The sequence below is a fragment of the Tinamus guttatus genome, unplaced genomic scaffold (assembly GCF_059628265.1).
Source record: "Tinamus guttatus ecotype Peru unplaced genomic scaffold, ASM5962826v1 Tinamus_guttatus_pri_ptg000470l, whole genome shotgun sequence".
In the NCBI taxonomy this organism is placed as follows: Eukaryota; Metazoa; Chordata; class Aves; order Tinamiformes; family Tinamidae; genus Tinamus; species Tinamus guttatus.
This window is the reverse complement of record NW_028289004.1, coordinates 3,170,912-3,241,597: the sequence shown is the minus strand read 5'-3', so window position 1 is coordinate 3,241,597 and position 70,686 is coordinate 3,170,912. Positions and strand designations below refer to the sequence as shown.

General features: G+C 42.0%; 3 protein-coding genes across 3 annotated transcripts; 1 reads left to right on the top strand and 2 right to left on the bottom strand.

Annotated features, from left to right (window-relative positions):
- Nucleotides 1-2,200: 2,200 nt before the first annotated feature.
- SAT1 (spermidine/spermine N1-acetyltransferase 1) lies at nt 2,201-4,979 on the bottom strand. The gene is made up of 6 exons (XM_088532755.1): nt 4,744-4,979; nt 4,492-4,543; nt 4,322-4,405; nt 3,086-3,187; nt 2,965-3,005; nt 2,201-2,720 (listed from the first exon to the last, which is right to left on the bottom strand). The coding sequence occupies exons 1-6, from the start codon at nt 4,807-4,809 to the stop codon at nt 2,550-2,552; spliced, it is 516 nt and encodes a 171-aa protein (XP_088388881.1). The 5' UTR covers nt 4,810-4,979; the 3' UTR covers nt 2,201-2,549.
- Nucleotides 4,980-11,221: 6,242 nt separating this feature from the next.
- ACOT9 (acyl-CoA thioesterase 9) lies at nt 11,222-29,159 on the top strand. The gene is made up of 16 exons (XM_088532765.1): nt 11,222-11,256; nt 13,001-13,092; nt 14,970-14,996; nt 17,141-17,186; nt 21,042-21,212; nt 21,306-21,343; nt 22,267-22,350; nt 22,906-23,009; nt 23,685-23,758; nt 25,203-25,270; nt 25,812-25,923; nt 27,026-27,116; nt 27,599-27,684; nt 28,408-28,495; nt 28,685-28,835; nt 29,099-29,159. Exons 1-16 carry the CDS (start codon nt 11,243-11,245, stop codon nt 29,155-29,157), a joined length of 1,305 nt encoding a protein of 434 aa, XP_088388891.1. The 5' UTR covers nt 11,222-11,242; the 3' UTR covers nt 29,158-29,159.
- A 6,062-nt stretch (nt 29,160-35,221) lies between these two features.
- PRDX4 (peroxiredoxin 4) lies at nt 35,222-43,463 on the bottom strand. Its single transcript, XM_088532768.1, has 8 exons — nt 43,235-43,463; nt 41,551-41,668; nt 40,311-40,427; nt 39,727-39,849; nt 38,668-38,798; nt 36,913-36,947; nt 35,680-35,726; nt 35,222-35,347 (listed from the first exon to the last, which is right to left on the bottom strand). The coding sequence occupies exons 1-8, from the start codon at nt 43,461-43,463 to the stop codon at nt 35,344-35,346; spliced, it is 804 nt and encodes a 267-aa protein (XP_088388894.1). The 3' UTR covers nt 35,222-35,343.
- Between the last annotated feature and the right edge of the window lie 27,223 nt (nt 43,464-70,686).

Sequence of the window (70,686 nt, the reverse complement as noted above, 5' to 3'; positions counted from 1 at the left end):
AAAGTGGAAGAGTGCAATGCATGCAGCCCTGGCCTCCTTTTGTGTTTTCCACACTACAAGCCTCGCACCTCGCACTGCCGCTTCCTGGCTTGCCACCCCTCACATCGGTCCCTGGCCATGACCATGCTGGAGGCTGCTGCCCCTGGCTGCATGGGCACGCAACGGGGCAGACAAGGAGTCGAAAGCTGGTGGAGGGGAGAGCTTGTCTGAAATGGGCCACTGCCTGATGCACACACCCCGTAGCTGGTTTTCTCAGGACTGATTTTATGATGGAAACCTGCATTGGTTGAAGTTTATCACCAGTGTCCCTGCATTGCTACCAAGCCCTGAGTATACTGGTGTTGCTGAACCCCGCTTAGGCTGCTCTTGCTTGTGCCCGGATGAGAAAGGGGGAGAAAGTCTGCCAGTAAATAGCATTTTCCTCACCGTGCTGATGCTGCTCAGGTTTGGCTTTCGCTACTAGTGCACGGCTCTAAAGAAAGTCGTCAGCCAGCCCACACCACGTGTGCCCTGTGTCTAAGCAAATAGAAAACACTCAGCTGAGAGTCTTCATCACGCATACAGCATCACTTTGGCACCCCAGTTATTTCAGCTAACTTTGAGCAAGTCTCTCCAGGAAAAAAAAAAAAAAAAGTTATTAAAGGAAGTGAAAATTGGTTTTGTCTTGATCTGTGTCATGATCACATCCCCCTGTTGGACGGTTTGTCATCACAGCCATGACAATATTTCTGTTGTTTTATAAACCCCTTCTGCTTAGCAGGATGCCAGTGCAAGTCACATGTCTGAAAGGTTAGCAGTTGTCTTTACTTTCAAGTGTTAAAGTGTTCAGATTGAGCACCGATGGCTGGAGGTCTGTCCATGCAATGGCTAAATTTGTTCCTTGGGAAACTTTGCGTTTCAGCAGAATTCATAAAAAAAATGCAACAGTAAACTGCATTGGTAGAAGCAGATGAACAAGATAGGCTAAGCACTTTTAACTGATTGAATATTTGACCAAGTTGTTTACTTTCCTAATTATAATGCCTAATTAGTTAGCTTGTTCCATTCAATCATGCAGCAGCGATAGCTTCATTGTGCTGCAGCCGTCTGAGGCTTGAGTGGTTGTGTCCTAGATATCTAATGAACTGTTAATTTGAAAATAAAAACATCCTTAATCTGCTCTGCTAGTAATCACCTTCTGGACCTTCTGGACTGATGCAACATGCCAGAAGCACTGGCTTAAATTAGCTCCAAAGCCAATCTCGCTGCCAGTTAGACGCGCATTAGTGTGAGTTGCGAGGTGCCGCCACTCGCCTCACAGTAGCTGCCTCGAGTGGCATCCCTGACCTGCCAGAAGCTCCCCAGGAGAGGTCATTGCCATGGGCATCAGGGAAAGGTGCTGGAAAGCACCTCTTCCTGCCCATACAGGCACTGGGGTTGGTAACACAACAGCTCATCAGTCAGGCTTAGCATCACTTTCGTGGAGTTGCAAGTCCATGCGGCTTCACCCAGGAATTGCCCTGTGGCCACAGCATGGTGGCCTCCTGGCTGCAACCCTGCTGCCAGGTGGGAAATGCAGCTGCAAGGCCCAGGCTGCTCCTGCACCCAGCTGCTCAGCAAACACAGGCACCTCCCTGGAGAGAAGTGACCTTTGTGCACAGCCTCATCTGTGAGACCAGCACCAATTGTAACAGAAAGCAGGCTCAAGTCAAAGTATGCTTGCCCAGAAAACAGTGTAGACAGGTACTGCACCTCCTGCTTTCTTCTGGCCTTTGTTTTACTCCCAGACCCTAGCAGACTGCCAGATCCTGACCAGTTCCCTGGAGTTTCTCCCTGGTTCAGGCTCATGCCTCCCCATCAAGGCTCCTTAGAGCTGAATCGCAAGGAAGCAGCAGCAGAGCTCTCGCCCCTGGGCCCCTCTTCTAGGCAGCAGAGCACAGCCCTCACATGAAGCCTGCAGAAGAACCCTCCTGCTGAAGGGCACCCACCCTCCCTCAACCCTCCCCTCTGCACACAGAGCTGGGAACCATCTCTGGAGCCCAGCAGAGGTGCAGACAGGACCTCAGCTCCAGCACCTGCAGAGACTTAGCCAGCACTTGGGAACAGTGATAAACAGCCCTTTGCTTCTGAAGGACATGGCTGGGGGACTAGTGGGCTTATGACCTTAAATACCAACTTTCTGAAAACAGCTACATGAAAACTGAAGTAAAAACTACTGCCATGAAGTGAAAACACTTTTATTTTTATAAAAGGAAAATACTTAAAAACAAACCCTACCAGTGTGTACATTGTACACATTTGAATGACACTTACAACAATGAAGTTTCCATATACATTTCAAAGCTAACAAGCCCACACTGGTTAAGGATGTATACAAGCATATTTTCAACTTCACAGACACCTCGGTTCCAGACCATAGTACCAATTACTCTAACCACAGTTGCAAAGCATTTTCATTATTAGCACCCATGCTACTTTATTCCGCTACAAACTGTACACAGAAAGCAAGAGGGAATTTATTTGTAGAGAGTGTATATTCATAGAAAGGATTGCTTTGCTGGAATCATCTCTCACTCTTCTGTCGCCATCTTCACAAGATACTCTTTATCGATTTTGAAGAGCCTCCAGCCCTCCTCTGTGGACAGATCGGAGGCGCCTCTTCTCTTGTAGAACCTGATGGAAGGCTCGTTCCACTCGGCCACGAGGAAGTGCATGCTGCTGCAGCGGCACTTGACAGCCACCTGCACCAATGATATACAAATCCTCACTCAGCCTGCTAAAAGCTGGTGGAGCTGCTCAGACACCAGCTGCAGGTAGTCAAGGGGTTTTAAACCACTGATCAGTTCAGTATTGTTACTGCTTAACACCACTTAGAGAAAGCCTAAAGCTGTATCTAGTGCCCTGCCACCTCCTTTAATTCAGAGTACTGGTTAAGGAGAGGCTTTTATGCTCAGGTCTGCTTCTAGTCTTATCACTTAGACATACCTGACTCAAGTTCTTCAGAATTTCTGACCCAATGCCAAGCCCTAAAAGGAAAGAAAAACAGAGTAAGCTTCAGTTTTAGAGAAGCCCTGTAATTACTTTCATCTACTGCCATAAAACCTACCTCTGTACTCTGCCATCACGTAGAAATCTTCAAGATACAGCAGTTTTCCAATCCATGGATCATAAGTGAAATAGTACATGGCAAAGCCCACAATGTTGTGTTCTGAAACAAAAGGCATCACTTTAGTTGGTCTGAATTTAAAAGGCAAAATATTAATTCAAGTCTTACATGCAGGCTTAAATATAGAGTCCCTCTTTCTGTAACATGCAGCTGTTCACTATTTGGTTAGAATTAAAAGTGAAGTTTGCAAAGAGGCACACAACTGAAAATGAGCTCTTACAAAGCTTTATCAACCTAACAGCATGAAGGTTCATACCCTGAAATCCTCAAGAGCAGTGTTAAAGTACAGAACATACACAGCTTTTTCTCTACAAATACTGATACACTGGCAGAGTATTTCCATTCTGGAATTCAAGTCACATTGTATACAGCAGTTCACAATCTAGATGCTAAGGAAGCAGAGTTGGGGTATGCAAGCAAAACAAGAGCACTGATCTTCATGTTCCTCAGCAATTACTGCCTGAGCAAGGTAAGCTTCCTGACCACATTTACATTTCAACACTTTGTATCCACTGATAGCATCATGTCCTTCTCTTATCACTAGCACCAGAAAACTTATCTACTTCGAGTAAGGAAAGCTGCTGCTTCAAGCACAGTTCTATGGCTCAAAACAGAAGGCAAAATCAACTCTTCCCACAGCAGCACACTTGCTTCTAAGTCCTGAGAAATAAAACTCTGGCTGCTGTACTAGTCTGCACAGACTTTAGAGGCGTGCATATTACTTTCTGATCTACTGTGTTTTTGGCAAAAGTTTGGGAATAACACTTGTCCCTGTAGACCTTACCTCATATTATGATCATCTACTTTATTGTGTAACGGATCTTTTAGTTACCTCCCCGCCCATCCATGTACACAGAGGGCCGTGTACATGGCGAAGCTAGAGACTGTAACCTGAAGATTGGGGACAAATTAAAGAAAAAATGTGATTCAACAGGATTACATAAGGTAAGTTAGGGTCAAACAAGAAAAGCCATTTAATTAACTGGAATTAAAGCACATTATATTATACCTGACCTTCCCACATCTGCGACATCATTGCACATTACTCCATTTTTAACAGTTAACCTCGTCCTTCTGCCCAAGTTCATTGGTGGGACCTTATGCACAATCGACAACATTAAGCACATGGCATCTCTTGTGTATCCAGCACCAAAACAAAGAAGCAGAAGGCCTCACCTTCAGAAGACCACTGCTCCTTGGGCACTTCTGCAACAAGACAGTGGTAGAAAGGATGCTCGCCAAAACCATCCTCGAGCAGCTCTAGAAAAGCAGAATAACTTGTCACCTGAGCCGCGGGCACTGTGACTATGGGCTGTGAACCGGGTGAGCAGCTGCGGTGCCTGTACCTTTCTCGGTTAACACCACCTGGTCCTCCATGTCCTCGTACTTGGCTAGTTCCTGGAAGAGAATGACGTGTGAGCAGGCTGGCCCCACAGCCTTGCGCAAGAGCTTGTTTGTGCTCATCACGCGCAAGGGCAGAGGAATCCCCGCTTCCTCTTACCCCCCTCCCCCCCCCGCACCGGCCGTTCTCGCGCGCCGTTTGAACGACGCCCCCAACCACCGCCCCCAACGGCCGCTCCCCGTCCCCCAACGCCCACCTTGATCAGTCGCAGCAGGTCGGGGCAGTCCTCAGGCCGCGCGGCGCGGATGCGGAACGAAGCCATTTTCGGCGACGCTTCCCCCTGCGACCCCCTCGGCTGACGAGTCCCCGGTGTGTGAATAGGAGGAGCAGCTGCTTCTTCATTCGTGTCCCGGGCGGTCAGTCAGGCTGCGAGCATGTCCCGGCGGCGCTGGGTAGGTCGGCAATCCCCTCTCCGGCTCCGCAGTGCCCTCGACGCCTACTGTGCGGCGCCGCCGCTGCGCTGCCTCCTTTATAGACGCCCGCGCCCCTCCTCTGCCCGGCCGCGAGCCAATGGGACTGCCCGCGGCGCTCGCCCTCAGCCAATCAGAGCGCCCCTCCGCGCAGCCTGACCCCAGCCTGCCAGCAACAACAACAGCTGGCGCGGGGGTGTCGCGTGACGCGCCGCACCCCCCCCCCCCCCCGCCCCGCGGCGCCCCCTGGCGGGGCCGGGCGGCGCTGCAGGGCGCCCCGGCGCCATCTTAGCTGCGCGGGAGCGGCTTCAGGCGTCGCTTCAAATCCGTGCTGAATGGGGGAAAGGGGAAAAGGAAAGGCCTGCAGGCCTGCTCGAAATGCCGCAGGGATCCATAAGACACCCCTGCGGACAGATCTGGCCCTCTGCCTTGCCCAATTGCACACCTTGGTCACCGGGGGAGACTCCACAGGTCTTAGTGTCCTACAGTCCCATACACTAGTGACAACCCAACACCCTCCCATGCAGCAGCACTAGTGATCAGTAACCCAACCTCACCTGTGCGATCGCGCGTGGACCACACTGTGCTTATATATAGCATATGCACACGCTTAACAGCCCTGTGCTCATAACACGGGAGCGCGAAGCTCCACAGCTGGTCTGTGCTCCGCCATACAAGAAGCTAAGTTAGGTGCCTTAAATAAAATGAAATAATAATAAAAAGTCTAGCTTAAAAGGTGCCCACCTGGGAGAAAAGCCTGACACTGAAAGTTGTAAGAAGATTGAATTAAGATGTTTCTGCCACACAGTTCATAAATAGGATTGGGAGCCACGATTCCTAACTCCATTGCAGCCCTGTTTTCATCAGCTGTCATGCCATCCGTCGAGCGAGGGACGCTAGTGCACATTGCACATTAATTGGGTTCATTCTGTTATCCCACTGTGGGAACGTGTCTGGTGCCCCGAGCACTGAGCTGGAGCCCACCGCTGTGTCCCACCTCATCTCTGACTGTGCACAATCCGGCGCTGCCAACCCTTCACAGAGCAAGGGTGCCCAAAGGCCTTGGCTTGGTCTTCATGTCTGGGGTTGTTTATATAGATTTCCACTTGCGAGTGCCCAATTGGTTAGTTTGCTTATGTATTTCCTTATCTGTGTGAGCATGCGTGTTACATCGGTTGCCCCATTCCAGGTGCTGGGGGTGGCTGGGACGGTCGTCATCTTATTGCCACGTTCATGGTGCTGTTTTTGCTCTGTTAATGCAGTTGGAAGGGGCTCAGGTTACTGTAAGTTGCTTCCTGCTCATTTCTGCTTTGTCTCTGGGTATGTGCGGCCCTTGCTTCCTGCATGCAGTTTCTAGGTTGCAGGTTTCACTTCTTATCTCCAGGCTACCGTTTCTTAGTCTATAGAAGGTTTGGCAAATAAATATTTATATGGCAAAGGAAGGTCAAAATGTGAGAACAAATTCTCGCTTTGGGCTCAGAGCGCTTCTCAGTTTATTGGGAAGCTCGTTTGCAAGCGCAATAACCGCCCTGGGTTACTGAACTTGCTGGGGAAGGAGTCGTCCTTGGGGATGTGCAGAGGACAGCAGCAAGAGATACAGCCAAGGGCAATCTGCCATGGAGGCAAGGAGGTAGGAATGTCCTTGTGCCTGAGAAATGCTTATGCCCAAGCCTGTTCTTGGATGTAGGCAACGGGATGGGAAATGGGTCCTGGGCTAGGTGACCGTGAATGCCTGTCTATAGGCCTATGAGCTAGGCCACACTGGTGAAAGCGTAGAAATACTAGTTTTATATATGGATGGTTTTCTTTTCTCTTCTGATGGCCCATAAGCTTTGCAACTATCACGTCCATTCTTGGATGCTAAAAGGAGCCCTTTATTTTACATTCAGCTTAATCTGAATCTCTTAAAAGTGATTTGGGGTGTAAGAAAACACTAAATCAGGTTACTGCTGTAAAAGCCTTTAAAACCTGGATTACCAAACAAAACTTCCATTACCAAACACTCTCACAACTCCTAGTAATAACTTGACTGAGATCCCAAACATGGAATACCATCTTGTTGTTTTACTATCTCATGGAAAGGCTTAGAAGTGTCTCTCTCTTGTCAACTTTTTTTTTTTTGGTATTCATTTAACAATGAGGAAGTCATATATCTGAAAATCAACTTTACTGTTGAGTAAGAGCAGAAAGTGCAGGGTTACTTTCGTTCTCAAGTCAGAAAAGTCATATGATTTTAGAAGTTGCAGTTTCAGCAAAAGACATTTTCCACCTCAAATATTTATTGAGAGTCCTGCTTCAACTTGCTCAAAAAATATGCTGATACCCCAGTGAATACGGTGCATTTGAGTTAGCTTTCGGATTCACAGGGGAGAAGAAAAAATACTTTAAAAAACCCGGAAGTAGCAAAAATATTTTCATGAACCCACGTGAAATACAGAGAAGAAAAAAGGAACAAATGTGAAATTAAAAATTAGGTATTTAAGGTACCTAGACCTCATAACCTGTACTACAATTATTTGGCTATATGTAAATACACATTATTTTCCTACTGCTCATAACCTATGGTACAATTATTTGGCTGTATGTAAATACACATTTTTTCCCTGTAATGGTAAGATTTTTTACAAAATGGTTCTAAAGATCTCAATTTGTAGATGAATTGTATTGATGAGCATTGCAGTTCTTTTTGTCTCAGCTTGCTGATTTTTGAGAATGTTTCATGCAATCTGACCAAGCTGAGGTTAGTAGTGAAATTTCTAATGACCTTCGTAAGGTTAGGGCTTTAACATTGGAGCCTATTTAACATTAGATCCATAGGATTTTAACACCAGCCTATTTATTTACTCTTTTCCTAGAGAAAATAAGAAGTAGCAACTGTTCTGACAAGGGTCAAGCTTTTTTTTTCAAATTATGCAATTATGCTGGAAATTCATTAGTATATGCATTTAAAGTAAACTAATGTTGAAACAGGCTATTATAATGACATATGCACTCAACTCATGGTTCTCATGCTACAGTCAGAGATAGGATGGTTACAGTTATCTGAAAAGATGGTACACATTTTCCTCTCATTCTCATTTATGTCCTTTCTAAATCTTCTCGGTAAGGAACCAGGAAATATTTTCTCAAACCACGCAAAAAAGGAAAGCAGCACTTAAAAAAAGGAAGTGTTGCAAGAGCCCCCGCTGTTAATTAACACATACAGAACACTATGTGTCTTAATGAGGCATGTTTTCCTCACGTCCCTCCAGTGGTAGAGGTCCTGTCTGGGCCGGAGCTGCAGGCTGGAGTCACTAGTTCCTCAAAATCCCTTCAGGGGGGATGTGGCTGAGCAATCTGTTCAGACAACTGTGGGCCTCAGTTGGATATATGTATGGATAACCATTTTCATTTGCATGTACTTTTCTGAATTTCCTCTTATTTTGAAGGATGGAGGAAAATACTTCAAGTGGGGACCAGCTTGCTTGCTTCAGAGTTCAACTGATCACACTGTCCTTGACTTGTATTATTTTATTCTTTGATTTCCTCCTTTGCAAGGAAGATTCCCTGAATTCCTGAATGAATGACTCTGTCATGCCTCAAAAGTTCTCTGTTTATATTGAATAAAAGAGGGAAGAACAAGAACTTCTTATTCCACATTAAAATTCAACAAGTTAATAATTTTTGAGTATAGTATTAAATGGCTTTTAAGACATTCAATTTAACTGGTATTTCAGTCCAAATTTTATCTCCAAATTATGTATCTTCTCAAATCTCTGGAGCAAAATATAGAAAATGCATACTCAATTAACATTAAATGTTGACCTTTTATTTTTTTTTCCCAAACACCACTATTCTTTGGAAAACATTCAGGATTTTCTTTGCATTTTCAAATGAATATTTTTTGTCACTAGTTGTGATTCATGAGATCTGAGTCGCTGACATATATTTTTTTTCAAATATCTTACAATAACATATTTTATTGACACTGAGCTGTACATAAGGTACTTCTATCAAAATGGTAAATAAATACTGCAGCAGCACTTCACAATCTGGGCCAAAATTAACAGTTTAATATAATAAAACCATGTATGTTCATATACTGAAAATAAAAGGTCCAACATTTTGCATTACCATCTTAGAAGACATATTGGAGGCCACTGAAATCCTATTCCTGCAAGCTGATATGCATGGACTGTCATTTGAAATTATGCAGTCCGACAACTTTAGGATAAATGCACCTAATTGTCTGATTGCACCCACAAATCATCAACTTGCCTGCAAATAATAAAGGCTAAAAAATCATAGAAACAAATTTGGAAAATAACAAAAACAGGCCTTGATTTTATATCCTTATGGACTGGCTTCAGCAGTTAGTGCCTTTGCTTCTCATCTTGTACCATACTGAAATTGGCATTCTTGGGCTGAGACTTCAAAGGAAAACCTGAGAAATATGAAACTTCCTTTTGAACGAGTGGGGATTTCCAGGCCACAGTCACAATGTGATCATTTGTCACAGGCGCCTGCTCTGTCCGAAGGTGATTCCTTTTATCGTATTTTGGTTTCTGATTTTTCAGCATCCACATATACCAGATTTCCATTTTTTTTCCCCACAGAGGAACTATAAACGTTGAAATAGCTCTTTCAACCTTTTCTTTATTTTTTTCTCTCGGCAGAGATGCGGAGTCAGTGCATTAAGTAATGAGTCACATGATTGCGCATCGGGTGACACGTACAGGGGCTATAGCTGGGGACAGGGCTTGGGATTCTTATTGTTTTAAGGAGCAATGAGGAACCTTCCCTAAAATATGGCACAATTCTTCCTTCTCCCTCCCCTCAACTCTCCCACAGCCCAGGACCATCCTCCAGGATCAGCTGCGGCACCTTATGCAGTCATGAAATTGCGGATAACTGCTCATGGCACATATATGACAGAAAAAAAAATGCTGGTAGCAAGATTCAGTTCTGGGTGGTTTATGCGCAATGTACGAGGCACAGAACTGTATTCTCTTTTAAGGCATCACAAATCTCATATTAAAAAGATAATACTGGATTTCAACTCACATGGCCCTACTTTAGTCTGATTGGAAACAATTTATCAAAAAAAGAAAGGCATTACTTTTTAAAATAATGAATATGGATAATTTATGCACTTCCACTGTTTGCTAGAATGGGTTTTCTCATATTCTTGTACAGTCTCAGTGTTGTCTTTTGCATGTCTTTACCAATGTGCTTAAAAGTCAATTTCATTTGCTAACATGTGCCTCCTACGGGCACTGTTTTGCTAGTAAATTTAAATTACCAGGGAGACCTGTAGAAATTATGACCACTTGAGAGCCACGGGCCCTGCTTGTCTGTCTACGTACAGGCTGCCCTGAGATGTTTGAATGGCTACTGATCAGTTCCCTCTAAACTATGACCTTATAACGTTCATGGTGTGTGGGGAGGGAGCTGCCTCTGTGTTTTGAGACGGCCCTATAGGCCCTGATGGGCCCCTCTGCTCCGAGGTAGCTTTTACCTCCCAGTTCACAATACAAGTGTTTCTGACTAAATGACATTTGTTGATACTTCCTGTGTGGCATGAATCTAACAAAAGTGCTTTCTTGGCTTTTCTTTTTTTTTTTTCCTGCCTGCCTAACAAATACAGATTTTCTCAATTACATTCTGTAACAATGCCACCAAGTGACACGCAAAAGGAGGAAGAAGCATTTTTGAAGGGCACATTTACATGCGCCACTTCTGGTTTGCGTCTGTCAGGATGGGAAGGGCAATTTGGAAAGCAATTCAAGTGGGACCTGCTGGAAATCACTCCCCTGCTTCCCTCCTTTTGCTCCTCCTGGAACGGGAGGGGCGGCTGACAAGCACCTGGGCATTCGTAAGCCTGTTTCCCGCTTGGAATGCAGTGGAAGTGAAAACAAATTAATATGAAAAAAAAAATGAAAAAAATCCACAGTATATATGTGTATGTGTGTATATATATATATATATATATATATATATGAAAGAGTAAAACACGCAGCGGGCTGGACCGGGGTTGGCTCGCCCAACGGCTAACGGTCGCCGCGGCGGCTCGTGCTGGGCGCCACGTCGAGGAAACCGGTTGGGGCAGGAGTCACGGGGCGGCCGGGCCGTCCCGCCCGGGGCCGGGGCGAGGCAGCCCCGGGGCTGGGGAACGGGCCGCCGCGGAGAGGGCGGCAGCGGCGGGGAGGCGGCGCCCGGCAGCGGGCGGGGAGCGGGTCATAGAGCGTGCCCGCGCGTCTATGGTGCTGGAGGACCGCGCCGCGGCGGAACGCGGCGGGGAGCGCCATGCTGGCCGCCCGGTAAGGCCGCCCGCGCAGGAGGCAGCGGGCTGAGAGTGGCCCGCGCTACCGGCCCGGGCGGGGAGGGGAGAGAGGCCGGGGAGCCGCCGCAGCGGGCCCGGCAGCGGCTGCGCGCTGCCCCGCTCCGCCTAACGGTCGCTCCCGCGCTGCCCCGCTCCGCCTAACGGTCGCTCGCGCACAGTCCGGCGCCACAGGTGCCCGTGCCGGCCTGCCGCTTACCGCGCCTGCCGCTTGGCTCTGCCTCGTTTTGTTGTATTTCCCTGAGGGACGTTGGCTTGATGCGGTTTGGAGGACCACAGAAAATATATATGTGTATATATTGAATGCAGTCGTTGGTTTCTCTCAGAGCACTAGCCTCATGTCAGCATTTTTTTCATTAGCTTTTTTTAAAAAATATGCTTCTCAAGGGGTTGTCATGACGTGTTCAACAGGCTTTTGTGAGTGGGAAGCCATTAGGAGCAGGGTGATAACCAGGCAGGTATGAGAAGGAAGGCTTGAGAGGCACCAGTGCCCTTAGCGGCCCTCCTTTAGCCCATGGAGTGCTTCTTCGGTGTCTCTTGCACTCTTGTGGGAAGGGTAAAAGTTTTTGTCTGTTTGTTTTTTTAAGGAATCAATTGGCAACACAGGTTTGAGAAAGCATTTTTAACTTTTGTGTGGGTTCCCTTGTAACACTGTGAGAGTGAAGGCCGGGGTAAACTAGAAGTCTTATGAGATGTGCTTGGTCCAGAACTTGTATCTGTAAAGGAAAGGTTTCACAATTGAAACTAAGGGGATCTAATGCATATGGAACTCCCTTAGCTTCTGAGGTGGTTAAAGTGTGTGAGTATTTATCACCATCTTAAGTCATCCTGCAGTAGCTGTAGGCAGAGGCAGCGTGTATGTACATGATATGTATGTATAAATATATTCATAAGGGAGATGTGGGTGGAGATATGCCTAAGGCCCTGGTTTTCCACTGGTGCCTGGAGATGTCTCTTTTTTTTTTTTTTTTTTTTTCCTGCCCAGGAGAAACTCCAACCTTCATCACAGAAAACTAAGGGGCAGGCAACACATATTGTCTCTTAGGATAATATTGTGAGCTTCTGTGTGGGGTGTTACTCTTGCAGACCACCTGTGCTTTGTTTATGTCACCACAGTTTTGTCTGGAGGGAGCCTCACTTGCTGCTAGCTGGTTAGCATTTACTGAATTGCTGGGCAGATTACTGTAGCTGAAGGTTTCATGGTTACTGCTTTTTGCTGAGCAACTAAGCAGATTGTGTCCTGCACTTTAGACTAGTTCTGAGTTAGGGCAGTGCATAACCATGGACAATAATATCACGGTTAGCTCAATCAAAAGCCTCGTGATATCCCACTTGGTCTCTCAGCTCCACATATAGCAGACAAGTGTGGGGGGTTGTTTGCGTTTACAGTCGTGGATATCTTGCTACGTGCACACAAATCCCGTCTGTGCTAGGATGGAGTAAAAGCTGCTGTTCAGTCTAAGCTGTTGTCCCAAGGTACATGAATAGTTGTCTAAGAGCACAATTAACTCCAGTGAAACATTCTTCCCTCCTTTTTTAGAATAGAGACAGGTACCAGTTTGAATTTCAGCTGACTTCAAACATTGGTTTGGTTCTGATTCTAAAAATCAGTCTGAAAATGAAGAATAGGATTTATGAAACAGTCTGTACTATTACAAATATATCCTAGTTTATTTGCATGGTAGTAATTTTCATGACACTAAATACCTTTCCTGTATCTGTAGATTGAGCACCATGAAGAAGCTTTCTTCTGTCCTAGCCAGGACACTCACTTCTGGGACTAGTGGCTCCCTCCCTCTTCCTGACATGTCTGAAGGTAAATGGCCGTATTTTGCTTGATTTAGAAATGTTTTTGAGAAGTTTGCTGTTTCAGAGGGTAGTGTTTGATGTGTTAATATGGATGCATTGCAAAATGGCCATACCCTTGACTGTTAAATCATAGTATAAATACTTTGGAAATATCAGAAAATCGTTGCATGAGTTCTGAGATCAATGGCAATGAGATTGCCATTTAGAAATTATGAATATATATTATATATTATATTCTATATAATTATATTCTATATAATATGTATTATATATATTATATTCTATAATGAATATATGTACATTATAGAAATTAACAGATTCAGGGGATAGTCTGGATCCTTACCCTTGGAAGAAGCCTTTTTTTTTTTTTTTTTCTGGAGGAAAAACTTATTCTTAAGGAGGCTCTGGATGGAAAGTCAATACAGGTCAAGCAGGTAGTAGGAAGACTGAAGACAGTGGTCTAGAGATGGAGAAACTGAGTTCAAATAAAGCTTTACACAAGTATAGTATTTTAATGTGTCAATGTTATTTCATAAACATTGAAGAATGTTTTGATTAGTTTGGCATTGCTGCCATGTCAAAATGTGCTTGTCAACAGTATTTTGTGCCAAAATATTATTTTAATGTTCTAATAATCATAAATCGTAATATTCCTGTTTCAAAAGCTTGTTGAAAGGTTTTCTGGCATTCTTCACCTATGTGCTGAGAAAAGGAGTGGAGGAAAAGGGCCAAAATTAGATACAGATAATTTCTTCATGAAGTTCTGCTTGTTTCTGACGTCAGCTTCTCCCTTTTGTTCTCTAAATAGAAGCCCCAAGTAATCCAATAAAAGAGAAAATGAGGCTTATTGGCAGCTAGAGATTTTTTTTCATCATTATTAATAAATAGTAATTTGGGAGTTAAAGGAGAGAAACAACTAAACAGAGTGTTACATAATTACAAATATTATCCAAATGTTACATACTTAAATATATTATCCAGCTATTTTATTTGGATGTTCTATAAGGATATTACCTGGAAAGAAAACAAAAATACTGCAGTCATGAAGCCATACTGGCCTTAACTCTGGTTTGTTACTGAAGAATACTGCTATTTCATGGGCTATAATAACTGTAAATATTTGACAGCTTCTTCCAAGACTGTAAAACGAATGCAATGCAAACTTTTGAGGATATGTAAACAAGCTTTTCTTCCTTTTGTTTGCTATGTGTGTTTTCACAAAACACCAAATGTTAATTGGCTTTTCACACCATCCCTTCTGGCTTTGGGTCCCAGCTGTGGACATAATATTTACTTCTCCCATGGTTCTCCCAAAGGCACACTATGCAGGACTTCCGTGATTTCCATTGAAATAACTCTTGTCCCACTTCTGAAAAATGCTCCCAATTATTCTTTATTCAAAGAGCAACCCTAATGTTCCCATTGGTGTCTGAAGTATTAGGATTACTCGCTGTTGAGTGTTTGCAGCTCTAGATTCAGAAATCTTGTCATTAATATGTGAATTGGGTAGTATTTGTTAGAGACAGTAAAAGGTAGCACAGTGTTTGAGAAATTAACTGGAATTACAGAGGAGGAAGATACTATACAGGGCAACTAGACAGATGAGCAGTAAAGATGAATTTGATCAGATGTGAAAGAAGGGTCTAATTCTCTTGAAATCACATTTGAAGTCACAAAGATACTGACTCCACCTTGGAAATGAACAACGACAGGGTGCTTACAGTTGCCTGCCTTACAGTTGCCTTACAGTTAAGGTACATGTTCTTCAACTGAATTTATGTAAGAAAAATGATCAGATTAATAGGTTACCCCTTAATAAAAATAATTTGCTTTTTTTCTTTTTCAGTTGTCTTGTTAATCTAACCTATACTTTCTATTCCACAGGACACTTACCCATTCATGTGAATAATGGTGTGTTGTGGTAATATGTATATATTTAAATATTTGCTATAGCACCAAACTTACCTTGCTACTCTCTTGCCTTATTTTAGCACTCGTGAAACATGAAAATCTGATGTTCTTCTCTGTCAACTTGCTTAAAGCCTCTTTATTAAAGTTGTTGGCCATGACAAGTGAATGGTCTGATCTTATTTGTAGAGGTTCCATGCTAAATCTCAGTCAGCACTCCGTATTCCTGATGGCATGCTGGATAACACATTCTTAAGAGGCTTGTGGGATGCAAAATCTCTTACATACCAACTCCTGCAATATTCAGCTTCTCTGTAGAAATCTGAATAAAAGGACTTGCTATTCAGAAGCAGTGGGTATCTGCAACTTTCACTGAAGTCTGTACCAAGCTCTGGACAAAAACAGTCGGTAAAATATATATTAGTGGTCTTCCTGAACCTGTCTGTGGAGGTGCCAGCTTGAGGTGGTATGGATCTTATGGGAGGATGCAGTTAGCTTGTCTAGCTGCATTCAGGTCCTCTGTTATTGCACAGGATAGAGCAGATAAGTGCAGGCCCTGTTATTGTGGCACTAGTGTTCTAGGAGGTTCTGTGAAATACTGCAACATGATATGGATAAAACACATTTTCTGTAATTGTTTTGTACATTTAAGACATTTACCAGTTGTAAGAAAAGAGAAAGAGTTTATGATGTATTGAGCTTAATTACTTAAATTTCTGCTCTAAAATAAGGAAAATGTAGAAAAGTAGAATCATTTTTCTGGAGAGGAGGGGAAGTTTGTATTTACGAGTCTATAAAATAGACTAGATTTAGTTTGACATCATCTTAGAAATACTTTTGCATTTAGACATTTTATTGTTAAAATGAAGTTTACACAAGTGTTTACTTGTATGCCTGGCGTTGAGATCAGGAGTAGTAAATAGGATTGACAATCCTTGGGCTGAAGTGACTGGGCTGGGGGGCAGAGAGGATCTGCATGGGGGACGGTGCCTGTTCTTAGTCTGTAGGAGGTCACAGTTGGCGAGCTGCAATGCTCATTAGGAGCTTGCTGGCTACAGGGAGTACTCTGAGCCGCTGTTTAGTTTGGAGTTGCCAAAGCCTGAGTGTATCTAAACATAGAAAGCTGATGAAAACATGAAAGGGTCCTTAGCAGCCTTTTTTTCTGTTTCACTGTGATTTTTTTTTTTTTGACAGTCCTTTCTTGATGTGTCCCAAACTTCTTTGCCCTAATATTGGAGCCCTGTCTATGAAAAAAATTTTCATAAGCAAGCAAGATATCCAATTCAAAACTTTCTTCTGTCTTTGCTACGTGTTTTCAGACGTTTACTGTTTACTGTGTTACTGTTTGCTACCTGCTTTCAGACATTTGTAAATGGCGTATGTTCACCTGCCTAATAGAGATGGAGTGGTCGGATAGGCCTGACTAGATCTTAGTACACTTGATAGCCCCATCCAAGGAAAGAGTGGAATAATAGCTTCTGCACATTCTTGAAAATTAAGAAAACTTGTGCAGGGCTCGTATTAATTGTGATAGTGCAAGGCAGTGCTGGAAGCAATTGTACAGGTCTGTCCTAACACTGCTAAGATCTTATTTCCTGAAACCATATGATGCCTTGCAGGCAAGAGCCAGATTCCTGCCATTACCTGCGCTTCATGGGTGGAAATAATTAAAAAGTGCTTTCAGCAGTCCCTATCTCCCAGCTGCGCTGTTCCCTCTTATCTTCCTTTTATGACTTTTAGATCTGTGTTATTCCCACAGTTTGTTTGTGTTTATCCTGAAATATTTTCACATCAAAATTCCTCAATCTGATCTTGATCTGCTGTTTTTTTTTTTTTTTTTTCAGTTGTTAATTGGCACCACAGGCATTTGATCGTATTAATGCACACTCTAAATGCATTCTTTGTTGGTCTTGGCTGCACACAGTACACTACAAAATTGTGTTACTCAACCCATTATTGTGATATGCCTACTAACAACATCAATTAATTTGGCCAAACTTTTGTTTTCAAGACGCTATTTGCATGACTGCTTAATTTTCTTGTTCTGGGATGAGGACTGTGTCTCTCTGCACCAGGTGTACTCACATTTACCACTTGCAGAACTAAGCTTGATTTGCTTTGATTTTTTTTTTGTTTGTTTGTTTCAGTGCGAAGCAGATTGAGGGATATAGTGGGAGCATCTACCAACTGGAGGTACAGTGTACATTAAATATATTTTACTGTATTTGTGATACACAGAGAAGCTCAGGGTTGTGGTAGTGATGACAGCATTTACTAGCTAACCGGAGGGGAAAGATAACGCATCTGGCCAGTACTAAAAAATGATGCAAACCAAAGGTTTTCGAATTCTTTCTGTACCAGAGACTTCTGTGATTTTGCAACCAGAAGGTTAATCTTTAATGCCAAGGGAAGGAAATGTATGTTCTTGATTCTTTTGCATTAGCTTTTAAAATGATGAAAGTTTAAGAGCTAAAAACGTTAGGCTGCTTTATCTGTTGAGGGTTGTCCATGTAGTGGAATTATTCTGCACTGGATTCCTAGGCAACAGAACTGAGTCTTCATGAAGCAGGCTGAGTTATGCATGGCCTGGCAGCACCCATGTGATGGTGTAAAATTGTCAGCCTTGACAATTTTAGCCTCCCTCTAATCAGGAGTATTTTGGACTTTTTTTTTTTTTTTTTCTTCATTGGAACCTATTTGTGGCTTAATTTACATATAGTTCCTATTGTCCACATTTTGGTTACTTTGGGTTACCCATAGGTAACCCATTTAGGTTATTTTGTTCCCCCTCCATTATGCTACATAAGCTGGAGCTGATTGTAGTCTTCTGGCTATTACCAGTTCTGAATAAGTCAGTATAACAGTGTGGTGAAATTACGTATTGCAAATTGATTGGTTCCATAGCTATTTTATCGACTGTTAATGTTCTTATGATGTCTTTGCTGACCTGTTATTTCCCATTTTGTGCATTGATAGGAAGTGGGGAGAGATACTCAATCCAAGTGTGCAGGTATTTAATGTGCCCTGGCATTCTGACTAGGTCTAGGTCTATAAGAGAGGTTAACATTTTCAATAGGTCGGTTGACAAGCGCTCTAAAATTGATTAAAAAAAAAAATGCCTTTCCTGCAGCCAGGAATGGCTGGGGAAGAGCAATGCTGTACGGAAATGCCATCTGAAGATAGGAAACTCATAGAAGGCTCAAGTCAAGTGCAATTTTCTATCCATTTCTTCTCCCTCACTGCCCTGACTGTAATAGCAGAGGAGACTGAAGCTGGGGTCACCAGAGCAGTGTTTTCCTTTTATAGATATATAAATAAATATATGTACACACATATATACATATATATATATAAAAATAGAGTGAATGTAGTAAGTAGTTGTATCTCCAACACATAAGGGATGTGTTTTCCTTATATTTATATATATATATATATATACGTATGTATATATAGTACTATATAAAATGCAGAATAATTGTGTTGGAGGTAGTTTGCAGAGCACTCTATGCTTTAACTACCCTGAAGAAGTGAAGCTGGGGAGCCCATGGCTGGACAGGTTCGAGGATGACACTCTTAATCTGTGGGGAAGTTTGGAAGACACTGGTCAGGTGGATCTTGAGATTCCACTTGTAGGTCACCGTGACAAAGAATTGCAATGTGTAGAGAGAGCAGGTAGTGCCTTAATGACCTTGGACCTCATGCTGACTAAGGGCTCAAGAGAACAGCTTGATAGGGGTCTGAAGTAGGAACTAGAAGTTGGCTGCGAGGTCCAATGCACAAACATGTGGACTATTGTGAGAGTAGGAAAGGTGCAGGTTAGAGGAACAGCATGGACCATTAAGTTAGCTAAAATGAAACTTTGGGTTGTCATTTCTCCAATAAGGGCTAGTGACATTTTTCACTAAAGAGAATGCAGAAGCAAAATCATTCTTTGTTTCTGTACTTGCATAGTTAAGAATGAATCCATTCCCCTTTACTGATACAGTGCAGTGAGTCTTGCTGTGGATATGAGGTATTTCTAAATAAAGCTGTTGGATCTAGGTTATGGAGTAGTTTGGCCTGTGTTGAAATCATTAGGAGTAACACCCACAGAAGTCTGTATAAGAAGACCTGTAAATTTTTATTGCAAGTCCAGTTTGATGACTGATTCATAGGGTGATTTATACTAGACCTCATCATAGACTAAGAAGGGTTTTGGCCATTTCAGAAACAAATAATCTAATTTCTCAAATACCTCGAGCAGTTATTAGGTGAATGCCTAGGGGAAGTGTTGAAAAGCATTTATTTATTGAAAAATATAATTGCCTTGAGCACAATGTGTCTGTGTGTTGAAGAGTGCATTATGATGCCGAAGTGAAGAAGAGCTCTGCGGTTGACCTCAGAGGAGCCAGGAATGGACTGGTGAAAACAGAATCTAGTTTGATTTTTATCTCTTTATTTTTTTTTAATGTCTTTAGACAAAATTTGGATTTGATCTCTGACTAATTTCTCCTGAACCTTTCACTGAAAGAGCTTAAAAATTGAGAAAGTGCGTAGAGGCGTTGATTCCATGCCTACACAGTGTCTTATCTTCAAAAAAAATGCCTCTGGTGTAGGGAGCTCTCATTTCGTCTTGTCTGAGCTTTCCAATATTTTGTATTCATGTTGCTCAGATGATTTGTTTTAAATAATAAAGTACTCGTGAACATTTCTGCTAAACCTCTGTGTTCTTTGGTTATGGATTATTCACATTCTGCCCAAATTTGTTCAACAGAAAAGAGGGAGTATAAATATGTGGAAGCATGACTCCTTTGTACCTCTCCTCTGCCAAAATAAAACTCAAACCAAAAAAGTCATTGTCTTAAAATACAGCTCACATCCAGAATGCATTCAAAATGAAAACTTTAAGATAAATTTTATTTTTGGTAAAAAGTTTCTTTCCTGTTATCTTCCTGTAGATCGCTTTTTAAGTGCCTCTGTTGAGCAGTGGCACGCAAATCACAGTAGCACAGCCCACTCTCCTGAGCGGATGGTACCACGTCCACTACAAGTTTAAGTTTCCTTACGTAGTGCTTAATTCACTTGCTCTGTGAATTTGGTTAATCCCCTTGTGTGCTCTCTTGCTTTATACCTCAACTCCTGCACATCTAACCCTTGGGTTATTAATGCTTTGTTGTTGATTCCAGGCGTGTTAGCAAATATTTGCTGTTTTCAGTCAGGTTGCACTTCTAAGGGAGGGGAGTTTAAAGGAAGAGTCGACAGGGTTGTTACATGGCATAGATACCTGTGCAGGAAGCCAAGCTGGCTGACTGGGAAGAAGTGAGGATAAGTTGGCCCTCTCTCCCTTGTTCAAGCTGCAACCCCTCTGGACTTGCTGGTGCTGGAAAAGCACCCTCTAAAAGGTAGAGTCCCCTTTGCTGTATGTTTACTTTCCATGACTCCTTAGTAGTAAGAGACTGGGCAGAAAAAGAGGGGAATAGGTAAGTTCATTTCCCCTTTATTTTAGCTTGCTGGTCAATTGTACACTGTATGAACTGATGCTGTAAAGACGAATGTCCTGTGCAGGTGACAGCAAGTCTTAGCACATGAGATATTGCTTTGGCCGGTACCAGCCAGCAGTGTGTGTCTGCTTTGTTTGCTTGGGAGGGATTGCAAGCTGGGAGTCAAGCCTGTAAAACTGGCAAGAGGATCTGGGGTATAGAAGCTACAGAAGACATGATTGTATACAGAAACCTGTAGGTTAAATTGTATGTGATTAAAGTTTTTAAAACTATTTTGTTTTCAAGGGAAAACATTTTGCTATCATTCAGGATTGGATAAATTTTGTCCGTCTCATTAGCGTGAAGTATGTGCTTAACACTCATACAATAAAACTATTTTATTAAAACTTCTCTACAGTAGTCTTGCATGACAAAGCTCATTCATTGTGTGCTTTCTTTTCAAGGCGCAATTGCTGTGTCTTGCTATTTTTGTCTTTGTTTCATTGTAGTCATCTTCACTGTGGCATCTTTTAGATAGGACAACAAAACTGAAAATCTATCATAAATGGTGTTTTTCTTCCCTTATTAGGGACCATGTGCAAGCAATGCAAGAAAGAAAAGCTCTTCATACTTTACTGGCAAAACGGCAGGAGGATCTGCCTCCTAGGAGAATGAAAGATAGCTACTTGGAAGTTATCCTACCTCTAGGAAGTCAACCTGAAATAAGGGAGAAGTACCTGAACGTATACAATAGTGTCAGGTAACAAAGCAAGTATGTTACGTGTACAGAAAAGTGTTAAATTTCATGTAGTATCAATGTAGGCATTTCATTGATGAAAAACATATCTTACAGATTTGGAAGAATTCTTGAAGACCTTGACAGTTTAGGAGGTAAGTATCTGTCTCTTGAAATGCATGCATGAATAATGCAGGCAATTTCAGTAGTGTTTGGGATGGTACCATGTATTTTCAGAGAGAGGATCCCATCAAAGTGCTACGTGTAAGCAGGGGGTGTGAGGGAGATACTGGTGCTGAAAGAAAAGAAAAGGTGATAAAAAATAAGCTGCTGCAAAATGGCTCTTCAGCTATAAAGTTAAAGCTATAAAGTCCAGTTTTGTAAAGGACCAGCTACAAGAATATTTTATAGAGGAGTGTGCCTAGACCGTGAGTTTGTATTGAGTTCTATGTCGGAGAAAATTGTATAGAGAGCTATTTCAAATTAAATGATTTTTCACTTTAAAAACAACCCAAAACTTTAAGGACTCTAAGGCATTTGTTTACTTGGATGTACTTTTGTGAGCAGACCTAATTAATTTAAATAATGGTTTGGCTAGTATAGCGTAATAAATACCTGACTATGCTTTCATGCTGATAAATCACATCTTATCTAATCCGCACTTTTTTAAAGGATTCAGTATTTGAAAATAAGTCATCAGGTAACATGTATCCTTGGCCAACCTTCATAGAGTAGGAGGCTGGAGGGGAATGAAGGATCCGAAACAAATGGAGATAAAGGGAAGAGACTATATGGGATAGGCAGGAGAGGAGCAGTTAGTTGAGGTTAGGTACTAAGTGCAGTTTCCCTTCGTAGTAAGTAAATAGGCATATAGCCTAGACAGCCGCTGAATCACATTTTTCTTTATGGCAATCGCATGAATTACATGGAAATGTCTAGTTCATCTGGACCCCTGTAGGCTGTTGTTTGAGTTTGTGTTGTGCACACGTTCCTGGGGATGGCTTTGATAACACTTTACTAACATTTTGATAAAATGCAGGAGAACTGAAAGCTGGCTCTGTTTTCCGTCTCTCCACAGTTCTCATTTGCTACACTCACACGAAGCAGGAAGCGCAGCCCAGGTCTCCTTTATCAATAGTTACAGCCCTGGTGGATAAAATCAGTAAGTGGCATTTTGATGAGCAGAAATGGTTTCATCTCTTGGCCTGAGTCCCCAGTCTTTCTGCAGCTATTGCTCCTCCATGGTTCTTACTAAGGATTTCTTCTTTCTTTTCCTCTTTACACAAGTGAACACTTTATATGGTTTATCATTTATCGCTACTCTGGCCCTTTTGGAAGGGGGCGAAGAGGGAAGAGGGCTTTGTAGATACTTCCTAGTATTTCAGGTTTCCTGACCTTTCGAGAGATGAGATGTTACCCTTTCAGTGTTGCATTAGCAAGTGAATCTCTTCGTTACTGAGCAGTGTTTCTTGTGATGGAATTAGGCCTTTCTTATGGCACATGTTCAGCTGAGCATCTCTGAGCATCTGCCATCCATCTGCCACCAATGGGCCTGCTTCCTCCCCTGGGACTAGACTATGGTCCCTTGCAATGACTGCCTTTTTTATCTGGGTTGCTTTGTGTTTGTTGTCACAGAAAACAAGCCTTAGATCACTCACATCTGATATAGAAAGACTGGATCATCTATGCACAATAACCTCTAATGTTTGTCTTACAGATTTGTGCAAAAAGATCATATATCCGGACTGTGACATCAAGTTCACTGGCAACGTTTCCTGGGTTGGGAGGACCTCAATGGAAGTGAAGATGCACATGCTGCAGGTTAGTTCCTGTGACTTCTCTCCATCTCCAAGCATCCAGTCACTCTGTATACTCTGAGGTGCTTCAGAAAGAATTCTGAATGATGGTGCTAGCAGCCTAAACTATATTTTTTAGGAGACCTGTCTTGAAAGGCTTGAAACAGCTGTAGTGTTTCAAGACCAAGGTGAGTGCTGATGGTCTAGGATCAACAAGATCCTGTGTTGCTAATTTTCATGTTTATTTAGGGTAATGCAAATAGAGTGTAAATGTTAAATTGCTTGTACTTTACAAGTCCATATTACTTTATATACGCTTACTTAAGTAAGTATACTTAATTACTTAAATATTAACTGGCTGCAATTCAGATAAGCGCTCAGATAAATATTTAATGATGCAGCGCGTCTCCTGGAGTGAAGTTTCTAATGCAGCAGATAAGGTTACACCTTTGTTGTCTAAACTCCCAGCACTGGCAATTGGTTATTAGCAACAAATAGTTGTTGCACTTCTCAGAATAAAGGACAAATCAGTCATTTTAGAATTAATATGATGATTTTTCTAACTGAAACTAGTAATCAATCAGCATTCTTTTGTTTTAGGCTTACAGTGTGATTGCATGGTTGATGTCCACTGAATAGTTTGCTAAGCACGAGTACAATTTTAGAGTGTAAAAATATAATTGTTTCTTGTCTCTTTTAGCTACATAATGGTGATTACAGCCCTGTGTTAGATGCAACCTTTGTCATGGTGGCCCGGGATCCAGAAAACAAACGGTAATTTGTAGGAGAGAGGGGTATTCTTCAGACTCCTGCCACAGGGAAAATAGATGAAGTGGTAGCTTACTATGTGTGTATAGAAATTTCATAGCATCAGTTACAGATGAATAAATAACACATTCAATGTTTTCCCTTGGCCAAATGTCCCTCTAATTTCTTTTTTATTTTTCTGGGGCAAGCTTCAGAGCACTGCATTCAGCAGTTAAATGACACAAAGAACTGCTGCTAATCTTGGGATTTGACCCTTTTCTTTACTAGATTTATCCCTGTGCTTGAGTGACTGGCCTAATGAACAAACTGCTTAGTTACAGTTTTGGTTTGCATGACTCTAGCACTATTAAAAATCAGCATACCTCCATGCAAATAGCTTGCAAAAAGCCATAAGCCACCTTCTGTTTCTAACTAGTTTAAATAATTGTTTGTATTTAATGAAGAAGCGTGTGTTTAATGAAGGGGTTTTTGCCTAACATAATTATTTTCTCCTGATAGTAATAGAAGTAGTTGTTAGTATGGTTTCTGTCAGGCTTATGCAGTATTTTTAGGTCCCGGTAACATATTCATTCACAATATACTTTAAAAGAAATCCATTTTTCTTATACCCATTTATTAGGAAGCACACTTGTTTTGAAAAAAAAAATCAAATTGATATGATTATGCTAGCAGTCTGACTAATACAGCAATCCAAGTGATGATAACTTTTTGTCAGTGTCCTGAATAAGGGTGAAGGGCCGGATGCAGACTGCTAAGATACAGAAATAGTGTGTGGAAAGTGTCGGGAAGAATGGTGCATGAAAATAAGCAGTTGCCTTGCCTTGTGAAGAGAAAAAACCCAAATCTTGTATAATTATACTAGAGTAGATTCATTTGTGGAGCAATATAAACATGTGAATTGGTACTCCAGCCAGCTTCATATCATTCTCTTTGATAAAGTGTTGTGACGTGGTAAACGGCTTTTGGCTGTTGATAAGGCTGTCATGGGAGCGTAAAGATTATAAGAATACTTGCTACCGAAAGCACTGTGCTCTTTCTGTTCCCGAAGGAATTTTATTTTGCCATTCAAGTTTTGTATATCTATTTTGGTCTGTTCTAGATCATTGCATCTTCATTTGCCATGTTTCTAAATAGCTTTCTGCTTGAGTGATGTTCAATATAACTCATAGGTACATTTTGGTCTCTTTAAGAAGCACATACACAGTGGTTACTGTTTCTTAATGATACTAGATAGTGGTTGCTCTCTTACCTCACTCTTCAGAATTAGAGCCGATATGATACTCATTTGGCAGCAGCCACAATATGAAATGAAATTTATTTCTAAGATACCTGAAATAAGATACCTGTATCTAAGATACCTGTAATGTGTATGTAACCGAAAATGTTATAATGCAGTATTTATAGGACAATTCTTGTAAAGATTTTAACTTAAAAGCATTTCTATCCATAGGCCAGCATTTGTTAATCCACTAATTCCTGAGACCCCTGAGGAAGAGGAAATCTTCAAGCAAGGGGAATGTATGTTATATTTCATGACAGTATTTCAATTTATTAGCTGGAAAGTAGACTTCAGAAGTTATGCTACTAATAGATGCTCGTAATTTATTTAAAAACAGACCTTTTGTTGTGTCTCATGTGTCAACGTGGGTAGAGATGAAAGAGAGTTTAAAAGCTTGATACCACATTCTTGGAAACTTTTTGGCTAACCTGACAGGCAAAGGCACTTTTGGTGTACTTTGAGGGGTATGCAAGTTACTCTGTTGGAGGGGTGGATGGATATCACAGTGTATGTATAAGGGGTCATCAGCATTACCTACATTGAGGAGAAATGGTGGGTTTCTGCCTTATTTTTTCATTGATATTCTAGAATCAAATTCCTGTTTGAGTCCAAGTCTCAAGATTAGCTGCGAGACTGTGAATCTTACCCCTTAACTTCAGGGAAAATAAGGAGAGAGGCAGACGGTTCTAGGTTAAAATCCTGAGAGTAAAATGATTTTCTTTGGCTTTGAACTGTAACTAGTTTGTTTGTTTGTTTGTTTGTTTTTTGAATAATGTTTAGTTAACAAGACGAAGAGGATTGATTTCAGCACTGCTTCCTTACTGAAAATGGCTCCCACTGCAGAAGAAAGAAATGTTGTTCATGACATATTCCTTAACACCCTGGACACGAGGCAAGAAAGAGAGGGGTGACGGAGGTCTGAAGTCTTGTGAGAGGGAAAAGTAGCTCGCCTTTTGAGCCGCAGAGCTAAGCAGAAGATATGGAGACACTTGGTTTTCCCACTTCAGCATTTAAATTCTTGGGTGCTCTGCTTGAAGTGCAGATACACAGCTTAGTGTGATGTTTATGTCTCTCAAAAGTATCTTCTGACATCTGAGAGTGTTAGATGTGCAAGGATGATAAAAGTGACCTGTGAGCACAACGAGCTTCTGCACAAGCTGTTTGGAATAGTCTTCAGAGAGAAGGTTAATTGTGTTTAACTGAGCAGGGAATGAAACTTTTGCAGAGTCATATTAAAATTTGAATATTAAATATTAAAATCATGTAAGGGTTTTCTGCCATGCTATCTAGAAAAAAAAAAATACTGTGAGGGTCATGTTTTGACCAGGTAACCTTGCCATGTGTTTTGAGTATAACACCTACAAACATTTGCTGAGGAAAACCAGTGTTGACATACTTCACCAGTTGAAATTTCTGTGAAATCTTCCAGTGTCAGTGGTGGCAGAGCAATGCCTAATAACATTAGTGTGGATAACTAAGAACTTCTTTAACTTACTAACATTATGTAGTTGATATTTCATAGCTGTTTACCAAAGTATTACACTTCTTCCATTAGAATTGGCAAATGTATTTTGTTTACTCTCTGCCTGGGTCTGAAAACTTCAAACCGTCTGGCTCTCTGATGCCGAGTTACTCTGTTAGCTTATTGTGTGCTTTTAACTCGTATTATGACTGATAAACAGTGCAAGGTCTCTTCTGGAGAAGTGAGCATGTGCTTTTTGGATGTAGTTCATCTCTTCTTTCATGCACCTTTCCTAAGCTGAGACTGCTCACATAAGCTTGAGTATTAGTAGAAATATTTGAGAGATCAGGAGTGCAGGGCTGTATGTTTAGACTAACAAATCTGAATACCTGTTTAGGTGAGGCTTCAAGATCTGTTGGAATAGCTTTCAGTGGTAGCATTTTTATTTGTTTTAGTGCCCACTTTTCCTGTACATTTTTGACTAGATGAATTCTGCTAATATAGGCTATTAAGTTTATTGCCTCTTCTCTAGGACAGTAAGTTTCCGGAGTCGTATATTACCACCCAATTCAGTGTGGATGGAAGATGCAAAGCTGAAGGGCCTACAGATTTGCCACCCTCAGGTATATTATATTGAAGTATATTAATGAATTAAAAAAAACAGTTATTAAGAATTGTCTTTTAAGATTAGTGAATCCTTTATTTTGCTTAGGTTCTTCTGTCCTCCTTACCTATTTAGACCTGAGTTTCTCTTGCCGTTTTCTTATTTGTATGGATTAACACTGAAAAATAGAAGATTTTTCACTGCTTTATTTTATTATTAGGATGCTCATTTTCTATAAAGAAATACCTGCCTTTACACCCAACCCATATGGTTGATGACATGTTTTTGAGTTTTGATCCTACCTTGTCAAATGAATCCGTGAATTTGCTTGATCCATTTGGATGTCTGTATATCTTTTTCAGTAGCACTCTGTATATTCAGATGCTGGGTGTTCCGCTAAGTCCTGTGAAAAAAATGCAGACTAATAGGCTGAATTCAACACAATATTTGGGGAAGAATGTAGGTTTTTTAACAGTGTGTTGGTGGTGTTTCTACATACAGGAAAGGAACATCTTCAACAGGATCTTTGGGGGTTTTCTCATGAGGAAGGCCTTTGAACTGGGATGGGCAACTGCCTGCAGCTGTGGGTGAGTTGCCGTGCAGACTTGCAGTATTTGTGTGATCCAGAAGATGGTGCATGCATTCATAGGTCGGAAAACCAAGCTAACCAATGTAAGTCTGAATAGAAGGGACCTAAATGTTTGACTGAATGTGGCAGGGCACAGCAATACTTTGCTTAGAGTGCGTACCTCTCACTTTTAACTGAGACACTTGTATCTGGCTCATTTGAGCTTTTTAAACATCACATATAAAGACATGAAATACATCCTTTTTGTTTTGTCTTTCCAAGCTACTGAGATAGAATGTTTATTTTTATGTCTCTAAAGGAAACACATCTCTAGAAGTCTAACAGATACTGCATTTTTTCATTATATACACAAGAGTAATGGACTCTGAGCTTATAAAAAGTGCTTGTTCTTAGAAAATGTGACTGAGGTCATTATCCAGCAGAGATCTGTGTGTGATTTAGCGGTGAGTATGTGAATAGCCTACTAGAAAGATGAGACAAGACAGTTAGCAATGCTGTAGTGTCTCCTAAAGGAGCATGTACTTGTATGCATAGAAGAGGAGTTTCCTCCAGGTATTTTTGTCTAGGGAAATGGTATAATTCTTCAGCAATTCCTGTGGCCTGTACTTAATGGAGACTTACTTTCTAAAATCCCTCATTAAAAGGAGGGCAGTGAAATAGCTTCAGTTTATCCAAGCACCCTAGTTTTTCTTGAGAGCAAATTTTTCTTTTTCTTGCTCAGGGGTTCCAGACCTTTCATTGTAGCTGTTGATGATATCATGTTTCGGAGACCAGTTGAAGTTGGATCCTTGCTACTGCTTTCTGCACAGGTAGGAGTTGATTTATTTTTGAAGAAAAAGAAAAACTTACTCGTCATATTATTCCTCTTAATCACCAATAATGAACAGTGCACTATGAGAGAATCTGGCTTTTCCTGTTCAGCAGTAAAACAAAGCCTGTTTCAGTTTTTCAGTGTCGATGGTGAATTACTAATTTTATGTCCTATCGCAATCCTATAGGTTTGTTATACGGAAAAAAACTATATCCAGGTTCGAGTACACAGTGAGGTTCTTGATGCAGATACCAGAGAACATCATACAACTAATATCTTCCATTTTACATTTATATCAGAAAAAGCGGTCCCACGGGTTGTCCCCAAAACATATGGAGGCAAGTATATCCAACTAATGAATTATAATTTTAACTCTATGGAAAAAAAAAAGACTTTAATTTTCATAATGAAAGTGTTCATTTTAATAGATGATCTGTTGATATTTGAATAATTTAACAGCATTTCATGGCAAAGTGCATGTTTTGTATGCTTTGATGACAAGTGTGCTTTGGATTGCTTTTTAATACTGCTGCTCTGTGTAGCTGCCCATTATTGCTACGAGGTTGATAGTACATCACCTCTCTTCTTTGCCTTCTTTCAGAGTCCATGTTGTATTTAGATGGGAAGCGACACTTCACCGCAACCTTAAGAGAAATGTGAGAGGCGCTGAACGCTGCCACTGCAGCGCAGCAGCTGCCAGGGAGGACTACCAGACAGCTGCCAAAACAAAGTTATTTTTTAGCACTGTTTATGTATTTGCCTATAAGTGGATTTCTTAGTCTCTGCTACTAGCTTTTATTATTATTTTTTAGAAATGTACATTGGCACAGATTATTTTTAGGAAAAGAAGGCTGAAAAAATCTGTCTTAATCTTTAAAGAGCTTCTGCCTGTCTGCCTTTGGAGATCTCATTGTCACCTTTGCTGTCTTGTCACCGTCTGCCTTATTTCCCATGATAGTTCCTCAGTGTTTCTCTGATGAAGGGTAGAAGTTCTGTCAGAAAAGTAGTAGATAAACACCGATGAAGCCATTTTGACCTACATTAGTGCGTAAATTGGGTTTGGGATCTTGTTTTTCTTACCAAAGACACAGGCACCTGGACAGCAGCAGAAGCTCTCACGTTGCTGGAGCGCATCCACAATATGAATGTCTGTGCCTAGGCAAGCAGGTGTTTTCCACCAGCTGGGCTTTTGCAGGGTTGTTGCAGCTTCTGTTTCAGGTGGTTTCCTGTTCTCTTGGGAGGGAACTAGGTTTTGTAAAGAAATAAAATGGCCAGACGGGCTGTTCTGCATTGGGAGAGTCCTGCTAGCTCCTTGTAAAAGACATGGGGGGCTTTGCTTGTTTGTTTGTTACTGTAACTGCAAGTGTGTTCCTGAGTGAGTTATTCCTGATAGTCTGTAGAGTAGAGATCAGATTGAGTCTAGGAAATGGGTTATTTGGGATCAGAGAAAGGACAGCGCTGCTAAAATGGTAATGGTTGTGTTTGATAAATGCAGGGGTCAGGGGTCTCGAGAATTGTGATGAGCAGCTCCCAGGTGAGCTGCTGAATGGTGAGAGAAGGTTGCTCCCACCTCTGTGTAGGGCTGTACTCTAATAGAGTGAGAATTGCACTGCTTTAGAGGCTGTTAAGGTTATCTCTGAAGGACAGTCACAAAATTGGTTGTCTGGTACCTACAGATCTAAACTTATGGTCTGTGCAATCAAGACACCCAAACAACAGTAGCAGGGCTCAGTGGTAGGTTGAGTGGAGGAACTATCGTGTTCTATAGTGCCAGCGAGTGAACTCGGCTGTCCCTTATATGCTTCAGGTCTCCAAAATGGGGAAGCAGTGAGTAGATGTGGGGTGGCTCAGCAAGGATGTATGAAACGAGCTGATAAAATAAAGCAATGTGACGAGATTTTGTTTCAAAGTAGGAAAGTTTGAGTAATTCATGGTGAGGAGCAGCTTCCCGTGGTGCCAGAATGGAAGCGTGAGGTTCATGGCTGCAGAATTGCTGCGCTGCAGTGAGGCCGGTTCCCTTGTACCGAGCGCCGCTTTCCAGGCATGCCCTGCTGTGGAGGCAGCTGTAGGATCTTACAGTCTTTAATGGATTTGAAACTGGCTATGTGTTTGGTGTGTGTTTTATGTTTTCTTCCTCTTCATGCTCTAAAACTCTTTGGAAGCTGAGTATATCTGACTGGTCGCGCAAATAAATAACTGAAATTCTAGCCCAGCTGCTTCTACCCTTGCTGTATGCATCACTGTGGGGTGCTCCAAGTCAGAAGTTGTGAGATCTGTTTCAGAATTGCCTATTATTTCTGGCTGTGTCCTTTTTTTAGCATTGGCCCAGTGGCCCTACATGGGTTGCTTCTGCATAACAGTTATAACTTAAGTGAGTACCAAATTCTTCCTCTGCTCCTTTTCAGTTATATTTAAAGATGAATTTATCATAATTGATAAAGTTACGTGGAGAGTGACTGGAGAGGAGGAAAAGAGATAACACAGTGGGGAGGAAAGGCGTGATGTAACTCCCTGGGTACAGGGAAGAAAGTGAATTCAGCAAATGAAGATGTTCAAAGGATGTGTATTTTCAAAGTTCATGCTATCTTAAGAATGTATAGCAATCACAGTTAACTATAGAAATGTATATATCGCCCTACAGGATATGTGTATGTGTGTATATACATATATATATATAAATATATAAAATTATGTAAACTATATATAGAAATAAAAAATATATAGAGTCTCTGCTCATGTACTTTTAGTCTCGGAAGGCAACTCCAAGATGTCTCCCTCTTTGAGTACAGGCTAAGGATATCTGTGTTTGAGGAGTGTTGTTAATGAATATCTCTGTGTGCCTTCATGGGTGATATAAAATTTGGTTTTCTTAAGTTTCACATTCAGGATTAAAATAATTTAACCTGGTAATTATTATTTTAGGCTTATATTGCAACTTAATGACCAACCCCTCACTGCTGTAGAGTGACTAACTATTACTGTGCAAGGCTAAGTGGAGTAATAGTAAATATTTTTGTTTATAGCTAACATACCTGCCTAACTGCCTGTGGCTCTGTAGTGGGAGGTAAATGTCTCTGTTTTTCTATGTCAGAAATAAAATGATTAAAAATGACTTAATAAAAATACTGTAATGGCTTTTAATAATCTGTCCTCAAAGTCTCTTGATTGCCTTGCAGCTGACGAGGGATGTTCAGTGCTGCAGGAAGGAAAAGTCGCCAAAGCTGGGGCAGCACTGGCCAGCACGGGAGGGTTTCGGTTCAGGAAGTGTAAAATCCCTGCATGTTCCATTGGTTTCCCTGGATGTCCTCTTCATTCTTTGTCAGTATCTGTTGGTGACAAGCTTTGAGTGCCGGTCCTCCTCTGAACAGATTTTGATGTAGGTGTGTGAGATACCATTTCAGCTTGGGTCAGGGACCAGCTAGCAAGAGAAGACGATAAATACTCAGAGTTTATGGAAGCACTGGTGGGGGTTTCCAACTGAAGAAAGGTGGTTTGTGATGGAAGCAGTATCAGACTTCGGTGAGGAGCAGCAGGGCTGTGGCTGCTGTTTCCTGCCCTGGCACTGCCTTTGTGCGTCACCTTGGGCCTGAAAGCAGGACAGGTTCCCCGTGCTGCGGCAGGAACAGGGGTGCCCTCAGCGAGCAGCTGTGGTGGGGCGGCTGCCTGGCTCCCTCAGTGCTCCCAGGGCGTCTGTGCCCAGGGCTGGCCTGGCCGCACGGGCACCTGCAGGGTCCCCACCGTGTCCGCTGCACCGGCCGGGGGGCTGCCCTCGCTGCTGCTCTTGCTCGCTGGGGTCCCTGCCCATAAAATACGCTGGTGCTGCCCTGCGTTCTACGCAGGAGGCTCTTGGGGGCTCAGATCCCCTGCTCTGGTGCTTCCTGGGCCCTTCCGGGTGGTGGGAGCCCTGGCAGGTCACCTCAGGAATTGGGTGCTGCTGGAGGGAGCTGCTGCTCACAGTAGCACAAGTAAAGGGGGCTGCGCACCTCAGCCAGTCTTGCTCTGCGCTTGCAGAAGGCCTCTCACCTCCATGCAGTTTTTGGCTACTGCTGGGACAGCTTGCCCAAAACAGCAGTGGGAGCTGTAAGCAGGCGGGCTCGCTGCTGGTGGTCATGTGCTTTGCGGTTGTTCACCTCCACAACACGTGTTCCGGAGCCTCTTTGCTGAAGATTTGGTCAGATCGAAATGGGCACTGTGCAGTGGAGGAGCCTTCAGTCTGGGCTCAGAGAAGAACTTATATTAACTTGGAAAGAAGTTGGATCTCTGAAAATTCTGTCTTTTGTCGTTTGAAAAGACAAGTTCAAAATGGCAGAGTCATGCATCTGACTTCCGTGCCCTTCTGAGAGAGACCTGTAAATACCCCCAGACCAGGTTCTTAGATGTAACTCTGTGCACCACTATTTGTGAGTGGGTGTATTTGAGGCCGTGCTATGGCTGCCTCGTGCAATGTGGCCTTCAGGGAGGCTTGTTGGTGGGTGCTCTTTTCTTTAGGTGATACTGTCACTTTTATTTGATACCAGAAGTTTTAAAGGATTTTCTGCCCTGCTGGAGCTTATTTGAACATGCTAATCCTACACCTGTGAATAAATGTATCCAGGTATTTTAACAAGACCATGGGAACCTCTAATTCCAGCAATAGGTAACTGCTAGTAACATGCATATAGAAGAGGCAAGTTTACTTCTATTGCTGCCTCAGTGTTTCATTGTCACTAAGAACTGGAATTAGTTTCAGCTGGCTAATTGAAACCTGTCGTTATCTTTGCCAACTGTGGACAATATTTTTCACCCCAGTCTTTTCCTCACGGCATATCCAAATCTGCCTTTCCACAGAAATATTCTTTCAAGTACATACAGTGACATGTATCTTTGCTTAGGGACTGTTTCCTTAGGACTTTTTATTCTTATTGAACTTTTTGAAAAACAATTCCTTAGGCCTTCGTTTTTCATGCCTGGCTCTGCAAGGAGCAGTAGGCTGGAGAATGTTCAAAATACGGGTGCTTGATAACTCCTTTCTCATTCTCTGTAATACCTCTTTTGCTGCTTGGCAGAACAAATGTCCTTGCTGCTGGGAGAGCATGAGGTGTGTGTGAGAGTTACCAGGCTGAAAAGGCAGAGTGAGCACTCGTACCATACTGCTGAACAGCAGTTATCTGTAAGAGAGACACCCGTGTTGGGCTTGTTTTGTGCCCTGGGCTCTTAACAATATCCAGGCTATTTAAGCCTTCTCTTTGTTGATGATGTTTTGGTGTTTGGGGGTGATAAAGGCTCTAGACAAAATCCTGCTGCTGTTGATTTACAGCCTGCTTGTGTGAGCAAGGGGCTCTGCTACGTGCTGGTGTCTGCGTTTGCAGCCTCTGGCATCCGTGTCCCCTGGGGCCTGTTCTGCCTCTGTTAGGCTCTGGCATCACCCTCCCAGGATCTCTGCAGGGAGCTGAGTTACCACCCGGGCTCTTCCATCTGGGGCTGGGGCACTGGGCTGCTCCGCTCGCTGGGGCAGCAGTTCTGCCTGCCCTGCCCTGAGCTGTCGTTTGTACCAAGTTGAAGCAAAAAGCAAGCAGCAGCCTCTACCCCCAGCCAGCCGCCACCACTCTAGAGAGATGCTCGTTGCTCGTTGATGTCTACACGGGCAAGAACCTTAGCAGTGAGGATACATCTGTTGGTCCAGTTCAGCTGGACAGCTGCAGGGGGAGGCTTCATAGGGCCTGCAGGGGCAGTGAGGAACTGAGCTCCCCAGCGTGTGGTGCCCACATGTGGTCACGGGTGACACTGCATGGGAGGACCCGTCATCTCCGGCCTTTTCAGGGACCAGGAGAAGCAGCCCTGGGGCAGGGCTGGCACCCACTGCTGCTATCGGGGACTGCTTCTCCAGCTGCATAAACTGTGCCCCATAGGTTAAAGAGGGGGAAGCGAGAAAGGGCACGAAAAATATTATTCTGCTCTCTGGTGAAGGGGAGCGTGAGGTGTGTCATACAAGGTGATGTTATTAGCCCTTGAAAGAAGAAATTCCTCTGCATGAGCCACAGAAGTTTCTGTTGAACAGCGGCCATGTAAATAGTAATCTTGGGAAAGACAACTACGACTTTAAAACCAGGAGCCCTGGTCACCCGTGGCACAGCACAAAGTAATAACCGGTAGGTGCAGTGGTTAACAGTTTAAGACCAGGGAAAATGCAGCCCCTGTGAAACAGAATGGATCTCATCAGCATGTTAACTACAAATGCACGAGGAAGAAGTTACTGGTTCAACTCTTTCAACTCTTGAATTACATGAACTGACGCAGTTGCCTTTTCTAGTGCAGTTGTACTGATTAATGTAGCATAGCTCTGTTAATAGCTTAAAGAAGTAACCGTTTTCCAACTCTGGACAAGCTAGAAATTCCATTCAGCGGCTGTAACTGCACTTTTGGCTTCAGGCTACTCCTAGTAGTTCTGGTGAACCATAACCAAGTTGCTGTTTGCCAGCTGTAGCTCCTAGGACGTGACCGAGCAGACAAGACCTTTTAGAAATCCAGCAGCCTATCAGCAGCAACACTTAGGCATCTAAGTCTCAGCTGCCAAGGACAGGATGTTTTGGGAAAAACAAGCATCTAAGCAATGCTGTCCGGGTAGACATGTTTACATGTATTTCATGACACTATCCTTTTCTAACTAATAAACTAGTCAAGCTCATCTTCAAACAACTAGAGCCAGAGAGTTCCACTGTGGTTATGCATTAGTCAAATTCAACAGAGTAACAAAATTAATGAAATTTTATTGTCAAAAATCAAGTTGAACGTGACCTATATAAGTCAACAGAAGCAAGCCTCAGTTTAGCTTATCGAAATACTTCAGTTTCCCAGCGGGATCAGGAATTATCTGTGAAAGAAAGAAAAAGAAAAGGTTAGTCTAAAAATACGATCACACAGATATTGTTGTACTATAAAATCAAAACAGTACTGTACTTCACAGTGTGATGTTAAGGCCAACCCACCAACACCACCTGAGAGTTGCATGTCAGCTGGCCTGACCCTAGGTTGCCGTTTATCACTGTAGATGCCCGAGAGCAGAAAGGTGCAGGCGGTGGAAGAGAGTGTGCAGGCTACCAAAGGAAGACTCCATACACCCCAAAGCATGTACATCAATGTTGCTTGCCCCAAAAGCAAGGTACAAGTTAACACCTGCACTCAGGTGCTTTAGAATTTACTTACAGTTCTTCCCTTGGCCACCACACTCTCATGGCTTCCTCAGGTTTGATCTAATCAAATCAAACATGTTTAGAAGGCAGGGCCACCAAGGTCAAAGCATCTTCAAGCAAGTGCCTTTGAACTACTCTATTTAAATAATCTGCATTTTTTTTTTCCTACACAGAAGTAGCTTATGCATTTACTTCAGTGCTTTAAACTGATAAGATTGGACCTATTAATCTTAGCATGGTAAGATTGGTTTTCAGAAGAAATGTAAGAAGCAATATGAAGTTACAGTTTTAATTTAATTATGAAGGTCAGAACTTCCAATGGTATCTGCTAGGCCAACCAGCCCTCTTTTGTCTTAAAATCTTAATATCCAACTTGTCCCACTGAGACAAACCTCTGCTAGCTCCCCGCCTCCCATCATCCTGGAGAAATTTCATAGCCAAAGCATAAAACGTCAGTGTAACATTCCACTGACTTAATGTCAATTAAAATGCACACTATTCTGCTTAGAAGCTGCTGGGACCTATTTTTTTCCTAAGACAGCTCTCAAGAAAAAGCAACACGTGGTCACGACCAGCTGGCTCAGCGAAAGCCCCATCTCTGTGAAAGCCACGCGAGTGCCAGAGAGCCCCTCTAACGGAGGCAGCTCAGGCCTTGAGCAGAAGACTCCTCCTCCTCCTCCTGAGGCTCCACCCGGGCCCACCAAACATAAGCGACACTAGCGCTGGTTCCTCCGGACCCGGGAGCCACAAGCAGGGCAGCAGCAAGAGCTGCTGCGAAGCTGAAGCAGGGCTCCCTCCTGCAGCTCTGGCCGTGCACACTGCCCCGGGATCCTGGAGCAGCTCCTGAGCATCCCTGACACCTGGGTAAAACCCAGGATCTCCAGCCAAGGCTCCAGGGCACCTCATTCCCATATACACCAATAACTGAGGCGACAGGACCCTTCCCTGTCCTTTCAACTTCCAAAACCCCCTCGAGCAGTGAGCAATGCGTGCTCAAGGGTTGTTCCCACATGATTAGTGGAACTTGAAAACTCCGAAGCTGACCCATCACCTCTGTTATTTCACATGAAATAGGTAGCTATCCAAGAGCTGAGTTTACTAATACTTGAAATACTCCTAACAAAAATTACCATCTCCCTTCCTATCATCTCACTGAATGCTGCAACAATTTTGTGTTTTGCTTTAATGAAAATGTTTGCTAGGTGTTTTCTAATAGTATGGGGATTTAAATAAAATAATGACTTACTGTTTCACTGCCAGGTTTCCAGCCAGCAGGGCAAACTGGAAAAAAAAAAAAAGACAAAAAAGCTAAAAAAGCTAGTAAAAGTAATTATTTTCACTTACTTTTTTTTTGGTCTTTAATATTACTCTTTCTGAACTTGAAGTAAAACAGCACAGAATCATCACATGTAAATACCTGCAACTGCTAAATATTCTTTTTTAAAAAATAAATCAATGGTGTCAATGACACATTTGTAAATTATATTATCTACCACTTCCATTAACTGAAAGCTGCCTATCCTTGGATGGATGTTTGTATCTTGGTTTAATTCTCATGCCCTTCCAGACAAAGCACTGCCAAAATAATATCTGAGAATAAACACCTATTCCTGCTGGACAGAGAAGTTTCACGATAAAATACAGATGAACAACATTGAGACCTAGCTTGTTTTTAAAACCAACACGAGGGAAAGCCTGCTAAGCAAGAGAATCAGCTCGAAGTTTCCACTGGAGACTGAGTGATTTTACTTGAAGCCTGTCCAGAAGACAAGGACTGTGGTTAATGGGGCTGCTGCAGAGATCCTGAAGTCCCGTGTGGCCATACGCTCCCCAGTGAAGCCCGGGCCTCTTCACAGCTCTCTGTGAGGGCTCAGCCCCTCATTCCCACCACTTCACACTGCTTGGAAGCACCTGCAGAGCACTGCAGACACAAAGCCGGAATTGTGAATGATTTTTTCTCCCTGCTCTGTGCAAAGAATCCAACAAAATGTCTCAGGAGGTCTGCTTCAGCATTCATAGAGACTCACAAGAGAGCATGCACAGCTGGAAAAGACTGTGCACTCTGGAAACACTCTGCATAGATCAAGATTAATCTGCAACTAAATTGAGAGGCTCCTTTTCCATACTGAGAAACTGTTAGGTTTGCAGCCTAAGTATCAGCATTCATCTAATTCTGCACAGCAAAGCATGATAATTTGTACCATTTCTGTTCATAGGTAAACTGCAGCTGTACGTCTCTCTTCAGCTGAAGATGCTTTTAAATGCCAAGTGAAATTGAGTTGAAAATTAAGCTGCTGAATATCTGAATATTTAAATAAATATATTTAAATAATTAATGTGTTAAAGTTCACTATTTAAAGTGCCTGTAAAAAGCTCACCCCATGGCTGAATGGTGGGGGGAATACAGCCCTATCTGAGGCAAAATAATGACCTGAAGTCAGTGAGAAACACTTTGTCAGGGGAAGATCACCCTGTATGCCTGTTACCCAGGGATCTAACCTTCACAGCCTCAGAGTGTTCCTTGACATGAAGCATTTTCAATTATTTACTACAGATGATGATCAATAAATAACATGGGACAAGGACTGCCATGTTGTGCATCTCAACCCTAGTCTACCAAAATATACTGAAAGATTGGGCCTGGTTTTTCAGTATATCATATACAGTGCAGACTTCTGCTTGTGGAATTATTTTATATATATATATATATGTAGGTACACACACACACACGTATACACATATGCCTCAATTCAGACTGAGAGATACTTTATGCTCCGCATTCTCACATAGGTGTAAAGTAAATTACTGTGTAAATTACTACACCAGAGACAACCTAGGGAGGATGGAGGCCCACAAAACCCTGAAGCAGGAAAATCAAACCACTTCACACATACTTCGCCATTCTATTCTCTGATGATACCAAGTATGTTGCTTCCAAAAAGCTACAAATAAACCTTACAGTCTAAGCAATTTCCAATTAAAAAAGTATTTTAAAGAGCACCTTCTCCATGTTTGTCTGTGTATTGAAATGCTTGCACTAAACGAAGTGTTTCATCCACTGATCTCCCAACAGGAAGGTCATTCATTGTGATCTGCCGCAGGATTCTCTTATTGTCAATAATGAAAAGGCCTCTGTGAAAACATACATGAATTTCTCTTTTTAGAAAGCAGAACTAGTTACGCTGTGGTGTTCATGCACTGTTTTGTGCCTGCTGGATGGCAGGAATTTGATCTCTGCAAACATCCTACAATACACATCACCTTACAATGCTACTTATGAGTAGTATCAATGAGCTGAGGGATTATTAAAAACAGAAGAGGAGATGCATCAACTACACTTTGGGGTGTGGCAGAAGGTAAGATATTACAAAGTTCCAAAAACCAACCAGTAAAATTCAGGAAAGAAACGGGTCATTTGTTACCCTCAGTCTTGTCTTCACTGGGACTTGGGAGGTTCCTGAATCAAGGCAGCTCTGGGGAATTCTCACCATGGTGCTGCTGAGTGCTGTCAACCCCAGCGCCACCTTTGCCTTTGTTCAGGCTCTTCGTGGCTGTTCTCATGTTCTTTGGCATTTATCTCATCCCCGAGGATGAATGCCCAGGCAAAAAGTGCTCTTGCTTTACAAAAATGCCACTTTCTGGTGTTGCTCAGCTCATTAGCCAAGGAGTATTTCTGCATCTGTGTGGGACCACTATAATCCCAATCACACTGACAAGTATTTTCAAGGATTAAAGGAAGGCTGCACATCAACATTATTTAATGCAAATTATTTTGTGCAGTGGTAACAAATAGTTCGCATGGTATGCTGCCAGAACAGTTTGAATTGTGCAAATGTGAAGGAAAAATATTTTGCAGGTACACACTGCAAGTTAGCTGCAGACTGCTTATACAGCATGAAACAAGATCATGAGATGTGTCCTCAATTTCACATAAAAAAATGCCAGCCACTCTGATAATAATAATAATACACACGGGTAGCATAATTTCAAATATTCCTTTAACTGTATAGTAAGACGCCCTATTCCAACAAGGCAAAATGAACTAAAAAAGGTGGAATACCTAAGCGTATGCCCTTGATCTTCCAGATACACGCCATAGTCCTTTGAAATCTGATGGGTCAAATCTGAAAGAAGTGGAATCTTCATTGGTCCAAGTCCTCCTTGTTTTCGAGGAGTATTGATCCTTTGAAAGGAGAGATGTAGCAGTATTTTTAATTGTTTTATATTCTCTACAGAAAACTAAGCCGCAAACCAGAACAGTACAGGCAGGAGAATTTACTGTTCCCCCCCCCCACCTCTTCCCTGCACACAGGGGAGATGAATGCCATTAGCATACTCTTCGTACAGACACTTGCAACTATGTACCTGCATTTTTTTTTCTTTTCTTTTTTCTGTATTTGAAATATTTTGGATAGGGACATGATGTATTTCAAGCAATATATATTAAGCAACCTTCAAAGATAAAGGTACTTTCATACACTAGAGTTTAGATTTTTTACCACTGAAAAAATGTTTTTAAAGTTTTATCAATGGCATCACACTTTTATACATTAAGATATATCTACATGCACTATAAACCGGGATTACCATTCTTCAGCTAAATTGGACCAATTAATGTATTTTTTTAAGACACAAAATACATACCATGCTAAGTGAGTGAACTTTGAGTCCACTGAACACGCTACTACTTCAGTGTTTATTGCTCTGAATTCTTCAATTCGGTCACTGAAGGCAATTATTTCGGTTGGACACACAAATGTACTAGATAAAAGACAAAATAAAGTAAAAATTCCTTCAAATATCCAGAAAGCTCCCTGTTTACCTTTTTAGTAACTAGCTTCATCAAAGCAGTTAGAATTTGTTTGAAATAAAAAGTGGAAGTTGTGGATTCCTCAGAAATTATTTCAGATTTTTTTTTATTGCCTCTTCAAATATACACCAAAATGCTGATTGACAATTTTTCCCATCTCAGATTCTATCTTAACTACAGAATCACAGAATGGTTGAGGTTGGAAGGGACTTCTGCAGATCATCTTATTACAGTTTATTTCTAAAGAAGATTAGAAGCCTACAATTAGCTTATGATCTGGATGCAAGTGTATTCATAATTATTTTCTCCTGAACTTTCCAAATATGAAGTGGCTGAATTTAAGCATGATATGCCAAGGCAGTGGAACATACTGTACTCCTTGGTGTAGCGCATGTCTGCTTGTTTTAAGTATTTTAACTTGAACTTCTTTTGCTACAGAAGAGAGAGAGAATAGTAAAGATGATCACAATTCCTTGGCCTTTAACCTGTAAGAAAGCAGGAAGCTAAGAGGCAAACCAATTAATTAAGTTATTAAGGGAATAAGGTAGTTATGCATCTCAGTCACTGTAATGCGTAATCTGCTCCTCATTTTGAGGAAAAGAATGGGACTGCTTGGTAGAAAGCAGGAGCATTTTCACTGAACCAGTGAAATTATTGCATTCCAAATAAGGGAGGGTAATGCTAAATACTTTTAGGATGGGGAAAAACATTATATCTTAGTGTCCTTTCATGCACTACCTTCATAGATGAGATGCTATTTTCTGTCTGCAGCAATGATTTACAGCATAATACACAGAATAAAAAGGTTGCCTCATTAGATGGTACAGAGGGAAGATCACCATTTTGTCGGGAGAATTTATCTGGACAAATACTTTATTACAATCTGACCACCCATTATTAAAGCACAAAACCAAAGAATGCCTTTTCTCCCATCTCCCCCTTTTCTTCGCCCAAACCTTCACCTGAGGGAGCCGGGGGGGAGTGGGAATAAAAAAAAGCACAGGAAAAAAAAAAGTGAATTATGAGTTAACTACAGAGGGCTCAGTTTAATATGTCTACAGTGGTCTTACTTACAAGTCGAGAGGATAGAAAAAGAAGACAAGGTATTTTCCTTCGTAATCTGTTAATTTTAGCTCTTTAAACTCTCCATTGATGACTGCTGTTCCTTCCCAGTAAGGTGCAGGCTTGGAGACTGAAATACAAAGGAAAGTCAAAGTAAGAGACTGCATGAAGCACATGTTTCAAGGTCTTCATCAGCTGGTTCGGTGTACATAACTTTCTTACTTATGTTTGAAAAATAATGTACTGCACACAACTGAAAACCCCAAAACTTTCCTCTTTAGAAAGTTAACAGCTGGCCCAGGTTACAGAATGGTGAAACAACACTTATTTCTTGATTTTCATGGGACAATATATAGCTGTAGAATATAGACAGGAAAAAGCACCGAATAAGGACTGCAAAAAATAACCTGTATCAGACACACACCTTTAAACATGAGACATATTGTGTCTGAGACAGCGCATGCACTCTTCTTCAGGTTTAATTTATATAAGTCACAAATGATGCATCAATATGAGTACAAAAAATCAGTAGATATGATTGACAAAATCAGTTTTATGAATGCTGAAAAATGTTCTTCCTCTTTTTTTTTTTTTTTGTAAAATTTTTGATCAGATTTCATGCTCAGGACTTCCCTCTAATGCTTTTTTTTAAAAAAAAAAAAAAAACAAAAAAAAACTAAGTCTTTAAACATAAAGGTCTATTTTCAAGTGAGGACAAGGACTAGTGCCTAAGTTATTTAGACCGGCCTACGATTTTCCCAAATATGTTGTTTCTTTTGAAAAAAAAACCCCAGCACCACCAAAAACCTGATAATCCTCAGTGAATCTGTAGCATAAAGTTAACTTCAACTGATCTCAAATTAGCAAGAGAAGGAAGAATTAAATAAAATATGCTGCATTTTGGTCATTCAAAGATATTTTTTTTTTCCAAATGCCTGAAATGTTGTAATAATATATATTACAAAGAGAGAGAGAGAAACAGCTGGCTTCATGGCTATCTTGGCTGGCTTCCAGTATTCTCCACACCATCTGTTTGCCCAGGTTTAAAATGGAAGTTCTGTCCTGGCTCAGTACAGGAAACGTTATTTAAAACTGTAAATTCTCTCAGTAAGGATTGCTGCTACTATACTGTTTTTTTTTCCTCCTTATTCTTGTTTTGCAGTTGTACAGAAGCGAGACTCCCGAGAGCAGCGGGGGGCGCATTTCCCCGCTCTGCACCGCACACGCACCCACCAGGGCGCAGCCAGCGGAGGCGGGCAGGGCCCCGGGGGCTGCAGCCACGCGCAGCACCGGCCCCCGCGCACGGACATGTTGACTCGCGCCCCGGTGGCCCCGGGTGCAGCTCGGCGGCAGCCGCCGCCATGATCGCCGGGCGCCGCTTCCGCACGGGGGTCGCTGCCCGCCCGGGCACTCACCGCCCAGGGCCGCTGCGGGCTCCGCGGGGCCGCATCCTCCTCCCGCTGCCGCCGTCGCCGCCGCCCGGGCCGCGCCGCCGCCCGCCGCCCTCCACCGCCTGACGTGGCTCTCGCGGCAGGGGCCGCAGCGCCGCCACCTCCCCGCGCCGCGCCGCCGCCCGCCGCCGTTAACGGCCGCCGCGCGCGCCCCGCCGCCCCTGACGCCCCCCGCGCGCGCCCCGCCGGCCGCCATGCGGCGTTCGCGCGCTCCCCGCCGCCGCCGCGCTCCGCCCGCCGCCTACTCTTGGCCTGGCTGAGGTGCAGCGAGTGGTCGGAGCCGGGCGGGCGCGTCGCCTCGCCCGGGTAGACGTGGCCGCCCGCGTAGAAGTGGCACTGCTGCTCGCCCCGCGCGCGCCGCGCCGCCTCCTCCTCCGCCCCGCGCAGCAGCGGCGGCGCCGCCAGCAGCAGCAGCAGCGCCGGGGCCCGCAGCGCCCAGCCCGCGGCCCGCAGCCGCCGCCGCGCCGCCTCCATGGCCCGCCGGGAGAGTGCGCGGCCCCGCGGCGCGGCCCCGGGCGGGGGAGGAGCCGGCACCTCCCCGCGCCCGCCGCTGCCCCCGGCCGTGCAGGCACACACGTACGCACGAGTGTGTGTGTGTCTGTGTGTGTGTAAACCGCGTTGTGCTACGGGTACGCACCTGCGGAAGAACGTATATATATATATATATATATATATATATATATATATAAAAGTTATATCTGCGCGCCTGCAGTGTGCGCGATTGCAGAAGGAAGCGTGCGGGCAGCCTGCCCGCTATCTCGGTCTGCGGCTCCCCTGGGCGCGCTGCCTTGGAGGCCGCCGCGCTCGTCACCAGGGAATAGCGGGGTTATTGCGGGAGCTGCGTTGTGTGCTGCGTCGTGGATGGATCTTGTCCTTCTTCTGGCCCTCCTGCAGCAGAGTCCGCTTTTTGAGAGGGTATTTTGTAAGAATGAAAGAATCAGGAGAAGCAAGACTTGGAGGACTTCCCTCCTGTGTGGTCTTAGTGTACCTTTTCCTCATCTAAGTGCCCTTACAGTGCTCCAGAGGGAGTTCATTTTGGCTCCCACCTCCTGCCACGTTTGCACTGAAGTCATGCTATAGGTTCTGTGAGTTAGGTTCGGTGATAAACTTACTCAGGCGTCTGTGCCAGCCTTAAGGGTCTGAAGGTTACTGCGGATCAGAAGAACAAGGCTCTGGAACAGTCTTCCAAGAGAAATGGGAGCAACACAGCCCCATAGCTATGAGGCTTAACCAGGGTGTGTGAACAAAATTAAGAACAAAATGTAACTCCCTGCCTACAAGGGAGGATGGCTCTTGAAATCCCCTTCTGGTCCTGTTCTTTCAAAGCGAGTTGACAGTGGCCAGCCTGTGATTACACCTCCTAAAATGTTGGAAGCTGGATAAAATCTCATCTCCTTTCCAGTGCTGCTATTGCAGTTTGACTTTCCTCTTCTGCCGAGGACACGGAAATAAAAGGAAGATGGACAGAACCCATTTGCTCGTGTGAATTGTTAAGCACTCTGGCCCTGGTGGAAAAAAAGCACTTAAAAAGCACTTGTACTTTTAGTTGCCCTTCTTCTCTGTTTTTACTGATTTTTGAAGCACACTAGAGTAGTGCTCTGAAGAGCAGTCATATAGTAAAGTGGAAAGAAATTAGGGGTTAAGAGGTGTGCACTTTGTATAATGTTAACATCCCTCAATTGGAAGATGAGTTCTGGTGCGTGAGATCTACTTTCCATTACCAATGAACAAGAGAGAAAAACAACGAGATCCATGAAGCAAAAACAGAGAAGAATCATCAGTCCTCTTGTGCGTGGGGAAAATGCTGAAGGGTGAAAGTTGCTTTTATCCACAGAACATAATGTTAGTTAAGTAGTGCTAATTTGAGGTTCATAGGTGATTGGATGTATAGACATTGAAGGCATAATCAAAACAGCTATGAGAAAGACTTTCTGGCTACTACTACTATCCAGGCTTCCTTTCTTTCTTCTGGAAGTGCTTGGAAATGAAAAAAAAAAATCAAAATGAAGTCCAAATATTTATCATTCTCCAGTGTACAACAGGGAACAGGGCACCTTTCTTTCTTTGGCCAGTGATGAAATACTTAAACTGAAGACTGATTTTCGTGTTTAAATTGATGGAATTAATTTATGCTCTTGATATGTAATAATAGAAAAACTATACTAAATTCATCACTATTCTATCTGTCCAGGTCTTCTGAAGCTAATCGGGTTTATCAAGTGGAAAGCAAAAGCTTATACATAATTCCCTTCATCAGTTGAGGTAAAGATTATTTTATTCTGTCCCATGCCATGCTGAGACCCTTAAATATGATCCAGTTTTTGTAAAGTGCTTGATTCTGGAAAAAATCTTTGTCTTTGACATGATGACACTTATATTACTGAAGCAGAGGGTGATTTAAGATACTGAAGTAGTTTAGAAGTGGTTATAGATGTTCTGTCTACTCTTGCTTATACTAATAAAACACCTTACTAATTTTTAAATGACGAAATATAAAAATATCCTGGAAAAATATAGTGGAGTATGTTGTAGCACGATGCCCATCACCGTTTCCTGGAGCAGATGGAACAGATGCTCAATATTATGAAAACTGGTGAAACTTGCAGTTTGTTTTATCCTCCCCATGTCTTACAAGGGCATTTTAACTAATATCTTTCATTGCTTCCCATGCATGAGAGAAAGCTTGTTGGAGAGGGGGCAGTAGAAAACATCTGTTCTGTGGCTTGAGTTAGGATCATGGTAGTGAAGATTACCCATTAGAGAAGTGTTTTTCTCCTTGGCTCTTGGTGAGGCTGGACTGTTGGTGTCGGTTTGGATGGACTGCAAGGTGTCCCTAAAGAAAAACGTGTCAGTCTGAGGATTACTTTGTAGCATCATTTGTTTTTATAGGAAGCCCACCTGAATTTCTAACTGCTTCCAATCCTGTGAGCCAGCTGAAGAAACACGGCTCATTTAATATAAACAGAAAGTTCTTAAAATCTGCCACTTGGTGGTACAGAGGCATAACAGATTCTTGTAACCAGTTCTTTGGGGAATACTCTCGTGTTTGGAGGAGAATTTATGTTTGTCCTCTGCAAATACACCTGCCGTAGAAAAGTTCCATTTATTTCCCAGCCTTTCTCCTACTTGCAAGTGGAGCCCAGGCAGTTTGGTTTCCTCATCGCGTCGGTGTCCAAAACGCTGAGGGACTTGTGTGATAGGAACAGCATGGGTCATGTTATTACAGTGTTTGACTGAGGATGGCGTAAGGGGCTGATGGACACCCCTAGCCCTCGTGAGCTGTAAAGATGCAGTTCGTGCAGCACCATCCATTTAAAGCTTTCTTTGGCTTCGGTAAGTGCCGAGAGCCCGGTTCTACCGGATCACAAATAAGAACGAGCCTTAAAAAACAGCTTCTTGACCTAATAAGTAGCATAGTCCTTGCAGGGCCCTATTAGTTACCCTTTAAACTGTTTTTTTTTTTTTTCATTGAAAAGTATGTATTAAAACTCTGTGCTCAGGCACAAAATTTCTCTTAGCATTAGCCTGATTTTTAGCCAATTCTTTATTTTTATTTGGATATGTGAAAAAGTTAAATGGCTTTTGACTGGAAATATCCAGGCACCTCGACGCTCTGGTCACTTTTACATTGCTCACTAGGTGGCAGTAAGATGTTGTTGTTGTTGGCGATTGAAAAAAAATTGCAGATGTATGTTCCACAAATGCCTGTAATGTCTTAAAAGGTGAAGGTCTAGTATCAGAAGCTTTTTTTTTTTTTTTTCCTTTTCTTCTAAAATATGAAATCCTCAGATATGGGAAATGCAAGATGAAAAACAGCTCTATTCAACACTCATTAACAATCCCAGTTCCCCTGAATTTGTTACAACGATAAAGGAGATCTATCTTGTATAAGCTCGCAGTAAGAAATTTTCTCTATTATGTCTCTGGGAGGACAAGTATTGGGGAAACTAGAGGTAGACAAGATGAGAAAAAGAAAGAACAGAAACATAACACTGGTGAAAGAGGCATAATTTGTAACACAAGTTTTAACCAGGCCATTATGGAGTACTGATGTGAATAGTGGATTTTTGTTTTTGCTTTCTTTTGTTTTCCAAGAGTTTCAATAGAAGTCCAGAAAGATCCTTTAACCAAGCTGAATATAGTGTGTGTGTGGGTCTTAATTCTTCCACTTTTTGTGCAGTTTCTGAAATCTATTTGCTTCATTTAGAATTAGTATGAATAAATAAAGAAGTTACCATTTTTCGTGATAATATCCTCATCCATTCCAATTTTATTTTTCACATATTTCAGAGATTCAACTACTTCAGCTTTCCTTTTGCAATAATATAATGGCCCAGTAATTTCCTTGCCTGGGAAATGCCCTGGTATAATGTAAGGGCCCAGTAATTTCCTTTCAAGGCAAAATTTCTTCGTCATTGGAAATGAAGTAGATCTAATATATTTGTTCCCTGGTATATCTCTCGAATCTCCTTCAATTAGTTCATGCATTCGGCACGGTTTAATTTAGCATATAATTTTATTGACAGTGAACTGTATGTGAACTTAGGCCAGTGCTAGCATAACCCCCGAGCGAGCCAAAGCTCCTCCTCTGCTTTGGCCTGCCAGCTTTCCGGGGGACCTTGGGAAGCTGTGCCTCTCCGCAAGAGCCAATATTTGATCTACCACATCCACATGTGCAAGGGCGCTATCAAGATTTGCCCTGACTGAAGAAAAACACCTGTTGTTTCCACCTGGGAGTTTTATTTAGTATTTTGTATTTCGTATTGCATGCTTGGTTTTTCTTCGACGGTCTTTTTCTGTGGAGTCTCCTTCTCTGGAGATCTTCCAACCCCACCTGGCTGCCACCCTGTGCCACATTGCTCTAGGTGACCCTGCTGGAGCAGGGGGGTTGGACTAGATGATCTCTACCATTCTGTGATTCTGTGTGATTTTTCTTGCAAGTTTAGAAAGGCAGAACTTTCAGTGGATGCGTAGGTATTTGATGATACCACAACTAATGTACCTTTGCTTCTACCCTACCATCTCGATTACCATTATGGAATGGAAAGATGAAGGAAAATAGGTTTATAAGATCCTAGTATTTGATACAATTGTGTTCTGCTGACTCTGTTATACCTGCTCTTCTTTAAAGCCTATAAAAAAGACAGCATACAACTTAAAAACTTAAATTAGAAGAATACAGTCTGACCATTTTCTTCAGCATGGACGCTCAAGGTTAGTGTAGTAAAAGAAGGCAATCGATCATTTCATAATGATTTCATAATTTGAAAATGAAATGACAAGTCTGCTTCCGACTGCTAAGTGTGGGCCCGGCTCCTGTAAATGCCGAGGGATTCCCTGTGCTTAGAGGTAAAAACACCCTCCTGACCTTGGGATGGGGAGTTCAGAATGACTCCAAAGCTGCAACTATCTTATCAAAGTACATAGATCTGAAATAGCCACTGAGTGCGAGATGATGCTAAATCCCCCCTATTTCTGAAAAGATTTAAAAACTTTAAAACTTCCAAGTTTTTTTAGGATGGTAAACATTGGAAAGACAAATACAGTGGCTTGTTGGATGACTACAGAGCTAGCTATTAAATGGAGTTTTTCCTCAGGCCTATGCTTTGATGTTGTTATTGAAAGAAAAGCCTTTCGAGGGACTTGTAGCTGTCAGTTAAGAAAGCTGATAGCACAAAATAGCGTTAGGGACAGAGTTCCTCCCATGGAACTGGCTGTTGGGTTCTGGGCTAATATTTCTGCCAGATGGCGTTTCTGAAGTAAATGACAGAAGTTGAACTTAAAACAAAAGGAGAAAAACGCGAACAGGATCCTTACCACTTGATCCTCCTATAGGAAGATGGTTTTTTCAGGGTCCTTCAGTCATTGGCAGCTACCAGGGTTTCACTTTTAGGCAGAAAATCCTAGGTTTGGACCCTACTGCCAGCGACATTGAACACGAACAAACAGGTTGGGATTTGCTCTGTAGCGCAGGTCTGCCTGCTGGATGCCCACTGGAGGAAATAGCCAGGCAGAAACTGTCCCCTTTCCCTCCTCACCTCAGAGGCACCAAAAAGCCCCAAGCCTACCGGATAAGCCATTTCCTGGAATTTCCCCTTGTTATTGCAAATAAATCTTTGGTCTGTTGCAAAGACAAACATGTAACACAGAAAATCCACCTCGACTATAACCCACAGCTTGTTGGACCAGTGCAACAGAGCCGGGGCTGTGGCTGAAACCGATGGGTCGGAGCCCAAACGTCCTTAGGGGGAATCTTGAATTATTCTAATTTCATTCTGCCTAATGTATGTCTCCCTCCTAGCTAAATAGCTGTGGGGTCCCTGCTCACGGCTGGCTTCGGATGAACCATCATCTACAAAAGGCCAACTCAGAAGCCCCAGGTAGTTAACGTGAAAGAAGCTGAGCCAAACCTGGATATTGGGGGTCAGAATATATCACGGGACACAAATATGTTAAAATAGCATGTAAAATGAAATTTAGCAGGGAAAAAAAGAGAAGCGTTAGTGAAGCGTGCTGAGCCGGGAGCATGACTGTGTCTGCTGGGGTTCAACCAGCTGGAAGTGCTCGCTCGAGCCGTGCTTCCTCGTGGTGAGTGACCTAATGTGCCTGGGCCTGGGAGCTGGTGGATGCTAAATACCGAAATACTCATTGTACATGCGTCTTCTTTGCTTCTGAAGTGCTGCTGTATGAAGGGTGATTTTTCTGTACACTAAATTTTGCAGTAAGTAGTGCCAGTTATTCACTAGCGATCCTCACTGTAGCCCCAGTGGTGGAAATGGTGCTGTCCAAAAAGCTTTCCATTTGGAATGAAACCTTGGAACGTATTTCACCAGGGAAAAGCAGTACCACCTGACCTGCTTCACATTTGGATTTCAGAAAGATGTGTGAACTTGTCCCAGCGAGGCTCAGAGCAGTGTTTTTGCAGATGCCCCGTGAGCTCGCGTGTCCATCGTTACGTGTCCATGTGCACACAGACACACGCATGTTTTTCAGTGAGAAAACTCGAACTCTGTCTTTTTTCTTTCACTGGCAGCTTTTGTCTCTTCAAGGGAGAATGCTCCATTAATGCTAACATGCTCCATGCTGTCTGCAGTTGGAGACAAGAACATTTAAAATCCCAAGTATTACCTCATGTGGACGGATAGGTGCACAGACCTACGTGCCTAGAGTTACCTACAGCATCAGTAACTTAAGTTACAGTGCTCTATTTTCTGCACATCATAATGTGGTCTGTGGTCTGTTTACCAACTGTCTTATGTCTCTGATGCCCTCTGGAAACAATTTTCTGTTTAACACCACTTAAAATTCTGCATACAGTCGGCTGAAGTTAGGGCTGGAGGTGATGATCTCAGGCTATTTCCTGCATTTCCTAATGATTTTTTTCTTATTTATTTATATTATGGATAGTGTTTTATTCAGGCAGAACAGTGCTTATGATCCTGGTGGATTTTGAATTTACTTATTGTATGTCTACAGTTGTAATAGCTTGTGTCGTATTCTGAGAATCTGAGTTGCCTAGTCACTCAAACTTGCACAGTTAGGGTTTTCAAGACATCGTTGGATGAAAAATCTGAAAAAATATAAGATAAGAACAATCCTGTTAAGATGGAAATTATTAAAATTAGAAGACCCCTACAAGCACATTTGCATAGTTAAATGTATCTGGCATAACTTTACTATCAGATCTGTTCCTGGATGTTATTAAAATAATTCTGCCATGGGCATTAATTTAATTAATACCTCGAGCTTCTCTGAGTTGCCGTAGTGTTAAGATGATGACCCGAGGACCATAAAGGGAAGGGTCAGCATGACTGTGCGAGTGCAGAACCCTCATCCCCGGACAAGCACATGAACTGAACTCTTTAAAACCATTTTTAAAAGCGAGCTCGCGCAGCAGCCGAGGCTGGGTTCCCATGGGGAGGCTTACCCTGAAAGCGGCTGCTGGGAACACTGAAAGAACAGAGATATGATAGGGACAGATCTGAGGCATCCACCCATCAAAAGCTGAACGAAGGAGAGCCAAAGCAAGCGCCTTGTGCCCCAGTGACCGTCTGTGTTGGTGAAGGAGGACGGGGCATCTCTCCTTGACGCGTTGGCTGTTGGCGGCTGTTGGCCAGGTCCATAGCACATTGCGTCACGCTTTGCGCGTAGCGGAGGCCGCGTCTAGGTTGCAGGGACAACGTGGGGGCTCTTTTTGCCAGAATGGGCAAACCGAGGGCGTTGAGGGACACAGGTGACGCGCTGACATTTCCAAGACTGCTCTCTAGCAAGAGAGGGTAGCTCCCAGCACCAGCACCTAGTTAATGAAGAAGAAGGCAAGACCTGAGGAGCACACAGGCCACAGTGGCAGGGAGTTCACTTATCATATACTGATAGTGGGTTGTGAGATCTTAGAGACTACAGCAGTTTGCCAGCCCTGGCCAAAAGGGGCTGGATACCTTGCGGTGTCCAGACCAAATGTTAGGGATAGGGAAGCTCCAGACCTTGATCCAGAGAACTGAGCAGCTGAGCAAAAAGAAGTAGCAAGATTAAAGAGTAACCTCCAGATAGGCTGGGAAAATGTCATGATGGAGACTGAGAGGGAGAGGCTACTGTTTTTAATCAGCATGAGTGGTTGCTTGTTGAAGCAGCTAAAGAGGGGATCCCCAGGACGGGAGGACCCTTTGGCATCGCAACCACCATACCCTCTGATGCAGCCAACACTCAGCAGCAAAACACAGAGAAAAACACCAAATCTCCAACCCATCCACTGTCCTAAAGGACCATAGAAACTGAAAATGACACTGATACCAATTTTTAAAAAGGACTTTGGGATGGAAGTGTGGCTTTCGTAGAGAGAAATCGTGTCTGAGAGAAAGCTGCTCCTGTGCCGGCAAGCATGGGGGCTAGGGTGATTTGGCTGATGCTGTGTGCTCAGGTTTTCCAAAAGTTCCTGGTAAACTCCTCAGTCAGAAGATCCTAAAAGCAAAACTGTAACAGAATGAAAGAAAAGATTCCCTCTGGAGCTAATCGCTGGTTAAGGGCAGGATATGAAGAGTAGGGATAGACGGTTGGATATTTCAGCAGAAGAAGATAACAAGTGAAATCCACAGGGATCTGTGCAAAGACCTGTTATGTCTGGTATATTCATAAGTGATCAGGAAAACGTTCTAAATACTGAAGTACTTGATGTTTTTTAAACTAAGTTATTCAGAGTAGGAAAAAACAAAAATCCCTGATAAGAAAAATGTAGAAAGTTCTCACAATACCAAGTGCAGGGCAATAAAATGGCAGCTCAAACTCAGTGCCATTTAGCACAAAATAATACACATGGGGAAAAATAAACCCAACCGTACACGATGGGCTTCACATTACCTATTACTACTTGGGAAAGAGAGCTCAGAGTGACTGTGAGTAATTCTAAGAAATTTTAGCTCAGGGCAGAGCTGTCAGGGAAGACAGAGAAAACAAAACAGAAAAAAAAAATGTTGGTGTGTCCTCCCCTCTTGATCACTGCCTGCAGTTCTGATCTCCCTGTCTAAAGAAAAAGGTGTAGTAGAACTTGAAAGGACGGAGAAACCTGACAAATGTTTTCAGAAATATAGAATAGATGCCAAATTGAGATTGATTAAATAGACTGTTTAGATGGGAAAAGAGAAAGCAGAAAGGCATGTGATAGGGATACTTAAAATCATGAGTGGCATAGAGAAAATAGGCAGCAAATGATTACTTGCTGTTTCTCACAAAACAAGCACAAGGACATCTAATGAAATGGTCAGGTAGTTGTTTAAACAAAAAACAGCAAATAACTTTTTCCTCACAGTGTGTGATTAAACTGGCATCAAGTCTTACAGTACCTTGCAGTTGTGAAGCTTAGATGGGCTGAAAAACAATTAAGGTAAGTTAATGGGAAAAAAAGTCTATGGAGGCCTATTAAGCACAAATATAATATCCCTGTCTCAAGAACTCCCCAAATGGTAGACAAGTGCTAGGAGGATATGCTGGAGGAGGTGTTTGTATGGTTACACTTTTTTTTTTTTTCTCAGAAATCCTTTACCTTTGTATCTGCTAATGGCTCCTGGCTCATACAGGAGGCTGGACTAAATGGACCCCTGGTCAGATGCCGTATATTTCTTCTACATGATGTTTTTATGAGGAATCAGTCTGGGAGACAGGCGTGTAAAATATCCCAGACCAACATGATTCTGAAGCCTTATCTGCACTTAAGGGATTTCGATGTAGCCTGGATGTCCACTGAAGAGACTCTCTGAAGAGAAAATATCCAAAAGGCCAAACTGATCAAGCTCCCTGAAAAAGGGAGAACTCTGAAGCTGATTATAATGAAGCAAAGAGCTACGTATTTTTGGGTGTTGAATTCAGTCCCTTGTGGGATGAGGGAAGAAAATGAGCGCTGTTGCTGTATGCTGCACGTCTGTCTGTGGTGCATCCGGGTGGGGAGAAAGCACTTGCCTGGGGAAGGTGAAGTGGTCTGGGCAGTGCTGGGTGCGTGCATTTCTCCATCCTCTCATCTCCTATTTGCTAGAAGTTCTTTAAAAAGTTAGTGCTCCGCATTTTGTGTTGCTCGTTTTATTGCTCTGTGCTGCTCGTTTTATTGTTCTGACTGTTTCCTAGGCTTGTGTAAAGCAACAGACATCTGGGAGCCAGCCAATACCATGGCACTGGATAGAGAAGGCCACTGTAAAATAGCGGCAAAATTGCTCTTTAACTAGAAGTGCAGCCATGAGAACTGTATTTCGGTGAGAGTCTAATACAGAGCTGGAGCTAAATTGAATGTCTGTTTCTTCAGGGAGGGGAAATTTAATCAGGTGCTCAAAATCAAATTAAGATGGAAATCAGTTGAGAAAAACACAGGAATTATAATCCGACTAATGACCTGAGATAATAGTGGCAAGAAATTTGCTTGCACATTGTAACACAAAGTATAGCTTCTCTAACAAGTTGCTGTGTTTAGCTTGTGATCGCTTTGCATAGTTCAAAGCCCCGTGTTTCCTTGAGAGGGCAATTAGGACATGCTGCACTTGCACCATTTAGTTCCCATTCATTACAGTGATACTAACAGTCATCATATTGTGACCAGTGTTTCTATCACCGGGATATTTTCTAACTTGGCCATTATACTGGAAGCTCGTTTTCTTTTTTCCAGCCTAGCATGAGATAGCCTCTGGGACTGTCCGCAAATGATCCAGAGGTGCCATATCTCCTTCAGGAAAACAGACTCTCCTATAACATAAGCTGCAGAAAGAAACTTCTTTACACCTGTCGGTAGAAAATGGGTCCAGCATGTGGCTTCATCCCTGCTGCAGAGAGGGATTTTGTTTTTAGTGTACATATTCTGATTACTGGATGCAGGTAGAGGGGTTCAATCAGTGCAAACAGAAAGGGTGAACACTTCTCCCACTGATTTTCTGTCTTTGCGAAGGGAAAGCTTTGGAGGAGCTGCGGTGCAAAATTATTGCTGCTGTTCTCATCCCTGAAGACGGTCTCTGAAATAAATTTGCCTCTCCGATGGAGGTTAGAAGCTGCAGCCCTGAGTGAGTATTAAAAGGGAAATGTGCTACTCTGATATTACATGGAAGGCATTCAACTTAAACCAGCGCGATGTCTCGATCCTCTATGACCCATACCCATCAGGGGTTATTAGCTAATTGAATTCAGAAGGTAACTCCCTAACTGTTTTCAACCTAAATTAACTTGCTTCAAGAGACCAACTTATGTTTGTATTTCCACAGAGATAATGAGTTTAGCCCTCAACTGAAACCTTGCCAGATAATGAGGAAAAAATAAATCAATGACCTCACTCTTATCTGGTCTTAACAGGCAGGCTTTTCTTTGCTAAAAGTGACCCTGAAATTGTCTGGATTGATTCACATAAATACAAAGCACCACATTCTGCAAAGCACAGCTGTTCTGTGAAATGCTTTGCTCCACGAGGAGCACTAATCTGAACATCACGGAAGGTGGAAGCATTTGAAACATGGCTTTTCTTAGAGCAAAAAGGAACACTTCTGAGAAATTCAAACCTGCAACAAAGTGAAGAGTTAAGAAATTACTTCCAATGCTAATTAGAGGAAAAAAAAAACTACTTTCACCCTTGCAATTGGGACCGAACCATCTCCACAGACATGTACATCTCTGGTTATTTAATTATCTGGCATTGTTAAGTAATTAAGAATTAGTTTTTCAGGTGTTAAAGGGGGATCACTGGGTGGTGTAAGCTGAAGTAGCTGTATTGGTGGAGGTCTTGCTCTCAGTGCCTTGATTCATGGAAGAGAGAGACAGCTCAGCAGTGTGCCCCCTTGTAGTCTGCACCTCTTTCCTTACTCTGGATAGGGATCTCTAAAATGAAGGCCTAAATCTTCAGGTAATAAATGCAGCTTGTAATAATTTAACATGATATATGGAGCAATTTATTCAAGCAAGCAGAAGTATAAGGCAGGATATTTTAAGTACTGGCAAAGAATCTATAAAACTTTCAAGAGAAAGACCAAATAAAAAGATGGAAATTTTACGGTGGTAACAGCAGTAGCAATGGTGGTAACCATTTTGGTGCAGCAAGAGATGTGAAATTTTAGAGATGCAATATCTTTTATTAAATCAGTTGATAAGGTTTTGTACTACCATTGCTTTAAGTTTGAACTTAAGAATATAGGAAAAAATACCCCTAGGTAAAATACATCTTTCTGCTAAAAGACTGGTAAACACTGGACTTTTTCAGTCCTTGCAGGGGACTGCCTAATAAAGTTGAAACGGCTTCAAGAAGTGGAATTCTGTCATAATCAATACAACAAGTTTGAAGTTGTGACAGAATTAGGAGGAGTAGTTGGTACATCAGATGCCTGCACTACCATTCAGAGGGACCTTGCTAGACTGGAGACCTGGACAAAGGGAAACCTTGGGAAGCTCAGCAAAGTGAAATGCTACATCCTGCCCCTGGGAACGATCAACCCTGGTGCACAGTACGCGTGGGGACTGACTGTCTGGAAAGCATCTTATGGAGAAGGATCTGGGAGACCTCGTGGACAACGAGTATGATGAGTCATCAACGTGTCCTTGCAGCAAAGAAGGCCAATAGCAGCCTGGGGTCCATTAGGCAGCGTGTGGCTAGCAGTCTGAGGGATATGATCCTCCCCCTCTGCTCAGCCCTGCTGAGGCCATAGGCGGAGTGCTGGCTCCAAAGTTGCCCACTCCTTCATGAGTGACATGGACACACTAGAGAAGTACAGTAAAGGGTCATTAGGATGATTAAGGACTGGAGCATCTCTCATATAAGAAAGGCTGAGGGAGCTGGAACTGCTCAGCCTGGAGGAGGGAAGGCTCAGGGGGATCTGATAAGAGTGTATAAATACCCAAAGAGGAGGAGCAAAGAAGATGGAGCCAGGCGCTTCTCGGGGATGCTGGTGACAGGATGCATTGGGCACAAAATGAAATTCAGGAAATTCCATTTAAACATAAGTTTTTTTTTTTAAATAGTTTTACTGTTGAAGTGCTGAAGGCTGGAACAGGTTGCCCAAAGAGATTGTGGAGTCACCATCTTCCAATTTCAACCAGTCCATGATTTTATGAACCCATAATATGTTTCTACTCTGTAGTTAGGACCTTCTCATCAGCGTAAGAGGAGAGGATGAAGTCCAACTGTCCCATAGGGGTAGTTAAGAGGACTCTGAAGCGTTTCTCTGTGGAGTCAACCTGGTCTCCAAAATGTCCTTAGTTTTAATCCAAGCCCCATACAGCTTTCTTTGCTTTTGCCTTCAGACTGGGCACTAGCAAATTCCAGCCTGTCACCCATTATGTACTGTGGAAGATTGACCTCTAGCCTGTACTCACTCTTCATTTGTGACAGAATTTCATATAAACTAATGCCATCTTTCTGTGTCTCTTAAAATACTGTCATGAGGAACAAAACCTTTTTTAACCCCTGTTAATCAGTGCTCTTCAGGAAAATTCCTTCCTGGCCAGTGTGAAATCAAGCAACTCTCTGTAGTGCATCGCACAACCATCACTGTTTGCCTGACGCTGGCAGAAACTCAAGCAGATCTGTTCTCCTGGAGACCTCAGGCAAGGTAGCTGCTTCCTACTTAAGCACATGTGCTCAGGTGGCACCAGTTCTTCAGAGGACTCTTTCCCCAAACACAGCTGGGGTTGCTCAGCTGCGGTGGCAGCAATCACGCTATGTCCAGGGCCTACTCGCTGTTGTCCTGGCCCCTGTCCTCTATGAAACAATGAGCACCTGGGTGTGTAAATAGTGGTGGGATCTCGAATCAGGGATAGGCACCTCTGTGTTCAGCATGGCCAGCACCACAGGAGCATGTCCAGAGACTCAGCTTTTAACTGCTGAGGAACTTCAAGGTTGAAAGTGTAGATGCCTATCATTCTCCATCTAGTGTTGAAGAATGAAGGAGATCCTTGATCTTTGAGGTTTGAGGATCTCAATAGTGGGCTGAAATGTCTACAGTAGTCGGTAAATGACTAATCCCATCTAATCCCTCTGCAGATTCTTTTTGTTTTTATCATTTTTTTTAAAAATTACCCATTCAAAAGGTGCAGACATGCCTGACCTAGTGATCATTGCCTTTGTTGTGGACAGGGAGCGATGAGAGATATGTGAGCACCATGTTTCACTTAGCTTGGTTATACCTGCTGAGAGATGATGCTTTTTATTGTAGTGCTATGATGTTGTGGCTGCCTTGTTTTTCTGGGGCAAGAACTGATCTCTGGTTGGTAGTCTGCTGCTCTGGACAAGCCCAGCAGCTTCAGCATTGCGCTCTGCTGAGCACTGGTAGCAGAGCCAAAGGGGCAAACAAACCCATGAAGTGTATTTCCACATGGTGGAAATACAGTCAGAGACCATGCAGAATACAGCGTGCTAATATGAAAAATCACCCAAACCTTCATGTGGTGAAGAAGTTTTAAAGGCATTTGCTGCTATTTGATTATAAATCTTAAATAAAGAATTTTATCAAAACTAATTAAAGCTACTTCACGGAGCTGGATAACACTTTCAAGCTGAAGCAGAATATTCATCTACTATGTGAACCACAGTCTTGACTCTAATTACAGGGCTTCCAACTCAGTCTTAAATGGTTTTGTGATAAGCAAACCCTTCTTTTATTCCCTCTAAGCAGTTGCCCTACATGTGTAATAGTCTTTAAAGGAATTCATTTAGCAACCAGAGCTCTGTCAACTTTACCAACTGTCATCAATTATCAGCAATTACAGATGGCAATTTCCCAATCTCAGGACTATTAAAAAATACATGAGTAATTTTGTATTTTATCTGAGATAAGTTTCCCTTCTGTTTGAAACTTATCTGCACTCAGAAAACCATACCCTCACACCCCAAACACAGACATATTTAGTGCCCTTCCCATTCCATATCCTGAACTTAAAAATATTGAATTAACCCAAACAATAAAAACCAGTGGTAGGCACAGATTAAAAAAGAAAACAGTCTGTGAGCAGTGGAACTACTAAAATTTGGGTTCCTGTGATGGGCTTGGTGTCTGGATGCTCTGCAGTCTGCAAAGGTGTGAGTGCTTGGAGAATCTTCTCAGATACTTCACAAATACATACCAGCTGTCTCTCTTGCATGTGCAACCTGGTTTCTAAAGAGTTGTGAGTTTGTTCAACAGCCTTTTCTCTCACCAGCAGCATTAATGAGATCTTCTATCCACACGAGGTCTTTCTTCTATCCACACTCTATTTGCTCAAAGCACATGCCTCTGAGATGACCTCTTGACTGTTTTGTTGTTTGAGCAACAGGCTCAAAAAAGGCAAACCAGAGGATGGATAGGCCTACCTATGTACATCAAGAAAGCATAACTGCAGAGCTTTGTTACCTTAAGAAAGGCTAAATATTAAGCACAGCATTTTAGCCTTCATTTATAAAGTAAGAACTGAAGATGCATTAAAAGGATGTTTACAAAGAAAAGTTGTTTTTCTGCTTAGGCGGTTCTCTAGGCTTGGGAAGGACAAGTCGGTGGCTGAAAGAGCCTCGCTGTGGGTGCGATGGTTTCCTCTGCCCTGTTTGAGCAGTCGTGAGGACTCTGGGCCTCCTTCTCCTGGTGATTGGTTGGCCCAAAAGGGGCTTTGCAGTTTTATTCTGGTGTTTTGCAAACTTTGCTGTCTGTCTCTTGTTCTGCATTGCATGGTGGTCTTGGTTGTGATGCCCACCGCCGCACCAATGTGGTCTGAAGGAGGAACATCATTAACTAGTATCACTGTGGAAAAATGTTTTACTAACTTGGCCTTTTAACAAGATATGCAGAGTTTTGCTTGCTTGTAACTGCCCTACTTTCACTCCCTCCATGCTCCCAAGTATCACAAGCCTGGATAAATGAAACTTGTAAGGCTTGTGAGGTAGTAGGGATACAAATATTTAGGTGAAAAAGACTTCCAAAATTGCTGTTGTTTTTTTTCCCTCAGAGACTTTGAACTGTGCTTAAAGGATTCTTTACTCTTCCCCTTCCAGATACAGACTTTCCAAGTGCAGATATTCTGCACCAGGAATAGCTCACTGCTTGCAACTGCATTTCAGCACAGTGACCAAGTACTGCTCACCCAGAGGTGCTCTGGATGGGTGTCGGGTGCCTAATGGATTTCCACCTTGCCTCCAGTAATTTACTGCCTCTTAATTTTCTTATTTAAGAGCAAACTTCAGCTCCCTCCTGGGGCTATAGGAGGAAGCGTTCTCACGAGGGTCTTATGAACCCCTAGCCTGAGTGGCATCCTTCAGCTAGAGCGGGATAACACAAGGCTTTCCTTGCTTAACTACATACTCAAAATAACATTAATTTGCTGTTCTATCTGGGAGTATAGAGAGGCTTACATTCTGAAAACAGCTGTGTTACTGCAGTATGGGAAACCTCAGAGCTTGGACTCCAATGTTTCATTCTGCTTTAAAAATGATAAAGATGAAATAATACTGCTTAAAAATATGTCTTATTGACTTTTTCCTTTTTTGGGGGAAAATTTTAAAAATATTTTAAAATTCTAAATCAAAATGGATGTTTCTTTTCAGAGTAATCTGAAGATCTAACTTTGAACTGGTTTAGTCCCAATGTCAAGACGCCTTGTCTGGTAATTTCTGCCAGCTCATTGTGCAAATTGCTATGAAGAGCAGTAATATTAGCTTGAATGCAGTAGGTGACTGCACATGCTGAAATAGCTAACTTTTAGTGGTACTGTTGAAAGGAAAACAGATACAGTCTCACAGATCATTGGACTTCCCATGGTTTAACGTGCCATCAAAATGACATTGTAGCAGCTACCTGCGACGTGCTGAAGATGAAAAATACAAATTTAATGTGGAGTTGGTATTCATAATTATGCTGCAATTCTGCTTTAATAGAGCTGTCCATATTTGCAATACTGTAAATGTTAAAATAAATTTGGTTGAAAGAGTGCCAGTGAGAGGCAGCATATAATTTTGTTGTTGTTTGTGCCTTACCCTGCATAATTACAGTAATTATGTATATTAGGCTGTTCTGTGTAATGGCACCAGAAGGTAGATAATTTTGTCAATAAATGGCTGTAGCAGTTTTTATATTTTTTGCCTCATCCTCAGAAGTGCTTTTAAGATCATTTAATATTGTTAATTCACCAATAATAGGTTGGAAAGTATTGCTGATGTTTCCAGATGTCCACCTGAAAGAAATGCCTTCTAGAAAAATTTAATTGGCTGCTAAAAAAATCAAAACCTTGCGTCTAAGCAAATACAGAGCTTTTTTTTAATGCACATTTTTAAAGAAGGTAAGTTTTTTAATTAGCTAATTGGGCTAATGTCAATATAATATGGCAAGGAGCTGCAATAGCTTTGTAACTAAGGTAAGTAAGAACTGAGTAACGTGTATGCTCAGTTCAAATTGTGTTTTATACTATGAAATCTATATATTCTTAATGCCATTTGCTTATTTTTCAACATAACAATTTTAGATCAAGCTACTTCATTGAACTGACCTAAACCTTTACTTAAAATCTGACACAGAGCAGAAACACACTGATAAGAAAGAAAACAGACAAGAAATTTAATGCACATGGAAGAAACAGAACAAGGAGATGGACTGAGGTTGATGTGGAGGGATAGGTTGTTTGTGTAAAGCAGAAATACAAAGGAAAGGTGGCATTTAGCAGCTAGTCTGGTCAGATGTTCAAGAAAAATACAAGAAGTAAAGTTGTCTGTTTTAATATTTAAGGTAGTATAATAGTAATACCATGCTAACTGAAGTTTATGAAAGCACTTTGTGTATGACAGCGAGGAGCAAACTAGGATATACCAAACCACGAATATAAGCTCAGAAGCAGCTGTCCAGCATTGTGAATTCCTCTATTTTTTACTGTTGTATGTAGTCTGAAACAGTGTCAAAACCATTTTCACAAATGACTGTCACAAATATCTGTTTATGATAGACCAAAGTTAGCAAGTTGTTTTTGCCTGACCTGAATCTTTCTGGCATGTTGAGGCTAGGTCTCCAGCATCTCTGGTTCCGTGTGGAAGTCAGTGTCCCTCAAACAGTGACAGTGGATGAGTCCTCCTCCACACAGAAAAACCTGAAGAGTTGGGTCCTGGGGGGCCAGGCCTGCTGTTGGATTTACGACAGGGCTCTTGAGGTGGTAGCTAGTTGGCTGCTGTATTCCCCAAGATCCTGGTGAGTGGATTCATAGATGCGTCCCATGGTCTGTGTGAGCAGTGACCAGCAGCTAATGGCCATTTTCACATCCCTTAGCATGCTGGAAATTGTGCAGTGCTCTTTTCTGCCAAGAGAGATATGGGTGGATGGACAGTGAGTCATTAGCCAGAAAAATTGGGAAGCTAGTCATTGAAAGCAAGAGCAGAGTGGCCTGGGGAGATGAGCAGGAGCCGTGGTGTGTAGAGCTGACAGGATTCAGCTCTGTATTTTATGCTCTGCGCACATTTCACATTAGGACTCAGTCCTGTATCAAGGAATGCCTGAATGATGCAGCTACTTAGATGCATTAAGATGCCCTTGATCCTGGTAAAGCAGGAATGCCCTTGTTAGATAAGAGCAGTGTCTCCGAGAGGATTTGCTCCTTTGTTTTGTCTCGGGTTGAATGGATTCGCTCTGTAGTACAAACTGCATGAAAAATTTCGATGTCATTTTTAGCTCTGCTTCAACAAGCATAGTTTGACACACTGATTTATTGTGTGTTGATCTGGCAATAACCCATAATAACCCATGAGATTTAACAGTTTGTAACTCCCTTCTCGTTTGGTAAAACTGACCTGCCACTTGCAATCGATTCAAAATTCAGCTGCATGCTTTATCACGGATTTGAGCTAGCACATGCAACCAGCTTTGTTTTATATATATATATATATATTTGTCCAAATCAGAGTAGTTATGTATATATATATATCTCTGAAAGCAACTAGATTTGGTTATATATAAGATCTTCCCCTTGACCTCTGTTTGGTGGGAGCTTGATGGGACTTTGCATCCACTTACAATATGGGATTCTGGGTTTTGCTGTCATGCCAGGAGTTAGAAAATAATTGAACTTTTGCTATGGCAAAAGGTCATTCATTCCTCTCTGAAATTTGTCTAAATTATTTTTTCATGTTAAAAAGCAGCCACAGAAAAACATATATTTTCCTGACTGACGTGAAATTATGATTGTTGCTTTATTGATTGATGTGTTTTTTGGCCAACCCACTCTTATTGTGTTGACTTTGTGGAATATTTAAGATAATGAAATGTTGCTTTGCCTTTGTTGGTCACCTCAAACAAATTTGTGCACTTCAGCTAAAATTGTTATTCCTTTGGTTAGTATTTTAAAAAGGTCAAAAAATTGCAGAGTACTGAATAATAGCACACAGTCGAAGGGGAAAAATGTTGTTGTCATAATTTAAAATTTAAATCAAATTCTCTTTTCAATAAACATGAGATATGATAGAACATTAAAACATTCTATATATGTTCTATCATTCTATTCTACCTATTAAAAATAAGACAAATTTAATCTGAAAATTTGGAATTAAATCAGATGGTGAGACTTGCTAAACTGTAGGCTAGTCATCTAAGGAAAGCAGCTGGAGTGTCATTATGGGAACACTGAAGAACAGAATATAAAATCAACAAGGTTAGCAGGTTGTCCATCAGTTTTCAGTCTAATAAGAATTTGTAGAAATAAATGTAATTGCTTTCCTGGCTTTTTGCTTTTAAAATTATGCTGATATCTAACAGAGAGGAAACTGAAATCCAGTTGGTAAACTTCAAAGTTACTCTCCAATAAGTGGCGAAGATGTTTCCATTTTAAGTCTATCTTTCCCCAGAGGTGTAAATGCGGTTGGCTTTAAAGGGGTTTAAGCACGTGTTTAAAACCATGAGCAGCACTCCAGTTCAGTTTCTTCTTTGCACTTAGTGAGTGTAGGGTCTAGAATTAGTGTCCAGTGGGTAGAAAGGTCTTGGGTACTCCTTTAGGACAAGATATGTGTAGTTTTGCATATCAAATAATATTTTGATATTAGCTAGGATATTTACATACTGCAGTCATGGCTGCAGTTCTGCATAGTCCTCCAGTGTCACTAAGATAGAACCTGTTTTGTTCAGACATGCCTGAGCAAAAACCAAAATGGTTTGTGGCTGCCCACCTTATTTCCCCAAGGAGTTTGGTAGGTGATGAGCCTTTGTCCTGCTTTATCTGATGGCAGAAGGTTTTCAGACTTTGCAGGCAGTTGCTTTGCTATAAACTTTCTTGTTCAGAGGCATCCTTGGCCTTGTTCTTTTATCTGTCATTTCATTCCATAGGTAATTTTATCATTCATATGGAAGGGTTTTCTTTGTGTGGCAAAGAGCAAATCTCAGAGATAAAAGTGCATCCACGTTCCGTGCTGCACTTCCCTAAATGATATCAATAGCCTGCTGAATGTTTCCAAGGTCAAACATCCAAATGCAACTGCACACTTGACTGGGTTAGACATAGAGTTTCACTCTGCTTTTAGCAGATCTTAAATGAAAGTCTCTGCCTTGTATTGATGCATGAGACTTTAGCCTATGCTTTAGGTTAGACTTCTTGCCTAAACTAAATTCTCTAGCACAAAATCAATTAGATAGTCAAACATTTATAGTGAAAATTCTAAATGTCATTCATTTACTTGCAAGGACATTACAAATTTTTTTTTTTACTTTATTGACTTCTTAGTAAGGTATTGGCACTTCTTAGAATAACAGAAAAAGAAGGGAGAAAGAGACATAGGGACACCAATATTGCTTCATTTTTTTTTTGAATTCTAGATACTGCATTATACCTCACATAAGAAAATATGTACTATGTCAGACGAAAGATGACCTGCTCAGGTATACTGCCTTCCTTTGTGTCTAAGAGCAGATATTTAAGTAAGAGAAGAAGATCAGAGGAAGTACACAGTGATACTTGCTCTGGACAAGCTCCCAAACTCTAGTGATTTTTGGCTTAAGCTCTTCCTCGGTCAGAGCGAGAAGTCTGGTGAAGCCCCTGGAGAGAAATGGGTTGCCCCTGGAGAGAACTGGGTTGCCCAGTCCGGTTTGATAGTTTTCCCATTCTTGATCCAGGAATCACACCAGATCTGCCGCAGAACAAGCCCTAAATTAAGAGCAATCCCTGACTGTCTTTTGGGTATGACATCTCATGCTTCAGCCTGAAGACCTTTCAAGCCCTCCTGCCTGGTACAAGGTTATGTTCAACTATTTGAGAAATGCTGATTTTGGCCCAGTCAGGAAACCGGGTTCTGGAGCATTCGTAGTTACAAGGCAGAGACGGTCAGAAGCTAAACATCATAAATGAGTTTATGGAAGTGCTTTGGACTGAAAACCTTTCCTAAAATGAAATGAGTTCGATTTCAGTAGAACTGTCCCAACTCAGCAATGTAGGTTGAAATTCTTGTGGCATTTATTCCAGTGAGGGATGTGTTTTTTCCTCTTTGGCACGTGCAACTCCTTATTACTGAAACTATAGTAAACATTGCATAATCTTACATATAAATAAATCTTTTAAAAACACTTTTAAAACCTGAATGGTTCCTTCATGGTACTAATCCTAAATGATTACAGCAAATGTGTCTTTTCTTTTTTAAAGAAGTTTTTGAAAGGAGCTGCAAATTTCAAGCTAAATTTGAATTTTTAATGTGAAACATGTAATAGGCTCAAAAGAACTCAGTAAGTACAAACTTGATTACTGGCAGGTTTAAATTGATTTAATTAAAAAAAAACAGTATATGAAGTAAGTCAGAGATAGAATAATTGATGCTGGGTAGATCATGAGCAAACAAATCATGTGGTTAAATTTGGCTGCATGTTCCCCAAGAAGGACATTTTAGGTTTTGATAGAAAAGCAGTTTAGTTTGTTTTTGAATGACTCAGTTAATTTTTTGCTGACTACGGCTGTACTTGCAGTGGATGACAATCACTTGAAAATCGAACAAAGTACCATGAGTTCTTTTGTTATCAGCCTCATGGATTATAGCTGTGACTTTATGAAAGAAAATCAGTGTTCCCTTGCTGGCTTATCAATATGGGAGAAACACTGACTGCGGAAACCTAGCATACTCCCAAATAAGATTTCCACAGAGAAGTTAGATATTTGTCTTTCTTTGCAATTTTCCAGGAAAAGTGCTATGTCCCCTCCACTCTTTCTTGATATTGGTATTTCTTTTTCTTGTATATTTTATGTCTGTACTGAACATGTATCCATTACTTGCATAATTATTTTCTTCACTTTTCTTCTTTTGTCTTTACCTATTAGATCAACATGTTCTGTCTGTTTAAATGCAAGAACAGTGACTGCATTCTGCTACTTGCATGTGGTCATAGCCTTTGATAGCATTCCATGGCAGATCTCTCTGCCCAGCTATAACTCTTTCCATGACAACATACCAAATAATGTGAAGACTCAGACCACTAAAGCATCTGCAGAGATTTTATAAAAACAGTAAGCCTTTCCCTGGCACTCCCTCAAATGCTGTGTGTTTGGTAAATCTCCAAATGAATAGTCAGTGGTCAATAGGAATGGACAATCTTCCCCTGCAGTGACAAAATTCTTTGGAATATTTCTTGGATCATTTGCCACCAAAGCAGGCAGTAATGTTCTAGCTGTGAGTCATTAATAATAATGTCATATATATATCTAAAATATTTAAAAGTATGTATATGTTCACATATATATATCTATACAAACACACACACACATAAAAGATTGAAAATTCCATGTGCAGTTATGCAAAAGAGATTTTTTTTCTCTAGCTACTAAGAAGGCTTATATCTTTTATGTCTTAGCACACATTTATAAACAGCATATACTCACTTCTGTTTAATGTGTGTCTGAGTTACAAACTGGATGTTCTTTCTGAAAGGGCACCCAGAGAACGGTCTGATGTCCAAGCGAAAAAGCGTGTAACTGCTCACACTGAGACACATGGGGCATTTTGAATGATTTGCCCTTTAGAGGCATAAATCTTCTTCCCTAATTTGTTAAGCTTTTGTCATTTTTTAAGAGAAATCATTGCTGTCCCTTCCTAGTTTCTGCCAGATAAAAAGGAAATTGTGTTTAGGAACAATTTACAAGAGTACATACAGTACGGAAATATTTGACTTTCTTGACCTTTCTTTTTTTCTTTAGATGTTTGCAGTCAAGCTTGAAAATGGCAACATGTGCTGATGTAAAATAGTTTACCAGTTCCCTTACAGATTATGTTGAGAAGGAAAAAACAAATCCAAAAGAAGTAAGAGAAGAAGGGAAGAGATGCAAACGTTTATAGGTATAGGAGGGAATACCAAAACAGACAATCCATTCTGCACTTTGTCTTGCAAGAGTGAAGGGTTCCTACCACAAGTGTTCAGACAGTACAAAAATACACAACCTTTCAAGCATTATAAATGAGCTTTCTCTTTTCAGGCTCTTCTGAAAGTAAATGAAACCCAATCTAAGATGATCGTATTATCATAAAAAAAAAAATCCCTTTCACTTACATAGCAGAGAGAGAAAGTTGTGGGGAAGGGCCTGTGGATTTACTGAGACATTTTCAATATTGTGTAGCAGAGATAATGACAACTTGACTTTCTGTTCTTAAAGTAGCATAAAGAATAAAAGAAATAAAATGTCTAGAAAAAGGGAACAGATCATAACAGCACTTATTTGATTTTTGAGTCTTACTCGATTTTTTAAATTTCTAGAATAAATGTGCAGTATGGCCTGTCATTAAGGCCAGTGAGTCCAGATATGAGCATCATTCCTTCTAGTGTTGACCCTGATCTTTCTAACCACTGGAGTTTGCTGTAGCACCATGTTGTGTTTTGTGACGTATGGTGACAGGAAGACATGAGTCAACTTTCTGCGGCAACTGTGGCGGCCAGGACTGGGCTTGAGGTGTCCCGTACCCAGTACATGGGCAAAGGGTGTCTCAGCTGTCACGTACAGGTAAACATGATGTAAGGCTCTGTTGTGCTTCATGCTGCCGGGACCCAGCAAGCCGATACTGAGAGGCTGTGTAGATATATTGTCACAAGTTTTGTGGTCAGCGGGGCTGGACTGCTCTGTTCCCTGCCCAATCAGCCCAGAGTATGGGCAGAGCCAACTTGCACCTGACTATCAGCCCAGGTGAGGCTGCATTAGCGGCATGCGAGTGGGTAGATCAAAGCAGATGTGGTAATGGTGGTAACAAAACATCACCCACCCCAGACCCATTCAGAAAGAAGGCATGGGGTGGTTTGGAGGTGGCTCAGTAGACAGGGAGGGAAACCAGAGAAAGTGGCCCTGTGGCAGGCCCATGTTAAGCACAACTGGTCATTTTCAGGCAAGCACAAAAGACTTGGTTAAATTTAATTGATAATTGCATTTGTACTGCTAGTCCAGTGTTTCTTGCCTCTGTGCTCCATTGGCTACAGAAGTAGCTAGGCAAATATAGATGGCCAGCGAGAAAGTACAAGAGCTGAAGAACATTAATGCTTGTTGTGCGGGTGGACAATGCAAATCCTTAGCCTTTTTCTTGCTTCTCTTGGGAGACTCTTTCTATAAAAGCAGAGAAATAACAAGGCATTTTGGCACAATGTTCATCCCTGTGAGCATCTTTGAGTCTTCTCCATAGGCATACAGCCCATTTTTCATGGGGTGAGAGGGGGGAACTGCAGCAAGCCTCCTTTGGCTCTATTAAGAGGTTGGGTACTCTTCTGATCTTGTCTTTCTGAGTCTCTGGCTGGAAAAGCCACCATCACTATAGTCTTCAAGAAGAATCAAATGTATAGAAAGTCCTTACAGTTCTCTTCCTTACATATTTGAGTTTTTGTCAAGTGCAGAAAAGTCTAAAATCTCAGCCTGACTGGAGGCATAGAGTACAAGTGCCCTCACTGAGCCAACCTTCCTTCCCACTGCAAGGTAAGCACAAGACGCATGCAAATCTAATCAAAATTTTGGCTCTCATACTGTGTCTTCTTCAGGTTTGAAAAGTACGGCAACATTTTTGGCTTTGATAGCTTGCTTTGTGAAGAAGGCAGGATGAAATGCCCTGGAATTATGGATGAGCTGAGCCTAGAGAGATTTCTTCCTCCAGCAAGTGGAGATGCCAGCATGATCGTTGCTGGTGCCAGTGCAGGGTTTGAGCAAACTGGCTTTTAAGAGGAATTCAGAAGACTGCAGAGGGAATTAAAGTTATATACAATGATAAATATTTGACTCGTATTATTGCATGCTGAGAATTGCAGCACTGTCTGCAAAACACTATCAAGCACAGCAACATAAAACATATCAGCAATGCAAATATGCTCTAAATATTGTAGGGAAAACAGAAGCGTAAAATTAGCTCTCAAGCTTATTTATAACTATAGAGCTCAGGATTCTCTCGTGTTGCAGTGATATTTTATAATTATACCAGCAGTTCAAAATGACCAATTTTCTCGTGGCGTAAAATATGTCGCAATTTAATTAAAGCAGAAAGTTAACTTAAGTGGAATTGAGAAAGACTAAATCAATTATGAAGAACATTATTATTAGATTTGAAAGCCTAGCAAAATTAGTTAAGTCAGATAGTGCCACATTTTCTCCTTTTAATGTGAGAAGGAAGATTAGTCCATCTTTGTTTCCTATGATTCAAGGAGGATAATTCACAAGATTTGAGGTTGTAGCATTTTCAATCATTAAGATGCAACGAAGTAATCAGTCAGACTTTAATTATATTTTGGCAGAAATGTCTGCTTTTTCATGGCAAACAAAAGTATTGCAAGTAAAACCTGAGTCTTTGGATTTTGAAGTGCTGCGCCTTATGAAAGCCGTCGTTTATTTTCCTTGTGCCCCCATTTTGCCCTGTCAGTCTGGTTTCCCAGAAGTGATGATTTTCGCAAGTGGGGAGGAATGATGTCCTCAGGCATTATGGAACATGCTGGTTGCTGCTTGCCAGTATTTTTGATCACAATCTTTTTTTTTTTTTTTTTAATGTTTTACTCTCTGTGTCAAAAATCAGAAATGGTAATCTGCTTTTCAACTGTTTCTGTTTTCAGTTTGAATTTCTTATCAAGCTGCTTTGAAAAGTTCTCCGCTGTTGCCTTTATCCTGATCTACATAAGCTGTATGTCCAGATTGGTGGTTATTTTTGAAGTAAATCAGTATGTTAAACCTCTTGACCAAGTAGTTAGTGAAATTGTTGGAGATTCATTTATTGCTCCTACCTGTTATGACAGGTGTTATGATGTGCAAGTCTGGCTCAACTAAATTAAGAGCACGGTCATTTTTTCTAAGTAGCAAAAGTCACATCAGTCTGAATTCAGAGACCTCCTGCCACCCAGGATCAGCTGATCCATGTTTTAGGAGCTGATATTTCTCCCTGTTCATTAAAAGGATGAAGAAGTGACCATAAGTCTTGACCAAATGATGCAAGTGGAGCCCCAAAATGCATCTTGCTGGATCATAGACCTAGGCTTTTGTGAAAGACGCACATAGGAGAGTATCTCTATAGCCCAGCTCTCTTATGGTATAGCGGGAGAAATGCAAACTCTTGCGATCAAGAGGTTTAAAAGGTTTTCAGCACAGAAGCTAGGGCTGCTAAGCTTGTTCTAAAACTGAAAGTGTTGGATGAAGCCACCCTCAAGTTCAGGTGTGGGGTAGAAATATCTACTTCAGGATCAGGCTATACCTGAGCCAGAATAAACCTACCAACTTTTTGTCACTTTGCACTAAACTGGGCTGAGAATAGATACAAAAGCAATTACTTCATTTCAGATAACACCTAGCTGAGCAGTGGTAACTTGTCTTCTCCCAACTGCATAATATAGCTGTAGTCTTCATAAATCTTCAACAGAAAAAAGTTATATTTGGCATTGTTATTTATACCAAGCGTATGAATAAAACAAATGAAGCTAACTAAAAAGTTGCGGAAATACATCCTAGCTGTCAAAATAAATAACAAAAAAAAATCATTTATTCTCTCTCTGCCTCTTCATAAATGCACAGGACATGATCATGCTGGTAAATAGTCCAAAACTGGACCTGGCCATAGATGAGGCGACAATAAAACCCCAGCACAGGAAAAACAAACAAACAAACAAACAAAAAAACCCCAGCAAGTATTCCAGTTAGGTAATTGAATTCAAATGTTCTTATATTTTCACTTTTTGTAATAAATTTGTTTCAGACTCCCGGAACATTTTTGCACTAATTTCAAATGGACCTTTTTTGATGGACAATATTGAACTATCGAACCATTGTGTGGCTTATTGGT

Excerpts from the sequence above, each read along its gene's own strand:
- PRDX4 (XM_088532768.1), bottom strand. The coding sequence starts at position 43,463 with ATGGAGGCGGCGCGGCGGCGGCTGCGGGCCGCGGGCTGGGCGCTGCGG. Across the intron at positions 41,669-43,234 it reads GCACCTCAGCCAGGCCAAGA|TCTCCAAGCCTGCACCTTAC; the intron begins GTAGGCGGCGGG and ends TTTGTATTTCAG. Across the intron at positions 35,727-36,912 it reads GGAAACCTGGCAGTGAAACA|ATCAAACCTGAGGAAGCCAT; the intron begins GTAAGTCATTAT and ends TGATTTGATTAG.
- ACOT9 (XM_088532765.1), top strand. Across the intron at positions 14,997-17,140 it reads ACCCATTCATGTGAATAATG|TGCGAAGCAGATTGAGGGAT; the intron begins GTGTGTTGTGGT and ends TGTTTGTTTCAG. Across the intron at positions 27,685-28,407 it reads GCAACTGCCTGCAGCTGTGG|GGGTTCCAGACCTTTCATTG; the intron begins GTGAGTTGCCGT and ends TTTCTTGCTCAG.
- SAT1 (XM_088532755.1), bottom strand. The coding sequence starts at position 4,809 with ATGGCTTCGTTCCGCATCCGCGCCGCGCGGCCTGAGGACTGCCCCGAC. Across the intron at positions 4,544-4,743 it reads ACCTGCTGCGACTGATCAAG|GAACTAGCCAAGTACGAGGA; the intron begins GTGGGCGTTGGG and ends ATTCTCTTCCAG. Across the intron at positions 2,721-2,964 it reads TTCTGAAGAACTTGAGTCAG|GTGGCTGTCAAGTGCCGCTG; the intron begins GTATGTCTAAGT and ends TCATTGGTGCAG.